This window comes from Pleurodeles waltl, chromosome 9, assembly GCF_031143425.1.
Source record: "Pleurodeles waltl isolate 20211129_DDA chromosome 9, aPleWal1.hap1.20221129, whole genome shotgun sequence".
In the NCBI taxonomy this organism is placed as follows: Eukaryota; Metazoa; Chordata; class Amphibia; order Caudata; family Salamandridae; genus Pleurodeles; species Pleurodeles waltl.
Genome location: NC_090448.1, coordinates 797,425,346 through 797,497,434, shown reverse-complemented (window position 1 = coordinate 797,497,434; position 72,089 = coordinate 797,425,346).

Here is a 72,089-nt window from a genome sequence, read left to right as displayed (position 1 = left end):
TTATAGCAAACATGAGGAGAATAGGTAAAAGGTTTGGGGGGAGACACCAAGGCTGCCAGGTTTAACACCACCTGGCACTTGTCCCTGGCTTTCTCCCATTGGCACGGTTGGATGGGCAGCTACTGTGATCTTGAAAAAGCTCCCATTAATCTGAGGTGGTTTCGTGCCTGCTTTGAGCAGCCATGAAAGCAACACTCACTCACCATGATGCAGGCTCCATATGTGTATATTTACACAATAGATTTGGCTTCAGCACATGTTAATATGCATCCACATCTTCATTGGAATCTTCTTGCTCACTATTATCAGTTTGACTCATGACAAAGACCTGTAAACACATTGGTCAATCATCAACATGCAATTTCTAGTGAAACTGCATGGAGATTGGCCATTGTATTGCAGGCATTCAAGATGTTCCCTTGTCCTCATCCAGAAAGCAGGTTAGTTGAGCATGTATATATTTGGACATATACTAATACCTGAATCCTATGGAGAGGGCCCACTGTGTCACTACTCTAAGAACCGGGCGTTAGTGTTGGATTGCATTATACGGAGGACAGTGATGGTGTAGGGCCCTGGCGCTGTGTCTGCACATCGACTTCAAAGGATAGGTACATCTTACAAACTAGTGAAACTGGAACGGCTCTGAAAAGTCTGCTTTAGAAATATTACGACTTTTCTATTGTGGCAGTGGGGTTGGGTGTGGTAGAAAGCTGGAAGGAAGTGAGTGACTGAGCAGATTAATAATGCTATTGAAAGCTGATAAGCAAAGACGTTTTAGGCAATTCTCAAAGAAACTGGGCAACAAAATACTCACCCGGACTTACCTTGGGATGGGTCCCCCATCCGTAGGTGACCTCCTGGTGTGGGTAGGGGTGGGTGGGGGTGTCCCTGGGGACAGGGAAGGGCACTTGTGGGCAATTTCCATGGTCTCTGATCATGAAAATCTGCCTCCAGCTCCCCTTATGCCTGCCCTTATCCAGGCATTAAATATTGGTGCTAAGCAGGCTTAGTGCCATTATTTAAGGCACTCCTCATCCAGTGCGTGATTTTTTGCACAAGAGGATAAATAAGGCACTAGGGCCTTTGAGGCATTTTTTGCCCAGGAACGCCTACCTTGCATCTCATTGATGCAAGGTAGTTTTCCGCAGGCAAAAAATGCTGTTAACTCCACTACTTTGGCGCTAGACATGTCTAGCGCCAAAATATAAATATGGAGTTAAGTTTGTGCTGAATTTGCGTAAAAAAAATTATGCAAATCTGGCGCAAACAGAGTATAAATCTGGGCCTTCGTTTTTAAAGCTTTTTGGGTCATTATGCAGCTGGCTGCCTTGTGATGCAGATATTAGAACTGTTTTCCAGTGCAGCGTCAAAGGTTATTAAACACTGCTTGTGATTTTTTTCTGGCTTTTATTTGTATTGTTTTGCATTTTTTAAACTATTTTCCTCTCATATAATATGGTACGACAGTCATTACTTACACAGCAAACATTACATTACATTTATCATGAGCACCTTGGTGTTTCAATTATAATTTTTCGAGGTAAATAGATGTTGGATTAATGAATGTATGAACAGAGCACCAGGTAGAGGAGCAGGTGGATAATTTGATGAATGGATAGTAGGTTTGGGCATGAATGGAGAATGCATAAATAGGAAAATGACTGAATATGTGGTTGCATTGGTCGGGAGGGTGGATAGATCAATAGATGAAATGATCCTGATGAAGGGATGGATAGATGAATGGATGAGTAAATAGATGAATGAATAGACATTGGTGCCTTCTGGATGAATGAATGGATGGACAGATGAATGAATGGACAGGACAGGACGGTGCTTGGGAGGATGGATAAATGAATATGTGTAAATGGAAGGCTCTTCATGTATGGATGGGATTGATGGACTGATGGGTGGCTCTTGGTGGGTGCGAAGATGGATATGTGGGAGAATGAATGGGTGGGTGCTTGGACGATGGCAAGCTCATGGTGGAAGGATGGATCTTGGTGAGTGGATAGATTGATCGTGCTAGGTGCATGGCTGGATAGATGAATGGCTGATGGGTGTGTGAATAGATTGATGGATGATAGATGTATGGGTGCTTGGATGGATGAATGTGTGTAAATGAATGGATCATGGTGGTTGAATTGCTGGATGAACAGATGAGTGGGTGAATGGATCTTGATAGGTGCATGGATGGATACACAGAAGGATAGATGAATGGATAGATGTAGGTGAGTGGATAGATCTGTTGGTGGATGGATGGATGAATCCTGCTGGGTGCGTGAATAGATTGATGGATGGACAATGGGTGCTTGGATGGATTGATGGATGGATAACTGGATGGGTTCTTTAATATGTGTAAATGGATGGTGTTGGGAGGGAAACATCCTCTGCATGGTAAAAGATGTGTACCCCTGCCCTGATTGCCCAACTGTATTGTTGTCTGGATCCCTAATGTTGATTTTTTGTCCTAGGCAAACACGGATCATGTGTGTGCACCATGATGTAGTCCTGTCTCATGGATTGCAGTCTTGTTGGACGGGGGGGCCAAGTGCTACCCTCGTAGTGGTAGAAGGCTACTACCTTCACCAGGAGTTAAACAGCACAAGCACAGTGGCTGCCCCATACCATGTAGAAATCAGTAGTCATGAAACGATCCTTTTTTACTCTGTGTTAGTGGAGTGAGGCCTAAAGGCTCACTCACCCTTTTAAACGTTCTGCTGCTGTGTGTTTAAATCATCCCTGGTCTACACCAGTTTGCTGTGGAAGTGCATGCATGATGAAAACATGTGCTGCATTTATGTGTGCTGGCAAGAAATACACCACATCTATGGTGAAGTGTGGTACAGTGCACACATGGTAAATGTGCATGTGCTGACAAGGTGTACTTTTAGGTAACACACTACAGGGCAGTACAGAGAGACTTCCGTGCAGAACAGTGTGCGCAAAGTGAGTGCGTGTGCTGCACGTGGGAATGCTGGTGGTAGTAAAGAGAGGTAGAAAGGAGAGACAGAAATTTAAAGGAAGATAGCAACAACAACTCCATCTGAGACAAGTGACTCTACTTCCAGTTCAGGCCAGGTTGTGGCCAAGGTTCCAAAATAACTTGTGCATATGTATGGTGGGAGGTCAGAATATAATATTTTGGAATTGTTTATGAGCTTTGAGGTCGTCTGTAAGGCAGAGGCTGTCAATAAATTATCTAAAGCAGCTGCCTTAACGGGGTGCATGCCATTAAAAGGGACAGCAGTCATTTGGAGAATGCCTGTGGAAGACCAGATGGTCTATGAGTGAATGAAGGAAGTTCATATAGAAGGCCTGGCCTGAAGCCATCTCAGTGCCTGCAAAGCTTCTATGACTCCATTTGAGACTTGAATTCATGGTGTATTGAGTGATTGAAATGAGTGGGTAGGAGGGATGGAGGCCAAGTATTATCAGTCCTTTAACCAGTTAACAATGACAGAGTGACTCAAGGAGGAGTACTCTACCCCACTTATGCAATACCTGTCTGATCTGACAGAGAGGGTTCCAACAAAACATGCAGTGTTAGCTGATAAGTGGTTAGCTAACAGGGTTCACAAAGGGCTGGAGCAGCATGGTTCTAAGCCAAAGGAGGAGAATAACTCTCTACAAATTGGTTCCCTACCAGAGGGAAAAGGTCAGAGTAATTCTCATGGGATTTGAGGAGGACCAAGGAAACATGGGAATGGGAATGGTGTGCCCGGAAGGAGCAAAATGAGAAGGGAAGGTATGGAAGCCCTTCTAAGTTCAAGGTGGTGACTTGTTTTAAGTGCCACAAGGTGGGACAGTACAAGAGAAACTGTCAAGAGAAGGAACATGACACAGCCACATCCATGATAGCAAGCATGTTACACATGGGTGAAGTTACCCCTGAGAGACCGGTTGCACTCAACCTAGTGGCTATGAACATTTGGGAGAGAGACCCAGATGCTCTGAAACACATCCATCCCAATAAACTGGGATTGGTGAAGGAAGTTAGTATCAATGGAAGAAAGGTACCTGCCCTGAGGGATACTGGAGCCTTCCACACTATGGTTGAGAGAAAGTACCTTAAGTCTAAGGAGATACTTATGGGAAGCAAGGATACAGGATTGGTAGCCAGTTGAGAGGGCATGGAGTATCCACTTGCCAGGGCTGAGATTTAGCTCAGTGGTAAGGTGGCCATGGTTAATGTTGGGGTAACAGACAAGTAAGGAGATGGATGTCTCTTAGCACCAAGCCTTAATTCCCCCTGGCTTTGTGCCAGGACCAGAAGCCTCTTTGGCTTGGACAACATCAACTATGTTGACCAGAGCACGGAGTGCATCATAGTCTCAGGGTGAGGCTAGGATCATCTCTGATTTTGAGGGACATGGTAGTTGGTAATACAATTCATACTCTGGGAAGGAAGAGGCAGTCTAGACCATCGCTTCTACTGCAAGGGAAGAGGAGGAAAAGACTCCAAAAGTGGACCATGTGCTGGAGTCTGGGTTGCTTCCGGAGCTGCAAGGATTATTAGCTGCTGGGGGCCTACCCGGGAAGGTTTCCGCAAGGCACAGGATGAGTGCCCTATGCTTGAGGGACTTCCGAAGTAAGCCCAGTAGCAGGTCAACAAAGGGGAGGTTCGGAAACACCATGTTGGCTGGGAGGATGGTCTAGATTATAGTTAACCAGAACATCCTGAGCCCGGTTAGTAAGTGGCTAGAGGTTCCATAAGTGCATAGGATCCTCCTGTTGTCACTGGCCCATTAAGTGCCCTTAGCAGGACATTTAGGGATTAGAAAAACCCAGGATATGTTGGACCCCCTGTTCTACTGGGCAGGAATGCGCAGAGACACACAGTGGTTCTGTAGAACCTTTCCAGCTTACCAGCAGAGTGATAAGACAGGAGGGAAGACAAGGCACCATAAGTGTTCTACCAGTTGTAGGTATTCCATTCGAGCGGCTGGGAATAGATATAGTTGGTCCATTGGACCAATCTCATAGTCAGGCAATAAGTATATTTTGGTTGTGGTAGATCACACCAGCGGGTGCCATAAAGCTGTACCTCTGAGGAGCATGACTGCAAATGTGTTAGCATGAGCTCTCCTAGGGATATTTTCTAGAGAAGGATTTCCAAGGACAGTAATCTCCGACGGGGGAACAAACATCATCTCTTCTTACATGAGAGATATGTGGGAGCAAGCTGGTGAGACATACCACTTCTCCACAGCATACCTTCCACAAACCAATGGTGTGGTAGAGTGGTTTAACAAAACACTGAAGAGCATGATGGGACCTCTACCAGAGAACCTTAGGAGGAAGTGGGATATTCTCCTGCCATGCTCTTTATTTCCCAACCAAGAGCTTCTGCAGAAGGGAGTATGGTTCAATCCCTTTGAACTTCTGTATGGACATCCAGTAAGGAGTCCCCTTACCTGGGAAGCCTGACAGGAGGATGTCATTGATTATGTGATGGCCTCAGGAAGCTGATGGCATGAGCCAGGCAAAGAAAAACCTTCAGGCTAACCAAGCTCTGAAAGCTATGCTCACTGGGTATCAAGAACGTCAGTAGGTGTTGGTGCTGAAGCCTATCTGTCCCAGACCTTTGGAGGACAAAGGGTGTGAGCCGTACCAGGTAGTTCAGAAAGTATCTGAGGTAAACTACTTTGTGGACACAGGTGCCACAAGGGACCTCAAGCTGGTGTTCCATGTGAAAAGACTAAAGCCTTACCTCTGCGGAGACTACACAGTGCATATCACAGCTATGGCAGAGAAAGCAGAGGAAATCAGTGAGCCTCTTCCTGACTTCCTACATAATGACATGAAGCATGGTACTGTGGAAGGTGTGCATTTAATCCCTGAGTTAACGTATGAGCAGCAGGGAGAGTGTAGGGAAGTGTTGGGAAGGTTGGCCAACCTCTTCTCGTTGATGTCAGGGTTGGCACCTGTCTGTGTGCATGATATAGATGCAGGTAATGGTCTGCCAGTGAAAGGCACGATGTACAGAATGTCTGACCAGGTTCAGAAATGCATTAAGGTGGAAGTTGTCAGAATGTTGGACCTGGGAGTCATTGAAAGGTCTTGTAGACCTGTGGCTCTAGTAGCAAAGCAAGGGTCTACTGACTTGTGGTTCTGTGTGGACTACCAAGCCCTCAATGAGGTAACCAAAACCAATGCCCATCCAATTCCCAAAGCGGATACGCTTGTAGATCGGTTAGGTGCTGCTAGATATTTGAGCTCCTTTTATCTGAGCAGTGGTTATTGGTAGATCACATTAGTGCCAAGTACAAAGGAGAAGACTGCATTTTCTACGCCAGAGGGGCGGTATCAATTCACAATGATGGCCTTTGGGTTGAGAAATGCTTCTGCCACTTTTCAGCTCGTGGTGAACCATGTTCTCGTTGGGTTGGGAAAGATCTGTGTGGCCTTTTTAGTTGCAGTGTTCAGCAATTCATGGGAAGACCACCTGACACACCTGGAACAGTTGTTGGCTAGGATACAGGAGGCAAAACTGACCATCAAGACAACTAAGTGCCAGCTGGAGCACCCTCTGTAGTCTACCTTGGGCACAAGGTGGAGAATGGGAATATTCACTTGTTAAATAACAAAATTCAGTCCGTGATGGAGTGAGGATAACCATTACCCAGACTGAAGTGAGGGCCTTTTTAGGACTCACTGGGTATTACAGGAACATTGTGACACACTATGGAAGTACTGTTGCCCCATTGACTGCTCTGACCTCTAGAAAGCAGCTCGAGAAGGTATTATGGACTGCAGAGCGTCAAAAGGCATTTGAGGAGCTGAAGACGGCTCGATACACTGCACCAGTACTGAAAGCACCTGACTACAGTCAGCCTTACATTGTACAGACTGATGCCTCTGACCAAGGAGTTTGAGTAGTAGCTCATCTGGATAATAATGGTAGAGAGTGGCTGGTAGCCTTTATTAGTAGGAGATTACTAAACAGGGATCAGAACTGGGTGGCTATTGAGAAGGAATACTTAGACATAGTATGGGCCTTCCATACGTTCCACCCTTATTTCTTTGCCATTAAGTTTGTGGTGTGGACAAATCATAAGTCACTGAAATGGTTGATGAATATGAAGCAAGAGAATCTGAAGTTGTTAAGATGTCTATTTTATTGTAAGGGTTAGACTTTGTAGTGGAGCACAAAGCAGGTTTGAGTCATGGTAATGCTTATAGACTTTCCTGCCACTTTTATCGATCTGATTACCCAACCTCACCAGGATAGAAGTTGTTTCAAGGTGTTGTGATCTGGGAGGGGCATCTGTTGGGCCAGAAACATCCTCTGCATGGTGATGACGTATACCCCTGTCATGAGTGCCCTACTATATTATTGTCTAGACCCCTAATGCTGATTTTATTTCATCATAGGCAAACACAGCTCATGCGTCTGCACCATGACATAGCCCTGTCTCACGGATGACAGTCTTGTTGGACCGGAAAGCAGACCAAATTGTTACCCTCATAGTGGAGGAGGGCTTCTGCCTTCACCAGGAGTTAAACAGCACAAGTACGGTGGTGGCATCATACCATGTAGCGATCAATAGCAGTGAATAGGTCCTTTTTACCCTGGGTCACTGGAGTGAGGCCTACAGGCTAACTCACCTTTTTGAAAGTTCTGCTGCTGTGTGTTTAACTCACCCCCTGGCTTATCAGGTCGATGTGGAAATGTGTGATGAAAACGGGTGGTGAATGCATGTGTGCTGGCAAGAAATACACCACTCCTAGGGTCAAGTGGTACATATACCCGGAAGAAATACTGTAATGTGATGAGGTATGCATCTATCTCACATACCTGTGAACGGATGGTATGACGCTACTGCCTGCCTCTTGGCAAAAAGGGCGTGGGGAATGGGAGGAGGTTGAAAAAATAGTACCTGCATCACCGCGGATAGGCACTAATGAAGAGGAATTAATCTGTACTTGGCCAGTGCTCCTCAGATAAAAACAGAAGTGACTTATCAGCTGTGAGAACCAGTTAGGAGGGAGCAAGGTAGAGTGACACTAGAGTCAACCTATGGTAAGCAGCAGGTGGGATCAAAGTCCTTTTACTGAATACATCTGGTCTTGCAGACAGCCCATGTGCACTGCCTAGGCTCAACCTAAAAAACAAGCTGTTTGGAAGGATCCGGATGACACAATATAAGAGCTCGAGTAAAGGCAGATTCTGCTTTCCCATCCTATTGGAACCTTTCTTGAAGATTTTCCTTTTTTAAAAGGGGAGAGAGGTGACAAGTCTTGTGAGCAGTCATCACTAAACCGTTGGTAAAAGATCATTAGACAGGAAAGCATTGTGTTTTTCTGACTGATGCTGGAGGCTAATTTTGTACAAGGATCCATGGATAAATCAAAAGCAATTGCATGAAAACCCAAGTATGAAATACAGGTCTTTTCAAAGTCAAATTTTTCTGGTTTGAAATTGAGGTGCTGTTGTTGTAACAGAAATAATAGGAAGGTTACATGTTTTCCATGTACTTTCATGGTCTTTGAATGTATCAATATTTCATCTAATTACACAATATATTAATGGAAGACATCAGAAAATACATGTTTGATAAGCTTCTAAAACAAAGAAGTGACTAAAGTTGGAACAAGTTTCTTTCTCTATTCCAAAGGAGGAAAATGAAGAAGAGCTCTTTATACTGCTTTCAATTCCCTCCAGTTAATAGTGTTCTTCTCCTACCCTCTCCAGATGCCATGAGATGACATTCATGTGTGTTTATATGTGTGTGTGTATGTAATTATATATATATATATATATATATATATATATATATATATATATATATATATATATGTGTATATGTTGTTTCTGTGCTTGGCATGTTCGTGGGTCATTGCATGGCTCCTGGGTGGATTGTTATACCAGATATCTATGAATTCCTGCTCTCATCTTATCACACTTATCTACCCATCATCATGTCATGTCTCTATCAAACTATCCTCCATTCCCACTCTGACTCATCCCAAACTCTTTCTACTACTTTCATCTCCTAAATAACTCTGCCTAAGCTTTTCCCTCCGCTTCCACATCTAACTCACCAAAGCTCACTCTACTACCATGACTTCCCACACAACCCTACTAAATTCTCCCTCATTTACTCCCCCTGCTACTATGCTCTCCCTAACCCTTCCACAGACCCTTCCTTCCTCCTTCCCCCTTTACTCATCCCAAGCCTTTGGGTTGAGTAAATGAAGGAAATACTCCCAATTAACACTTCTGGATTTCTTTCCTCCTCCACCCCTCCATTACTCCAATCAATCTAACTAACAAACTCTCATATCCGCGGCTCAAATTAACAAATAATAATAATACTACTAAAACTGTACCCGATACTAATCGATCACTAATTCTTGTTGGGTTCCAGATTAGCGTGCTACTCACCGAAAAGTGCTTTGACGCCTCGTCAGGGGTAGTAAGCGCTATATAAATACTATTACAATACAATACAATACAATACAATACAATATGTGTGTTCTGGCAGGGTGTGCTTTTAAATAACGCACTTTGAGGCAATATAGAGAAACTGCAGTATTGAACAGTGTGCACAATGTGTGTGCAGCATGTGGAAATGCTGGTGGTAGCATAATACATTAGGACAGCAGTACTAGGCAGTGGAGTGTGCTGTGGATCTACACTGAGTGCAGAAGTGCCTGCACGGGTACATGACATGGAGGACCTTGTGTTCCATTTTGAGAAGCCCAGCCTGCCTGGTGAAAACATGAGTAGTAGAGGAATCCACCCAGACAGAATTGTATATTGCTGCATTCCTCTAGGCTGGGTGGAACAAGCACTGGATGAGGTGGTGCCAGACTCTCCCTGTGTATTGCAAAGAGTTCTTTGATTTAGTAACAGTTCACAAGTAAGGGGCCAGGACACTTTTCAGGAAGAGAGGGTTGGGGCTGATAAGGTAATAATAAAGGGTAGAGCTGAGGACCCAGGATTAACCTCTGAAGCCCATATCACTGTGGCTGACATCCAGGTTTGAACTCTAGTCACTTCCATGAATGTTGTTTTGGGTTAATCAGCTTCAGAGTCCAACCTGCTATGACAGAGCTATCCTTCAGGAGGAAGATGAAAGGGTTAGAGGTGTCCATTTCAAAGAAACAGAACCCCAATATAAAACTTCCAAAGTCCAGACCCTAAATCACATTCAGTGTCTGGAAAAGGACTATTAGTAGGGGAGCTTGAGAACTCCAACTTTGTCACCTGCGGAGCAGCCAGCCAGGCTGTGTGAGGAGGGGAAGCTCTGCCTGTGATGAGGACTCGGGCCCAGTCTGCTAGTCTCCCTTCTGGGTGAGGAGACATCAGCCAGAGAAGCCAAGATCACCTGCCTGGAACCTGGCACATCTAGTCTTGCCTGTCCGCCAAGATCGGTGTGCTGGTGAAGGAGAGGAGAGCATTGCAGGGAGGGAGGCCCAAGAGGGAGTCCTGGAAGACTCTCTGTGCAAAGTGTGAGAAATCAAGCCTGCATGAATGGAGCCATAGTCCTTGTGCTGGACTCCATCAGCAACCTCTTAAACCAGGAGGGGCCGCTGTGAACTGATTTGCAGGAGCACATTGGGAGAAACCTGCACCCAGCACCGATTCGGCGGTTGCCCCTGTGCCTACTGATGTGGGCAACCCCGTATGCCAGGAGGGGATGCCATTGCGTGGGTTTAATGCCTGTGACTGAAGAATGTAGTCCCCAAGTCATATGGACCATTGCCTGTGTTCTGAAGTGGCTTGGCTACCCCGTATGCCATGAGGGGCTGCAGTGACCATTTGCGTAAAGCTAGCATGACCAAAGTGCGTAGTCGGAGTTGTGACCCATCTGCCAGGAGAAGCCACCGAAGATGCTGAAGCCGACCCATCCAGGTCATCACCCTGGGCTGGTAAACCATTGTGACCAAGGTGGACTCAAACTCAACTTGTAGATTGCCCTCACAGAAGCTGTCAGAGCAAGGAATAACCCCCTCACCCTGTGCCGAGGGAAGAAAAGACTTACCTCACGACCGCCAGAGCAGGAGAATCTCATCCCCATCTGGATACTGCAAGTAGAGTTGCTTAGAGAAGAGAGCCGGCACCTGCAAGGTGCTGTTGCATGTGACCATGAGCAGCCCAACTCAGCCGATCCAGAAAAGGAGCACTCTGCACCATTGCAAGGTACTTGGCCACCGGAGGGGGTAAGCTGAGAACCCAGGGGACAAACCACCACTGGTGCTGCTAATCCCTAGACTCTAAAACTGAACTTACTTGCAAAGTCTGAGGGAGTAACTCTTGAGGATGGCTTTTTAGTTTACCAGCCTTGGGTGCAGCCATGCGTAAATAGAGAATAACAGTGAACCAGATGCGGCTTGACAACTACTAAAGCCTCAACCTCAAGGGAATTATGTTATTGCTTTTTAAATGTTGTTTACCTTTTCATGTGTAGAGTTAGAATTAAAATACTTCTTTTTACACAAAACCATTATTTGACATGACATTGGTTTATTATTGCTCTGCCTGCACATTTGATTTGAGTAATGAGTTGTGTACACTGATCTGTATCTGAGCTTCCGTGAAGGAGCCTTGACTGCTTGAGCTACGCTACCCAAGTGAGAGTCAGGTACAGAAGGGGGTCCTGGAACCAATTGAGCAGGGTCCATAGTAGCGTGGGCCCCAGGACATCACCAGTAAGAGGCCTCAATCACCTTGATTGGGCTTAGTAACTCTTGCATGCCCCGTGGTCTCCTGAACTTGGTTCTGACAAAGAGATTTTGGTTTGTGGATAGCTGGATAGACAGAAATGTGAGGATAGATGGATCTTAGTGGGTGCATGGATTGATATATGGCAGGGTGAGTGGGTGCTTGGATTGAAAGATAGATCTAGGTGTATGAATGGGTATATATGGATGGGTGGATCTTGGTGGGTGCATGGGTGGATACATTTATGAAGGGACAGATGTGAACAAACTCTGGATGCATACTGGGCACATGCTAATATATTAATACCTTTCTGTGAACCTTGGTATTACATGAGCTGCAGCTTTCTGTATCAGAAGGAGTGTAAAGTCTGAGAACCTTTGTTGAAATCTTCTTATTTATTTAAGATATTAAAGCATTAAAGGCTTGACAAAACAGGCGTGGTAATTACGTGCGTCTTCCGTTACTTCACCTCTCTTCCTCAACCCCCCGAATCCGAATCCCCACACGTAACTACACACGCGCTAACATAATATTCTAAATACTTAAACATGCGCTATCTAACCACGCGCTAATACACTGTCTCAATAAACGCTAATACAAAACTAATAAACCTACATATCATTTATCAACATAACACATCTCCTCCCTTTTAAACAAATAAAAAAAAATAATGGGAAGAAAACAGAAAAAATACAATAAAGAAGCATAACATAATATTACACAATATAATCATTTAACCATTTTGGTTTAGATACAATTCTTTTGCCAATACGAGTTGTCTCTACATTCTTACTGTCAACATTTGAAGAACTGCTACTATTTTTACATTCCGAACACTCTTCCATATCCCTTGTAATACATTCTGAACCCTCTTCTGAGACTCCTTCCTCCACACTTTGCCCCAGACTCCTTCTATGCATATCATTCCCAATATTGTTACTCATACACAACTCCTTTCCCAAATTATCACTCAATTGATTTTCCTTCCTACCTCCAACCTCGTTTTCCTTCCTTACTCCAACCTCATCTAGTGAATCACTCACATCCACTGTTTTATCAGGTTGACCCTTAAATATCGCAATTCTTTTAAGGTTCCATACCTTCCCATCACTAAGAAGGACCGCATTACGTAAAACTTTGCTTACTTGAATTGGCTCAGAGTATTGACTCTCACCCTTCTTAACTCTCCACGGTTTCTTTACTTTAACTCAACTGCCTACATGAACTTCCACATTTTTTTTTGAACTTCTACTCTTGTCAAAAGTTTGTTTATAAGCCATATGTTTCCTCATGATGTGCTCTCTCACTTTCTTAAAAGGCACTTTGCACTCATCAATTTCTAACAACCACTTTGGATTGCATTTGGTCCTTGGTACTCTGCCTCTCATTAACTCGAAAGGAGACAAACCCAAAGCTTCATGATAACCAGTCCTATAAGACCACAACGTTTTATAAATATGAACTGTCCAATCGTCCCCCTTTTTACATGCAATCTGTACAGCATTTTTCATAACCCCACTGAACCTTTCGATCATTCAGTTTCCACTTGGGTTGTATAAAGATGTAGTTCTATGTTTAATTCCTATTCTTCCAAAACATTCCTTCACCAAAGCAGACGTAAATTGCACTCCATTATCACTAATAATCTGCACAGGTAAACCTTCTTCAACAAAAGTACTGTCTATAAATGTTAAAACCTCCGAAGAGTCCACCTTGTCCACAATTTTCACCACCGGCCATCTTGAAAACATGTCAATCATGGCAATAATACACCTTCCAGGATTCCCAATTGGACCCATAATGTCAATCGCAACAGTGTGCCAAGGCTTACACGGAATGATAGGTTCGCACATTTTAGGTTTTAAAGTATTCAAAATCTTATCTGAATTGGCACAAATAACACAATCCCTCACAATCCTTTCAGCTTGAACATCAATTCCAGGCCACCAATACCATCTCTTCACCCTTTGTTTTGTTTTAACTATTCCACAGTGATTTTCATGACATAACTTTAAAATCGTATCCCTAAGTGCTTTCGGTGGTGTAGCTTTATCCCCTCTAAAAATACTCCCTTGAACATATGAAAGCTCACATCTCACCTCCCAAAACTGTTTAAGCACTTTTGAAATTTTGGACTTGTTTGGCCATACCTTCATCACACACTCCAACAATGATTGTAAATCCTTATCTTTAGAATATTCTTCCTTCCACACTTCCTCCTTTATGCTTATACCATCTTCATCATGAACCAAAGCCACTTGTATCTCCTCTCCTTCACCAACATCACACTCTAAGATCTCTGTAGGCATTCTAGATAAGTAATCTGCCAACACATTACTTTTTCCAGGCACATATTCGATCACATAAATAAAATCTTGTAAACGCATAGACATCCTAGCAATCCTTGCTGTTGCTTTACACATTCCTTCAGTAGTCAATAATTTCACAAGCGGTTTATGATCAGTACGTAACACACACTCCTTTCCCCACACAAACGGTCTATAATGTTCCAAAGCCCAGACACATGCCAGTGTTTCCTTCTTTATCACCGAAATTTTTTTCTTCATTCGGTGATAACGCACGAGAAGCATAAACAATTATAACTTCCTTCCCAGTAATATCGATTTGTGTGAGCACACCACCTAATCCTTTATTGCTGGCATCCACAGTTACTACATTCTTCCTTTCAGGATCAAAACTACTCAAAATAGGTGCACGCGCAATTTCTTTTTTTACATTATTAAACTCCATTTCACAGTCACATGTCCAAATGAATTTAACATGGTTTTTCAACAATTGTCTGATATTGTACACCATGCTAGAGAATCCCTTCACAAATTTCGCATAAAACTCTACCATTCCTAAAAACGACCTAATATCCTCTTTGCACGTGGGATGAGGAGAATTAAGAATGGCATCCACCAACTTGGGCTTCATGGTTACACCATTCCCACATAACACATGTCCTAAATAAGTTACAGATTGTACCCCAAATTTACACTTTGAGTGTTCCACAGTTAATCCCTTTTTCTCCAAGGTGCCTAACACCTCCTTCAACACAGCATCATGCTCCTTCCGATCCTTGCCAAACAATAAAATATCATCTTGAAAACACCTCACATTAGAATGCTTTCCAAATATCTGATGCATAATCCTTTGGAAAATGGCAGCTGCAGAAGCCAAAATGAACGGTAATCTTTTATATTGGAAACATCCTACAGGAGTAATAAAGGCAGTATATTTCTTACTCGCTTCACTTAGCTTAATCTGATGATATGCTGCAGATAAATCTATAGTGGAAAACCATTTTGCCCCCTTAATTAAAGTCAACATCTCTGAAATTTTAGGTAAAGGAAACTTATCCACTACAATGTTTCTGTTCAAATGGCGCAAATCTATACATAAACGAATTTTTCCATTCGCGCGCTTAGCCACTACTATAGGAGAAATCCATTCGGAAGATTCAATTGGTTCAATGATCTCAGCTTCAACCAATTTATCTAATTCTCTCTCCACCTCACTCCTTACCAAAACGGGAATATTCCTTACTTTATGTTTCTTTGGATTGGCATCGGTTTTAAGAACAATACAGTGTTCAAAACCCTCCAAAACGCCAATTTTTCCACTAAAAACTTTTGGAAAATTCTTGAACATTTCATTTGCAATACTCTCTCCCTCATCCACAACCATGACTGGTTCTGGACTATTCGGATCAAGAGGTATATGTAAATCACCCTGATCTTTCCAACCTAAAACCGAAGGTCCCTTCTTTGCCACATATAACTTTCCCACAGATTTCCTGTTTTTAAAAACAAATGTAAGTTCCCTAAAGCCCAACAACTCTATTTTCTCTCCCGAAAATCCTTCCGGGCTAACATCTGCTTTTTGTAGAATACTACCAATTCTCCCAACAAATTTCGACTTCCATACACCCTCATTAATGATGGTAAAGGGGGAACCTGAGTCAACATAAACTTGAATTTCAACTCCCCCAATGTGCATTAGACATACTGGTTTCTTCTTATTACCGACTGATTCTTCCTGAACATTGAATACATACATTTGATCTTTACCTAAATACTTGCTGTCCTGTTTAATTTTATTCACTTTACTCTCATCCTCACTAGAATTATCATATATTTTATCCACATACTTCACATTAGTATTCTTCTTTTTCTTTTTACCCACCTTTGCAAAATGCCCGATAACTCCACACGCCGCACACTTCTGCTTTAATGCTGGACAATACTTGTGAAAAGCTAAATGAGAAGTACTATCACAACGGTAACATCTTTGACCATTATACCTAAACGCTTGCGGTTCTTCTCATTTTCATTCCTACTTCTACGTCCCTTTATATTTTACTTTGTTCACTGCATCTTCCTTAATGTCCGTATACTCTGTCTTAACTGCTTTCGCACTACGACTTGACAACTCAGCTTTTCTTACAATAGCTAAAATATCATCCAATTCAGCATCCCCATTTATCCACAGTCTTTCCTGAATCGCAGGCTCACGGATATGCATTACTACTTGGTCTCTAATTAATTGATTTTGCAAATGATCAAATTTACAGTCATTAGCCAAAACTCTAAGCGCAGCTACATACTCATCCACAGTCTCACTACACTCTTGTTTCCTTTGAAAAAATGTGTATCTTAGAATGCCTATACACACTTTAGGTGCGAAATAATTATCAAATTCTTTCAACACGTTCTCAAATACATTAGAGTCCTCGCTGTTGCTAATTTTCGTCATAGACTCAAACACTTTCAGTCCTTCTGGTCCAACAGAATGTAGAAATTGTTTTTTCTTCCTCTCCGAACTCATTCTTCCTTCCTCGTCGATTGTCTCCAAAAAGTTTAAGAAGTACGATTTCCATTCCGTCCATTTCATACATGGACTTGCTCCTGCTGGCCAAAATGCTTGCGGAGGTTGAAACGAAAATTGTTGTGTTGCCATCTGAATAATAGTACTGAAACCAAAAACTAATTATCTTATGAATGTCCAAAATTTTAAACAAAAATTAAAAAAATTAAAAAAAATATTCTTCTTCTTCTTTTCTTTTTTATTTTTCTAAATCACACAAAAAAAACCTTTTCATATTGTGTCCACAACTGAATATCCAGTATACAATGGTACTTGTTCCCAATAAATATGTCAATTTCCACTCAACTTGTATGTCCTGCACTATTATCCTGCAATTAAATTAACTTAACCCCCCAAAAAAATCATTACGATTCCAGTTCAAATGCTCTTTCCAGTACAAATGCTCTTTCCTATGAGCACAAAAAAAAATGCCAAAGTCCTTTCCTCTAATCGACGTATCCACGTCCGATCCCTGCTCTGCACCAGACGCTCGAGACATGGAACACCGAGCACAGCTTGAAAATCGCACTCTCAACGGTAAGCTCCGCAATCTTCTCGTAAAAGTTCCCAAACCACGATCCTTTAATAAATACTCACCTCATCAAGCCTTTCATGCACTGTGCCAAACTCCGTCTTATTGTAAGATTAAAGGCTCATCTTCCAATCTGAGCAACAAATCTTACAGTGCTTCCTCACTCCGTTCCCTCCGTAGGTTCGTCTATAAACTCATCGCCACAATTGTAAAGTCGGAGACTCCTTTGTTGAAATCTTCTTATTTATTTAAGATATTAAAACATTAAAGGCTTGACAAAACGAACGTGGTAATTACGTGCGTCTTCCGTTACTTCATCTCTCTTCCTCAACCCCCCGAATCCCCACACGTAACTACACACGCGCTAACATAATATTCTAAATACTTAAACACGCGCTATCTAACCACGCGCTAATACACTGTCTCAATAAACGCTAATACAAAACTAATAAACCTACATATCATTTATCAACATAACACGGAGGTTGAGGGCTTCTGGCTTGGACTTTGATTTGAAGAAACTTCTGATACTCATAGGAAGGTCTATGCGCCACACCAGAGTTAGTTTTAAAACCTTGGAGGCCTTCATTCAGACACATAAATCTGCTATTTAGGTTTCTTGTTATCCAATTCAAGTAAACATTTGACAGTTGTAAGGTAAAACTACAATGCCAAACACATGGTGAAGGAGTTAAATGAGTTGTTCGCCTAATGTGACACAACAAGAATAAGCCACTTCTCTTCCCTGTAAAAAGCTCTTGTACACCCATTCTGCAATACTTCAGCTGCTTAGAATAGAAAGGTAGCCTTTAATTCAGATCCAGACCTGATCTTTGTTCTTCCAAAGAGCCAGTTGACCTATGTGGTGAAGACTCGATCTAGGCTCAACCTGGACCTTCCCTGGCCAGACCAATGGGCAAGCAGTACCATTGACCCAGCTCTCCTGCCCTCCTTGCACACCACACCACCAATGCACTGCCAGAGTTTGTCAAGGTGTGCTACTCATTCAAAATTCGACATTGAGGACAGTTGTCAGCATTGTGAAGAGGGAGCATATGTCGCCCATTTTGCATGTCATGGGCTGTTGCCAGTAGAGAAGACATTTCATTTTACGTCTTTAACACTGGTGCAAACTGTTGTCTATGGTTCGGGACCAGCATGCTTGCAAACAGACTGGAGATTTACAATCCATTCTGAGGAGGCAAAACTGTCAAACAGTTAAGGAAACATTATACATGAATCATTATGGTGGTGACCGTTCCAGCGTGCACATGTAAGTCTCCATTGATGTGGTAAAGGTATTTATTAAAGTTAGTGATGACTACCCTTAGGCAGCCTTATGGAAGTTTTTCAACAAAACATACACAAAAGAACAATCCAGGACATGTTTAAAGGGTTGTGCAAAAGTGAAATGGACATGAACTGTGGGTCATTTAGAGGGAGTAGCATCAACAAAAGAGCAATTGTGTTTTTTGAATGTTCAGTGCTTCAAGTACCATCATTCATGGTATGGGGTAGTATTGTGTGACAACTGTCCCATAGGTTAACTGGTAAATTTTGCTTAGCATACATATGTTTGCTATTTTGTAATCTTTAAATAAGTCGAAGTACTGCTGTGCATTATAAAAGCCAAAGAACATAAATCCTTTTTTACTTTTATTGTGTCAGCTGCCTATTTATTAGCTTTCATATTATTGAAGTCACTCTGCCCTGACCTACTCTAATGTGTCTGTAAAATTGACGTTTTGTTCTGAATTTGTTTCCTGAATTTTTTACTTTTGTCCTGAATTGTTACAGTCACAAGTTAGACTTTGCATCCATGCTGGATGTTCGCCCTAGGTACTAATGCTAAACCATGTTTTATAACTCAGGTGAATAAAAGCAGTTTGCGAGAAACATGTGTAATTTTAGAGTACAAAGCTTACATGCTGGAATAGATGAGCCTTGATTCTTGCAGGTATTGGAAATTTAGTTACTGGTTGAGGGGGTGAAACCCTACTCAAGCAGCAAACACAATTTTTGTCATGGTGAGGCACCAGCAGAACCCAGACTAACTTGTGCTCTACCCTCTAGTAGCTTGGCACAGAGCAGTTAGGCTTAACTTAGAGGCAATGTGTAAAGTACTCATGCAGAGCCTCAAACAGTAATAAAGTGAAAACACAATACAAGAAAAAGCCCATAATGTAGAAATATAGAGCACAATTGAATAAATAAATGAAGACCAAAACAACAAACATTCAATCAGTAGAACCAGAGATATCCAATTAAAAAAATGTAACTGATACCAAAAAGCCCAAAGCGCAACTCACAGCTATCTGGTCATGCAAAACCGGGAGAAAGTCACAAGCAGAAGTGACCAAGATAAAGTATGGGTCAGATACAGGAACCAGGTTTATCCTGCTGAAAAGTTACCTTCTCAGTCCAGTGCAAAGAGTCCTGTAAGGAGCAGGGAAGCATCATGGACGATCATCGTTCTAGCATGAAGAACAGACCGGATGTCAAAGACGGTCATCGATGTAGTGCGAAGATCATGTTATTGTTGCGGATGTAAGGCCAGAGCTTCACTATGGCATTCCCCTCGAGTGGTCGGTACTGTAGCACAAATGGTCGGGTTGATGAACCTTCACATTGGCGGGCCGTGCTTGGGACAAAGTTTTGGCATCAATGGACCTGTTCAAGGACGTGAAGATCCTGGAAACTTCAATTCAGCTCCACTGAGGCCAAACCAAGGGTCTAAGGCCTGAGGGGCACCACTTGAGGGTTAGGGGATAGTTCCAGCTGGATCTGGGTGGTAACTCAAATGGTTAGGAGCCTGTTATGTCCCTATGGCTCTGAGCGGGAGGCCAGCAGACTAGCCCTTGGAGAGACTCTGGGATTCCTGGTTTTAGGTGCTGGTCCAATCCTTCTGACTGAAGCAGGAGGGCAGCAGGGCAGCAATCAAGAAAAGCAGCAGTCCAACAAGGGAGTAGTCAGCAGGGCAACAGTCTTACAGTGTAGCAGTACTTACAGCAGCACAGCAATCCTTCTTCGTGGAAGAGTCTCCACAAGTACAGAAGTGTACTAAAGAGTTGGTGTCTGAGGTCCAATATTTATACCAGGTGCCTCCTTTGAAATGGAAGAAGCTTCAAGAGGTTTCCTTTTGAAGTGCACAGGTTTTCTGCTTCCCTTTTCCTGGCTACAGACTAAGCTACAGGGCTATGCAACTTTTTGTATGGAGGCAGGACATAGCCTGTTCAAGTGTAAGTAGGGCTGTGTCCAGCTCCGTTCTCCCATCCTATCTGTGATGACCCATCAAAGCAAAACTAAGTCCTCTAATGTGTGTGGCTGTCTAGGTGGATTATACAAAGCCCAACTGTCAGCTACATCCAGTCATGTGACCCAGTGAAAGGCTTCATGCAGTAACTGGCTAAGGCCGAAAAATGCCAACTTTCTAGAAGTGGTATTTTGAAAACTGAAATTTAAAATCTAGCTTTACCATAAGAGAGGATTTCTCATTACAGTTCCAAAGACACCAAACATAAAATGTGTACCTGTTCCCATTTGGAAGTTACATCTTATTAAAGGTAAAATGGTAACTCCAGTGTTATCCTATAGGAGAGGAAGGCCTTGTAGTTGGTGAAAAACACATTTACGAGTTTTTGTACTACCAGGACATGTAAAACTTAAACATGCATGTCCAACTTGTATAATACATTGCACCCTGCTCTCTGGACTGTCCAGGATCTACCCTAGGGGTCAATTATATGTATTAAAAAGGAAGGTTTGGGCCTGGCAAATGGTTAATTTTGCCATGTCAAAATGGCTACTTGAGTAGGTGGCACAATCATAGCTGCAGGCCCACTAGTAGCATTTAATTCACAGGACCTGGGTACACATAGTACCACTTACTAGGGACTCCCAACTGAATTAAATATGCCAATTCGGTAAAAGACAATTATACCATGTTTTAAGGATTGGGAACATGCACTTTAGCACCGGTTAGCAAAGTAAAGTGTTCAGAGTCCTATGAAGCCAGCAAAAATGGGGTCAGAAAACAGGAGGGTGAAAAAAAGTGTGGGGATGGTCTTGCAGAAAGGGCCAAGTCCAACAGCAGGGCTATCTCAGCATATCATCCTTCTGAGGTTGATATATATTCAGCACTGTAGTGTTGTTTCAGAGTGAAAGTAGCACCTCACCTTCAGTGGTCTAACAAAGGCCCCCACAGCTCCCGCGGGGCGGGTGGGCTCCCGACCTACAAAGGGCCCCCTCAGGACAGTAACCAGGCCAGAGAGCTCCTGAATAAGTCCAAAGGAGGGCCCCGCCATGTACTTTGTAGGGGGGCCCTCTCAGGTTTCACTGTGCCACTGTTACCCTTGTCCCTTCTGTATTAATGTGAAGAAAGTGAAAAGATGTGAAAGCCCACACTAGACTAGTTACAACAAGGTTTTTAGACCTAGACACTAGAAACTATATGGGCTGGCCAATTGTATTAAAAAACGATGCTGTCAGTCAGTGCTACCTAAGCCCCTGGTTCCAGTTTTCTGACTAGCAAGCTGGAAAATGTATCATGTTAGCCACCACTGCTGTTCTTCTCCCAGCTCCTTACTGTGTTTACAGAGGCTGCCCCCTCCTTTTGTTCTATGTTGAGCAGCATGGCTAAATAAAAAAAAAAGCCAATACCGCAGATGCTTTTTTTTCTATTTTCTTTTTGGATCCAAGTTGGATCCATAAATAAAAAGAAAAAAGTGTGACAGTGTTTCTATGAAGCACTTTTGTTAGTAACCAACAAGGGGGCATAGGTGGGAAAAGCAACAAGGAGGGCACGGGTAAGGCAACACGTTGGGCAAGGGTGCGGGGGAGTAATGTGGGTGGTGGGAAGAAGCACAAGGTGACAGAGAAGGATGTGGCTGGTGGGGGAAGTAACAAGGAGGGTGAAGGGAATGGAAGCAACATGGAGTGCCAGGTGGAAAGGAAAAGCAAAGGATGAGAAAACAGCGTGGAGTGGGCGCAAGAGAAGCACACGGCGAGAAAGCACCGGGGAGGACACAAAAGTGAGCCCAACATGGAGGGGTTGGGGAAATACATAAGGGTGACGGTGAGCACTGAAGTGCACGGGGAGAGAAGTACAAGAGGGAGACATCTGGAAAACACAGACATTCTCGTAGAGTGCTTAGTCAAAAAGAAAAAAAGGTAGTGTTTAAAAAACAAGCAGTGGTAGTAAAAAAGCCAGCCAATCAAAAATATAGTGAAGAGGATGTGCTCTATGAGAATGACAAACAGAAGACTGACAAGCTGAGACATGCATAAGGAGCCTGCAAATGAGAGTGATAGGAAAGTTCACCAATTATAAGCAATGGCCAGACTCCAAACCACAGTATGTTCTCAGAAAGTCCACAATATGTCTTTTATGACGAGACTGGTGTCTGGGTAGCACAACTTAAAAATTGCTCAGACAAAGGAATGGCTATTTGCTAGGCGGTTTACTTAAAGACGCATTGTGACTTTGCACTGTACTGTAGACATCTTTTGACACTCCAGCTGGCATCTGTGAGTAAGGTGCCTACCACGCAAACCTACTACATATGTACCCATGAACAAATCGCTTGTGTAACTGAATTTGTGCAGGGCCTACTTCTCTATCGTGGAGCAACAGATCCTTTTACATCCATATGTGTGCAGGTATTCTGGTAGCTGATGAGTTCAACCCTTCCAATGAGAAGAGGGCACAGGAGTGTGGCAGCCATGCTTTGTGAATCATCTAGTGCATGTGTAGGCTTTAGGAAAAATTCGGAATAAGCTCATAGAGTACTCCTGCAATAGGGATGAAAGAATGCCATAACTCTAAAATAAGACCCAGTAGTGCCAAGTGGCTTGCACACACAAATTAACCTTTGGCTGGGACTACCAGAAATTGGCATAGGTAGTCTGTCCTTACTCTGCTCTGCTGACTATACACCCGAGCAGTGTGAAGAAACGTCAGACAGCACCCAGAGGGTGTTGAAATCATGAGAGTTTAGGAAGGAGAAGCTGCGGTACAGAAGATGTAACAAAAACTGTTCTTTAGAAACATGTTTCTCTTTACTGCTGCTAATGAGTAGTAATGTGAACACTTAATAAAGTGTCTCAAATGAACAGGTGATATCTGGGAAGCACGGCCCAGCTAGCATACTATGTTTTACATAGGCTACCAATGGAGAGGCTGTATCACCAATGACATACCTTTGCACTGACACAAGAAATACGTCTGATTTTGAACTTGTTAAAGAGATGCTTCAGAAGCAGGTGAATTTGAAATAGTCGTGCTGAGATTTCTATTGATTTTCTGTTAGCAACAAGGAATATCTGAAGTATGCCAATTGCGAAAAAAAACAATTTCCAAAAGGAAAACTTAATGTAGTACTGCTACCTAAGAGCTGAAAGTCTACACTTGTCAACAGACCAGAACTGATGTTACCATCAATCAAAAAGGAGAATCCTGTGTGAACTCTTACCTATTTACTCGTCATGTTGGCCATCAATTTATTTTTTCCCGAGTGGCATATGTTTGCTAATTTTTAATCTTGAAAAGAAGCTCAGTTTTACCAGCTTCACATCGCTATGTATTACACAACCGAAATAACTAAACCTATTTTGATTTCTACATGTTGACCATCCGTTTACTTCATTTGTTTCACCTCCTCAGACGTGTCCCTAAAATGTATGTTTCGCCTAGAATTGTTGATCCTTTGTCCTGCATTTTTATAGTCAATGTCCAGAATTTGCTTTGATGTAAGGAGGCCACCCATTAGTCATGCAGCCCAGAAGTTAAAGCCACAGTCTACTTTCCATGACTGAATTAACTTGGAACAACTGTGGCTGTTGATCGGCCTATAGAAATTCTCCCACTCGCGTAGTCTGTCGCTCTCTCACTCTCTCAAAACGGGATTTAAAAACACACACAACGGACCTCGCCAGACTCACTCTTTTCATAAGAGACTATTCTGTACCATAGAAGGACCCCCTCAAATGAAAACGCCCTACAAATGGGCAATGGACAATCTCATGGCACAGATGCCTGTAGAAAAGACGTCTTTGTAAATATCACCCTTTTTAGTAACATAAGGAGAGCATGTGTCAACCAGAGCAACAGTACACTTTTTAAAGAAAATATAACAACGTAATCTTGCAAGGGTTATACCTTTCTTGGACTGAAGTCTATTTTTGTTTTTTAGCGTTTAAAACCACATAGATCCTTTCCTCGGGCAACTGCAGCACCACTGAAACAATTATTGCCTTTATTGGGAACTGCGAGCTAATTACATTTTACGGTTGTGTGAGAAGAAATGCAACTTTAATCTTTAGGGAAATGGGAACCGTGTCCATTTATAATGTTCTTTTCAGCTGCGGTTTCGAACAATTACCTTGAAGGGAGTGAGAGTACGATGTGGATTGTCATACTATGGACACACATTTTGAAAAATTCAGCTACACAAGGAGGAAATAATGCCATATGCAAATTTCATCTCAGGGTATTCGGTAACTTTGTGATCCTCTGACAATGTTTACCGTTATGCAACAACAGTAAAAGTAAGAGTGCCCTCTTAGTTCTTTCGTAAGCTATGGAACAAATATTACAGTATATTCATCAAGTTGCTTAATAGTGCTTAAATGATCTGACTACTATATTTGTAGATGTATTATATGTTGTAGAAGCATTGAGTTGATATGACAGCTCTAGTGGGGTGATAAACAACAGGTGTCCGGTCTGACTACAGCTAATTTATCGTGAAGTCCACTGATGTCTGGAGCTTCACCATCGTCTGGAGGTGGTCAACAACTGACTGCCGTAAGTCTTCCTTCAACATCGAGTCATAGAGATAGGGGAAAACAGGGACCTCTGCACTCCGAAGGTGGGCAGCGACCACCACCATCATTTTTGTGACCACCACAGGGTGCTGGTGAGGCCAAAGGCAACCCAGCACATGAAAGTGCTCATAGATTACACTGAAATGCAGGTAATGTCTGTGAGACTGTAGGACGGATATATGAAATATGCATCCTGCACGCACAGGGACACAATCCATTTTGAATTTATCTTTCAACAGGAAAGCATTCTGAGGTTGAAGGGCCAAAATAGGTCAAAGACTCCAGTCCTTAATGGCACCATTGGAGAGCAACTCTCACACGTCTTGTAACAGAATAGATGGGTGCTCATCTAAAGTTGCTCTGAGGTGGGGGGAAGATTTGGAGGGGGTAAAAAATGGTAGGGCTTAGCTATACTGAACGAATCGTAAGACACATCTGTCAGATGTAATGGTTTCCAACCTGGGAGGAAGTTGTGAATTGTGTCACCCACTGGATGAGTGTGTGCTACTGAGTGTAATCTAAAGTGGCATGGTGACTTTTTCCGCAGGGCCTGGCGACTGGAAGGACTGTTGTTCCTGCTGCCCTGCATACTGCCTGTCAGACCTACGTCCCCAGCCTCGAAATGACTGGGATGATTGCTACAGTGGGTGGGAAAACTGTTGTCGATATATGCCAGCAACCTGGAGAAGCCTCTGAATTTTCTGAAATAACGCTGGAACTGCTTAGCAGGGGTCAACAGACACACTTAGCATGCCATGGCTCTACTATCTTTAAAATGTTCCAAGGCAGAATCTGCTTTTTCACCAAAAAGGCACCAACCATCAAAGGGTATATCGATGAGAGAGGTTTGTCATCTTCAGAAAATCCATGCATATCAGTGGAGCACAACACTGGTGCCAACTGCCCTAGGCAATTGGTAGTACCTAGGTTCTAACAACTCCCATATTTGGCTGCGTTTGTCCATTATGAAAAGTCTTATGTGTCTTCCAGCAAGATTTTCCAGGCCATGTCCCCGAGCGCACTTGTGTAGCGACTTAATAAATACAAATAATTGACTGATCTCAATGACAGGTAGCTGAAGAAAATATATATTTTCCAAACATCTCGATCCTCTTAAACTCCCTTTCTGAAGAAGTTGAGGGTGGTGAATTTGGACCCCTTGTTGGTTGAAAACTGAACCACCACTCTTTCTGGAGTAGAATGATCAGTGAACAAAATGGGATCTCCAGGAACTAGTCTGTGCACCTGTCCTCCTGCCTATTTACTGATGGGCAGAAACAGGATTTTGACCAAGTGGCCATCAAGGTATTGGTAAGGGCCGCGCTAAAAATGGGAAGGGGCTCAGACATGGCTGGCCTTGGCAGCACAATTCCCTAAAGGATGTTTGCTTTGGTGTCAGCTGAAGGCAGCTGCAAATCCAGGACCTCACTGCCCATCAGATCATTACTGAAAATGATGTACTCTATTCCACTAGTGGTTCAGGTGTTGAGTCAAACTTTGTTTGCCGGGGAGGTATTAAGCCCACTGGCCTCTTGTAAGACAATTAAACAATTGTCATCAATACTGTGATGAGGGAAACATTCTTCCCTCTCCACACCCTTATAATTTCCCTCTCATGGTTTTTACCTTGTTCAGAGTCAGAGCTGAAAAGATAATGAAGCCTCTGCTGGCATGTGTACCCCGGAAGAAGCATTGGTTCAAAGTCAAGCTGTACTAGAACTGTTTGTGCTTTTCTAATCTCATAATGTGACATCAGTCAAGATTGAGCTGAAGTTGGATCAGTGCTAGATCCTCTTTTTGCTCCTGTGGTATCAGCAGCAAGTAGATGAGGAAGGGCTTGGTGTAGTCTCTCAGCTGGAGTGGATGTTAGTACCAAAGTTCAGAGGGGGGGTTAGAGCAGGTCTAAAGGGGTCAGATGGCACCAAAGATGGATTTGCCAGATGTAACCCTACTAGACGCCCCAGCGGTTTGTTGGGGCCCGGACACACACCATAGTGAGTCAGAAGTGGACCAAAAATCGGCAGCATGGCCTCCTTAAAAGCATTAATCTTGTGCGGATTCGCCAGTGGCCTGGTAAACCTGGCATACATCAGAATGTGCTGGAGATTCAGGACCGCAAACAGGGACCTAGAGGTACACGACTGACTTTATGAACACATGCACATTCTCTTTAGATACAGAGTGGCAGGATGGGGTCAAGTCCCTCTTTGCTCTTTTTGTATTTGAGCTTCGACTTTGATTTGGACTTACAAGACGACTTCAACCATGAACTAGACCTATTGTGTGAATGGCTTGAGGTGCAAGATCGACTCCATGACTTGGAGTAGGACTTACATGAGGGGTGAGGGCTGTGACTTCTTAGGGACAGTGACATACAGCTTCACTTCCCATCACAGATTGCCTTCATATGCTTGGCTCTGGTAAGAATGTAGGCCTCTGGCCCGCTTCAGGGATGAGGTAAGAAACAGGAAAAGGGCCTCGAAGATCAGAGCTCATAGTGGCACATTCTGTCAGGCACAATTTCTCCAATGCAACGCATGGTCTGCCCAGACACAGTTCTTTAATGCAGCAGTACAATCCTCCTTGGGTACTGTTCTTTGATGCAGCTGCAGTCCGCTCAGGCACTGTTCTTCAGTGCAGCAGAACACTTCACTCAAGCACAAATCTTTGATGCCATGACACTGTGCATTGGCCACAATTCTTCAGTGCAGTGGCAGAGTGCTCAGGAACAATTGTGTGATCCAGCAGTGCAGTCCATTTAGGCACAAATAATTGCCCTGGTTCCCATTTGGAATTGTTTTTATGGAGAGACTGGGCCCACACTCCTAAGGGTATGCAGATTGCTCTCCTCAGAGTCTCTGTATTGGCAGACTCACACATCACGGAAGGTCAAGTGGCTTCTGATTCCCTCAACAGTCACACCTCCTGCAGCGTTGGAAGGTTCTTTCCCTTCTTCAGCTGGACAATACGCTTCTAGGCACTTCAGACCTGAGGGTCGATGATGTTCCATCACTTCTGGGAAGCAGCCTGACAGGCAGACAATAGCTATTGTTGCATAGCAATCCTCTCAGCTATGCAGAGCACACCTTTCCTTTGTCAAAGAGAACTTGGAACTGCACCAACACATAGGTCAGTGGGACTCTTTTATACAGTCAAAGCAGACCAGAGATGTGGATTCTCTATCGGTATTTCTAGGACCAGTTTGTGGTAGGTTTTCTTTCAATTGTCCTCTCCAGATTGTTCCTCAGACACAGACTTTGGGTAAAATGAAGAGCCTCAAAGCTGGGTGATCTCTCATCTGGAGGACCCACAACAGAGGCAAAAAGAGGTGTAAGATTTCGCCATCTGACTATCAAAAGCCACACAGCCACACAGAGCAGTGATCAAGGAATAAACAAAAGCCTGGCTTCACACAAAGTGGTTTCTTGTACCTTGACCAAAAAAACGCAGTTCCAGTGTTGACCCAAAGTAATTATCAAATGGCGGTGCTTCAGGAAGACTAATCAGCAGCTCCTCTCAGGGGAAGGCTTAAATACATTTCTAAAGGAAGCTTGTCTCCATTGTCCCTATTTCAGTGTATAGGTCTCATCCATCCAGCTACAGGAATGCCAGCAATACATTTCCACTCTCTGGCAAAACCTCATTACTTCCAGCTGGTGTACTAAAACATGACAGAGGCTTGCCAAAGTGAACCCCCAGCTTTCCATTACTCCAGGTCTCTCACACACAAAGTGTATTACCACAAAGGCCACATATATACACTAGGGATGTTAGCACTAGGATCTGGGTCAACACCTAAAGGCAGAACTTTATACAAATGGTCCAGTAGGAATTGATTCCAATGACACAAGTAAAAAGCTCTGATCACAATTATAGATTCACAAAACACAGTTTTCTGCCACCACCATTTTATAAGCTAAACCCATGAAAGGGACAGTAGTCCACTGTTAGTAAATGAGAGCACTCTTGATTTGGCCCTCCAGGTCACGGGACAGGTTTGTGCCTCAGTCATGCTAAAGCACGGTCCTAGTCACACAACAGTTTTGTGTGAGACTAGGGTCAAAAAATTTAAAACCAGGAGACCAAATACACACAGTCAGCCACTTAGGGAAGGGAACATGACCATACACCTTGAGGAGGCATCACTTCCCAGCATATGCTGTTTTGTTAATGTGAGTAAACAGTAATTTGTTGTCCTATTTTTGAATGGGGGAAAAGTTGTGAATTTGCATAAATGGGCAGGATAGAAATCCCTATCTGGAATGACTGGAAGTGTATTTATGTCATGGAATGTGCACAAAAATGTACTCAACCTGAAGCTAGTAGCCTAGGGATTGCAAGAATGAAGATACTGAATAAGCCTGAAATAGAGCTCAAACTCATCTAAAATTGACAACTGGGGATATGTAGCTGAAAAACGCACAAGCTGTGGATATTTTCTGTTTTTAGGGGAGACAGGTAATTTGGACCACCACTTGATGCAAAAGCTAGTAAATATTCTTAAACCAAAACGAAGAACAGGGTCAGACCTACATTAAGGCTTTATACACAGCTGACTTATTGCACCACTGCAAATGACCAAAACAGGGACTTTCTTAAATGAAATGTTGTGGAACTATTACAATGTCAGTAAAAGAACTGAATCTACTCTAATGTAATGTAGCAAGACTGGTGCAAACTAAGAGAATGCAAGACAAACCCTGTTAAGGTTTTTTAAAAGGCTCCTCCTGAGCAGGAAGGAAGTCCTATATTAATGTCCTCTTCAATGGAACATACCTTTCTTCATCTGGTATTTCACCACATTAGTATAGACAGAGCACATAAGAACCTTTGAATTGAAGGAATATTCCGTTCTGAATAATTGTAAAAACATAAAACAAACGTCAGGAGATTTATATGTAAAGTGAGCAAAAGCCTGGCAGACAAAAACATAATTGAAATATGAATAAACTGAACAGCATCTACTATAATGTGTTGCAAATGAACTGGTGCATGTGTGCCAGGTTTAAAGGGCCTGCTTCAAGCAGGAAGAAAGTGTTATACTGACTGTTTAAGCTGGTTGCACCCCCCTCATACTTAAGGCCTGATTTAGAACTTGGCGGACGGGTTACTCTATCACAACGGTGACGGTTGACTCATCCGCTGAAATCGAAATCCCATTATATCTAATGGGATTTAGATTTAGATTTTGGCAGACGGGACATCCGTCACCCTTGTGATAGAGTAACCCGTCTGCAAAGTTCCAAATCAGGCCCTGAGTTTGGAATTTCATGTGCTAAATGTATAAGCAACATGTGTAAGAACCCGACATTGAAAGCAACGTTTCGCTCTCAATCACCACATAAAACGTGAGTCAGGAAACTGCCAGGATGAATGCTTTACACTTGTCTGCAAAAATATCTAAAAATGTGAGTAAACTGGACTGCATATACCATAGTGCATGTGAGAGGGCAAACCATACCACATGATCTAACATAGACAGTACATTCAGATTTAAATTTCTTTATTCGAATGCAGAAGCAGCCATCAACGTGCATACATCTAAAACAAAACAGAATAAAAAAACATACAGAACAATTTAAGTAAATATAACATCGTAAAAACAATATGAAAATCTTGAAATTAAAAAGTGTACATACAATAAATCAAGTCAGAAAGATAATTAATCTACATCACTCAAAGTGCAAAGTGCCACGTGACCAGACGGCTATATTTTAAACAAGCATTTGCAATGCAACGGGCCTCGCGTTTGCTCATGTTAGAGCTGATCGCGTTGTAAGCTCCTAACCCGACTTTTCATCTATCGGCAAAAGTGCTTTTATATACGTAACTCGAAAAACTGAAATTAACTGTGTAAAGCGCTCGACTTCTGCCGAGCGAAATCGTGCTTAGAAAATAGAGAAAAAGTAGTCCACGATCCGACAGAAAACAGCGAGCCTCGCATGTTTTCTGTACTTGGTCGCTGCGCTCGAGGAGGGCTAACCACCGGAAAAGGCATGACGTGTGCATGCCTTCCACTAATGAAAGCAAGCAGATTTTACTAGGCAAGCCCACGAACCAATCAAACATACTGAAGTGACATCGACAGGGCTCCGAGCACTTTTCTAATAACTAAAGCGTCTCGCTGCGATACGCATGCGTGAGCGCATGCAACGCAGGCTCGACCCTAAAAAAGACCCTCATAAAAACAGGGTTCATCATGCGCCAATTGTTGGAGGAAGTGAAAGGCTGGTATAAACTGTCGGAAATAAGCAGACTTAATAAGTGGAATTAAAATTTGTTTTATGTATTTTAAATAAAATTTAAAAAAGAAAAAGACGTGCGGCACTGACTGGGAGGATCTTTCATCACAGAGACAAGGACACACACTCACGTTTTTTTGATAATCCAGGGTAAAAAGTAAATAGATAATAATATCAGCCTTAAAGCGGAAAAATAGGGATCCTTTCCACCGACCTCAAGCCTAAGCTAATATTGTTCAGACACACTTAACTGAGAGTTTTTTTGCATTCTGTTGTAAAGCTATGTGAGCGAGCATGGTGTAGCAACAATGCTTCCATGGTCTTTTTTTCTATGCTCCCGTTTAAAAAGAGTTCAGCGAAAACATGAGATAGCTCTATCTCATCAAAGGTTTTTTTTCACATATGCTAACTATGGGATGCTAAGGGCCTTGTCATCTGCTAGACAATCTTTGATAATGGTTTGCTTCAAACCCGCCTCCTTAGTTTGCCATATAGACAACCACAAAAGTAGGAGGCTAGCTCTAATAGGATACTTTACATAACTCATACCCAATACCTTATGACATATAAATTGAGAGCTGAATTTATATGACTGACAGAACCTTTCTGAAGATTCGGTTTTCCTCAACCTGAATAACTGTGCATTTAGTGATGTCCCAGATCTCAGGTCTGTACGTTGCCACAGGCACACACTGTGTTTTATAAATCTGCAGGGGCGGGAAAAGTGTGCTTCCCCCAGGAGGTTGTGGAAGGTTAAGAAAGAGAGCCAACTTCTCTAGATAGTTTTAACCTTAAGAGGATAATATTGGGGGTCCATAAACGTGAGGAGTCAAAAGTAATCCCGGATACGAAAAAGTATTAGTTTTATGTCAGTGCTTAGTGCTGACTTCGATAGTGGGAATTCAAATTCGTTTTGGGCCACATGCCATAATATACAACTTTGAAAATGTATAAGTAAATTTAATTCGTCCATAAATTGGGTAAAAGAAATCACCAACAATTGCAAGTTTAGGGAGTGTGGGTCATCAGCACTTCTTCATCAAAATAAAGCAGCATGGGGAAAGGTACGCCTTTGACCTTGGGAACATCTGGCATAGTGCTAGATAGGTAAGTACTTGCCTTCATAATATAAAAGGTAAAGGTGCCAAGGCTGCAACCCTGCCTTGCGCCTCGGGAAATTTCAATCTCACTAGAGCTCACTGTTTACCCTGTATCTCCTTCTATCTTTCACATTCGTATGCAGGGTTGCTAAAAAGTGCACAAGTGCCTCATCCAGTCCTACAGTCAAAGGGAACTTCCACAGCTTTAACAATAAAATGTACTGCTTACTATCATAATCACGTGTCTTGACAGCAATGAAGCTGCTATACAATGTAGCAAATTTAGAAGGGTGAACCAGTGAGTTAACTAACCAGGACTGGTGCCTTCGAGAGCCAAGATACTCCTGTATTGCTACTCAACGTTCACTCAGTTCTCTCATCAGCGTAGCCTCAAGGCCAACTATTCCTAACTAGAGACAGTGATGTATTAAGAAGTGAGGCATTTGATCCACCAGCAGGTGATTCTGGATAGATTAGGTCATATAGATTTCTAGCCACCCTACTAAGGAGACCAGTTGACAGAGTGTTCCTCAATGGTTGCTTTCCACCTGTGCTGGGCCTTCCTGTTCCTTGCTTTATTTGTCTAAGATTAAGTGATACAGCCCAGTTTATTCTCAAAAGACATCAGGCTCTGCTGCCAAACGTTGGGTTGCCAAACACACAGGCTGACTAGTCTTGATTTCACTTCAATCCTCTTTCATCCACCAACATACTCTCTTTTCCCGTTCATTTCGTGCGGTTCGTTTCCATCCCTGCTTTCCCAATTAATTGCTGCTTTTCAGTTTCTCTCTTCCTACATTCACCCATTGCTGCTTTGCCCTCCCTTGTTTTTTGAACGTGTGATGGTCAAAATGAAGTCCTAGTCTCCAAAAGTGACTGCTAGTGTGACCCTGCTGCAACAGCCGGCTCAAATGAAGCACTGAGGATCTGTGGAAAGGCCAACGGCAGGGAGTGGCGCTTTCACTCACAGAACTCTCACGCTCATTTGCAGCGAAAGCAATCTGCGTAAACACAGAGGAAGAAGGACACACACCCGCCCTGCCGGATCTTCTAAATATGCCTTTTTGCTAGTTTTCTTTTCCTAAGACTACATTCTCATTCATTCCTTTGGCCTGCGTAGCCCTTCGCCAATCCCCTACTCCACCTCGTGCATACCACAAACACCGAGGGCGCAACCCTGAGCGTCGAGGCGGATGTGTCCTGTAGAGCAGGTTTTCGCACTGTTGCATGTCTGCACCTTCTTTTATTGTGCCAAGCACAAAAACCAGTAGTGAAAAGTAGGACAACGATATGTTGAGTCGAAGGCGAATGCACTTATGTACAACAGATTCCTGTCATAACTATTTAAACCAACCACACATAGCAGGCTGCAAATAGAATGAATTCATGGGTCAGGGCCGATATAATTATGCGGCAGGAGAGAACCAAATTGAGTGGCAAGGTTGAATAAGTTATGCGGAAAGAAGAGCCAAAGTATGCGGCATGCTGTGGGACATTTTTTTGCCAGTATCACTTTCATTATTAGGTATTTTTTTCAGACGAGGTTATACTGTCTGGGCAAAGATTTCCCCTCATTAGTACCAGTTTAACAACCAAACAGAAATAAGCAACTAAAAGATGTTCAGTTAGCCTTTGCGAACCTTTACAACGCTTGCACGCATATGTTGCGACGTTTGAGTAACCTGTGATCCTTTGAGCTAGAAACATTTTTTTTTTTTGGCTAAAATCTGCAGGATATGCAGCAAATGCCGGATTATGTGGCAAAAGTTGAACATTTTTTAATTATGCTGAAAAAACCGCAGCTACAGGATTGCCTCATTCCAGGGGCCCTGGTTATGATTCATGGTAGCCCATCTGGTTCTGAAATCAGCCCCATAGCTTGCATCCCACTGGGAAACTGCCAAGGGGACAGAATGGTCCGTTCAGCCATAAAGAGATGGCTGGTCTACAGCCGCGCTGCACCCCCTTTTTAATCCATAGGTATGTAGTAAGGCTACATAGCTCACATTGTTGACTAGCCCACTTCACTGAAATGTGGATTGGTTGCCGCTGTTCCTCAATCATGGTATACTTAGGACAGCACCCGCAGCCTTCAACACTTTGTAATATACCACACCCGAAGAGATGTAGTTTACACTCATGGGCGGTCGCTCAGTCTCCAAGTTTGGATGACTGGGTGGATTAAGGATCGCCTACTTTAGGAAAAGAACAAAAGTAGTTGGACTCAAGATGGCCTAACAAACTTGACTTCATTTAGAGCTGACCAAGGTTCGAATAGCCTAGCATCCCACTGTGTGACTTGGCATTTCATTTATTTTACAAACTCCATCCCCATTAGCCCATTAGGAAATCCCACAAAGCCCAGTCATCCTTTCCTCCAATTGCAACTTGTTTTGTTCAGCAAGTTTGTTGAAGTGGTTTAACACCAATAGAAAAGGTTAGAAAGATGTTTGAGGCATCCACGACTATGCCCATCTGTATTTGACGGTGGACAAGCGTGTATCTGAGGGTCCCCCTGCACCAGCAGTATGTTAATGGTGGCAGCAGTAAGGAAGGTTTGAGTCATACCAGCAGAGCCCTTTAACCACTTCCAAAATGGATTCTCTGTGTGCTAAAATGCAGATGTGGCTAGGAGTACTTTGTGGCATGCACCAGTATATTTCTAGATTGAAGGGATGTCTAGCTGATTTTCACTATCCTTGGTTGGACATATGAGTTCTTTTGACCACCAGTGCTACTAAATGACCTGTGCCATTTTGTATTTGAAAGAGTTCACTTAGTCAAACCTACTTGGCCTCAGCTGTTTCTAGAAAACCAACTGCAGTAAGAACTAAAACCAGATTATGGGGTCATGATCAATGATTAAATTGTGCAGGTAGTTCCAGGTGGTCAGCAGTGGCACTCATTTTTCGGGACCAGGGATTATTTTCCATCATCAGAACTTTGGCCCATAACAGTCAAGGGGAGGCAGGGAAGGGAGAATGAAGGAAGGAAAGAACAGTAACAAAACAGTAAAAAAATAAAGGGAGAATCAGGGTTAAAAAATAATCCATAAGAGTCAAGTAAACGCAGTGACAGGAAGTGCAAGGTGTTGGAAGAAGGAGGCACGAGGTGTAATCAAGACTAGGCAACCTCAGTATCCAGCAGCTCTGACATTAAACAGTGCCAGCAGCAGGCTCTTGAGAAAAACTTTGGACCCTGCACCTATTATTTTTTTATCAAATTAAGCACTGGAGGTGTATATCCTTCTAACAAACTCCATACATCATAAATCGTGCTTGAGTTGTGAATAACTTCTACTACAAAGTGTAAAAAATGTCACTATAAGGGTTCAAACAAGAAATTGAAGAGGTCAGCTCCCCTGCAACCTATGGTGGCGTGCTTTCTCCTCACCTCCCCCCCCCCCACACAACACACACACCACCAGAGAAGGATAATCCTACTCTGAAAGGCTCAATCTTAAATTGAGTTCTTAAGATATTACATTTCAGGACAACAGCAGGGCTCCTGGTAAAACATACATAGAAATACCTAAGGGGATACCCCAAAACGTTCCTTTTAATTCACAGATACCCTTGGTATGATTAATAAACTGGTGTGAGTGGGTAATTGTTGAAACGCAATTACCATGAATTACCATCTTACATCTCTTTTGGATAATTTTTGGCAAACAAAAAATACTTTCACTAGGCATGGGAGTTTGTAAGGATGGGAGGGAAAAAGGAAAGCAGGGGCGGTGGGACGGCTCCTGGTGGCCCACCGCCCTAGGCCCCGCACCCACCCCGCAAACCACGCACGCAACCTCAGCATTATCCTCGACCCCTCCCTCTCCATGACACAACAAATCAATGCACTAACCTCCTCCTGCTTCCACATACTCCGCTGTCTAAAAGAATCTTTCATATGTATTCCCCCAGAAACCAGGAAGCCAGTCACCCAAGCACTCATCAGCAGCAGACTTGACTACGGTAACGCCCTCTACGCCGGCACCACACTCAAACTCAAACGCAAACTCCAGAGAATCCAGAACACAGCCGCACGCCTCATCCTTGGCCTCCCCTGCCACAAACTAATCTTACCACACCTCAAATCTCTTCACTGGCTCCCCATAGACAAGAGAATCACTTTCAAGTTCCTCATCCACGCACACAAATCCCTCCACAACACCGGACCGACCTACCTCAACGAAAGAGTGTACTTCCACACTCCCACCCGCAACCTCCGATCAGCCGACCTTGCACAAGCTACAGTCCCCCGCATCCATCGAACCACCACAGGAGGCAGGGCCTTCACCTACCTCGCCCCCACTACCTGGAACTCCCTCCCCACCAACCTCCGCAAAACCAAAGACCTCCTACTCTTCAGAAAAAACCTCAAGACATGGCTGTTCGAACTGTAACTCCCCTCATCCCCCCCCCCACTATTTCCTTGAGACCCTCACAGGTGAGTAGCACGCTCTACACATTTTTTTGATTGATTGATTGATGTCATTATATGAGTTGGGTCTCGACTCTACTCCCTTTTCCAAAGCATGAGAACGTCTGTCAGGCTGAGTAAAGTCAGTCTGACAGACTACCATTTTGTCAGGGTCAGGTTGCCAGGCACTTTATATGCGCTAATGTGCAGGCACCCGGCAACCTGAGCCAAGCGTAGACGGGCTGAAGATTTTGCAGCCCTGAGAGCAGTAGCCTCATCATCAAGGCAAAGGCATCCATGGTCCTCAACCTCATGACGAGTGAGAGCCTCACCAACAGAGTCAGTCCTTGGTCCTTTAGGTTTAAGCCCATTAGTGCCTATGGCTAACTGTCTATCAATGGTGCTTTATCACAGAGTTGGGTGGGGTCAGCTAGTCTCACTGACCCCACCACCCTCTGTGACGAATTAAGGAAGCTCTTCCTCTCCTTGGCTGACCCATGACAAGGTCAGACAATGAGAGGAGTCGTAGGGATCTTCTACGTGTCTCCCTCCTCCTCTCCCCTCCCCCGGAAAGAACTCTCTCATCTTCAGAGGTCTTTGTGCCTCTCCCTCCCACCCACATTCATCCTACTGTCACCCTTGAAGCCTGGTAAATGCTTATTGAATGTTGGGTGTTGGGTGTGTGTGTATGAAAGTATGTGTACTTGCATGTGGGTGTGTGCATGAGTTTGTTTATGGTAGGTGTAGGTGTGCATGGTTGTGAAAGGATGGGTGTGAATGAGTGAGCATGTGGCTGGGGGGTATGACTGATTATGTGCCCTTGTGAGTGGATGGGTGGAAGTGAGTGGGCACATGTCTCACGTCCCATTACTGATCCACATTACAAGCCACCACCGAAAGTCAGGTTATTGTTAGAATGCATCTTACATGCAAATGACTGTCCCAGCACTCTAATACTTCATAAGAGTAAGTTTGTTGCCCAAGACTAAGGGCCTTATTTAGATGTTGGCAGTAATGTTTCCGCCAACTACTTTTCGACTGTAAATCTGACAGCTGCTGTGACGGGCCACCAGACATATTTAGATGTTGGCGGGTCCCACAGACAAAAGACTGCATTCAACCCACCGTCTCTGGCAAAAAACATCAGCTGCGTCGATGGCGGGAAAGGGCAAAGGGGATACCAGTGGTACTGTAGTCAGCTTTCTCGTCGTGCAGATTTAGATGTGCCTGGCTGCCAAAGAAAAGGTTGCGGCCCAACCGCCACTCCTTGGTTGGTGGATTGGCAGGAAAAGGGAGTGAAAACTCACCGTTTCACTACTCTCCCCTCACCATCTTCGACTGGCCATGACTGGAGAACACCTGCCTTCACTGCTGCCACCGACCTATGGAGAAAACACGACCCCCTATGTTGGCAGTTGCCAGTATGCGTTGGTTGGGCACTGTGCGGGAGGTGGGGCCAATGGAGACATACACGTCACAGTAATTATTTTAAACACTGTGAGATGTGTATGTTAGGGACACGAGTGGGTCAGGCACAGGTGAGGACACACTGGTACACAACATATCGCACACATACAAAACTGTCATTATGGTGCCAGTATTCATTGACAAATTAATGCTGGCACCACATTGATAGTACATTCACTCCTGTCAACTGTGTCCCACGTGTGCATATTGCCAGGGGACCTGTACCTGTCATGATGTGCTACGACTTGTGTGTGAGTCAGTACATGTATGTGTGTATGTGATGCGACTGGTAGGGTGAGGTGTGTGAGTGTGTGTAGCTGAGTGTGCTGTTGTGTTGTTTGTTGTGGTTGTGTGGTATGTGGGTGCAGTGTTAATGGTATGTGTATGTTGTGGCACAGATGTGTGTCAATGTGTGTTTTCAGCATGTACGGGTTCTGTTGTGTTGGACTGGCAATGGGTACATGTGTGTATGTGTTGGTGGTGCATTGTGTAGGGAGTAGTGCAGGGGTGCACCTATGGCTAAAGGACAGTGTGTGTGTGTCTCACTTACCTCCCTTCCATATCCGCTGCCATTGTATGGAGGCCATTGAGTCCCACTGCCATCTCCCACCATTAGCGAACCGCCACCAATGCACCGCATGCAGGACTGTAACATCCAAATATGGCGGGTGGAACGCCACTGCTCTTCTCAGGCTCGCCGCCAACTCGACTTAGCGGTAACACCGCCATCTGAGTCAGGTCCTAAATATGGGCAAGGCAGTTCAGTGTAAAGCCTGGCTCGAACCAGGCGTAGAGGTCTTCCGAGAACCTCAAGCCCACAGCTAATCAAGCCTCCATGCATCTTCTGACTACTGTCACCTCAATCAACACCGAACCTCTCACCCTGCAACCCACCTCTTTCAGGCAGTAATGTGCTCACACTGCTGCTGGCTCTACGCTCTCGTGAGTAGAGGCTGTGCGTTGCGCACCACATCATGTCGCTCATTCCTCTTTTGACCCCATTTACACCCCTCAGATTGTAGGTCGCCTCGCTGCTGTGAGTGTCGTCTGTGTAGTGTCTTACTGTCTCTAGGGTCTCTTGTCAGACTCCCTCAAAATGTTGTCTGTTGCTTGTGTTAAAAATAATTTGAGCTAATCCTCTAACTGCAAAAGCACATAAACACACGCTTGCAATTAAGTTTCGAGTTTGAAGTTAGATTTGAATTGTCTGTACATGAAAGCGCAACAAGGTTCATGGTGGCAGGTGAGTTCAGCATTGCACTCGAGTTAGAGGGAAAACAAAACAACGACGTTCTTGCCTTTTTCTCACACTGCTGAAAGAGGAAAAATAACTTAGAAAGTCAGTCCGTTTTATAATTTGCTTGAACGCTGCTCACTGTTCCCTTGCTATGCGTGCCCGGTAGGTAAACTCCGTAGGGGCACGGTGAAAGGCAGCATGTCCCACAGTTCCTACAGAATTTAAAATACTGGTTTGAGGCTCTTAAGTAATAGTTTTCAAAGGCCCATGGTGCTTGTATTTACCGCAGCTGGATTAAGCCCGACATTCATACATTAGCGCTGCAGTTTTTTGTGCACATTTTACAAAATGTGAAGTCTACTCCTCTTGTGCCTTTTAAAATGATCCCCTGTCGTGACCACACACAGTAGCATAGAGCAATAAGTGGCCCATTGCAAGGGGATAGGGCTCTAAATATGTACAGAAGGCAAAGTGCGAGAGAGGGAGGAAGAGGGAGAAGGAAAATAATGAGTAACCCGTTGACAAGGGAGGAGGAAGACGCAATAATATGGGTAAGAGAGGAGAAAAAAAGTGGCGAGGGAGAGTCACAAAGCCAGGAGGAAGAGAGAGGGAGAGATAAAAAAGGAAGAAGAGTTAGAGCAGTGTGAAAGACAAATGAAGAATGGAGAGAGGCAAGTAGAGGGAGCTAAAGATAGGGGGAGGAGAAAGATCAACTTTCTCTTGACATTTCTGGTTACCTCCTGGAGGGCCTCAGTCTGGACTGACCAGGAATGCATCTGAGCAGTCACCCCCTCTCCAGCGCCCACATCCTTGCATCTTTTAACTTAGTACTTAAACTTTTTTTCAACTAACAGTTCTTATGTGAGCTCGATTTAACATACATTTACTAAGTTACCTCCTCCGTCACTTTAGCAGAAAGCACTGTCCTTTGGAGTTATACGGAAAGAGGCACTCTTGCTGTGGCTCTATTGCACAATATGCAGCCAGGAAACCTGGCATCAATCCCTGCTACCTGAATAACCAAATTGTGTGACGCTAGGCAGTGATTCTACTTTACTCTGTCACCTTTTTATTCATCATCACATTTTAAAGCACCATGACATACATCATACGAGGAGGTGGGTCGTACAAAAACATGTCCTGTATAAGGGTTAATTGACTATATTGTTGTTTAGTCTATGTAAACAATATTTGCCATACATAGAGGCCACATGACTATTGACTTGCTTCTTGGTTTATGAATTCCATTGTCTTCATAGGAAACAGGATGGTGGTTTATAATATTTCTAAGTTTATATTTATAAACTACGACGTATTTTTTTCATTTTGAAGCCTATCATAGTTTTGCACAACATTTGTGGTTTACTTTACTTACCACATATTTTGAGGGCTCAGCTTCTGTTAGGGTTGTTAGAGCCATGACAGACCACTGGCTCAGCTCGAGCTCAACTTCCCTCTGGCTGTGGCTCGCCCACCTCTATCTCAGGCAAAAGAACAAATCAACTCAAAAGATCAGCGGTAGCCAGTGCTGTGCAAGATAGGATAAAGCAAGAGAACTTGAAGGGTCGATGCGTCAAAATGGCTGCAGGTTCATTTGTTAATGTTTTGAAGAAACTCAAAATGAGAGAGGGCTAGTCGGGCTCAGGTAAACCATGCTCGGCTCCCTCCTTAGACACACGGGACATACCAGACCATACATAGCTATGTACCAACACGTTGTGTAACTGGGAGTTGCGTAGGCCCCGAACACCATGCCAAGACCTGGATCTGAGACACTGCCTGCAGCTCTGGGATGCATTTACACTCCTGGGCTTTGAGATTTGGCTCGGGAGCTGAATGGGGCCTTTGTGTACTTTCAGCTGGTTAATGGTGTTTGCTCTGCTCTATGTTCTTTCGAGCTCATCTGATATATCATTTTTAACGGTGCTTGTCTATGTCATGTGATGCAGAGATCTGCCACGGTCGCGGTGCGTATGTTTTAGGTGACCAATGCGTCTCAGAATTCTTGTGACAGACTAGTTTTTCACCATGTGCCCTGGGAAATGTCAGTACACTTGGCACATGTCCTGATTTTCATAGAGGGTCCAACGCACGCCGAGGGAGGGATGTTTCCATGTATTTCAGTTCCTGCTTAGATAGCAGCCTCTAGCAGAAAGACATTTAGTTAACACAGACGGTACTGTGTGTAAAAGAAGCATTCAGTTACCCATCTTTGATGAGCGTTTTCTATGCTGACGAGCTGTCAATTCTGTCCTTCTGTGCCACTTTGTAGATGCAAAACTGCAGTCCTATTTCTGTGTTTGTGAACTGTTTTTTTCAAAATGTGGTCACCCTAGCATACTTTAGAGTTAAGACAGATACTGCAGCGAGTAACCAGCCTCATATGATTCTCCTGTCGCCTTACAACCCCCCTTTCGCCCATTACTCCCGCAGGAAAGCAGACTGTTCTCCAAAGACTCAAAGGACATTTCACTCATTTTCGCATGTCTGCTGCTTCACTTCACATATGATGATGAAAGCACTACTAATAATACTAATAATTATTTATAACAATAATAATATGCCCTGCAGTAATAACGCTAATTATTATAATGACAGTCAGAGTTATTATATTAACATTTCATATTGTGAACAACAGTATGAAGCCAGGGCAGTCGATACCTGCTTTGGACATCCAAATGGCTGAACTTGGTGCAAGAACACGTGTTTCGAGTTTGGTGCTGGGCACTCCAATTGTTGAGTGATTAATTCTTTTCATTATAATTTTTTTTGTGTTCCATCCTTGATTTTAAATCGGATACAATTAAGTGAGCCAAATTGTATGGTAAATCAGCCAATGTGTGTTTCTGGAGTTTTAAGTACTTCATTATGAGAACAATTTGAACCTGTGCTAAAATTCCTGTAAGCGGATATGCAGTTGCTTTGCTTAGATGTATGCATCGAATCACTAGGGGTAGGCAAAATATTCCTTCTGCCAGCAGAACTGACAGAATATTGGCAACTTTGCATCATTCTTCTAATGCAGAGTGCCGACCAAATTCTGCTAACTGAAATGTGGTGGATTTTTTTCTTATATGCAGCTCCGAAGCGGTAAGTTGGTGAGCAAAAACAAGATCTGGCGTCCCCTCGCACAATTCCTGGTTGCTAAGAGGACATCTGGCAAGATTTTTCTAATGAGGGCAGTCGGGCCTGGTCAGAAGGCTGCAGCTCAAGCAGAACATCTACTAGAGCGGCAGCAAAATCAGCTTGTTGGTCCTCATTTTATTCAGTTGTTTGTAATTGAGTATGTGCCAAAGCTTTTTCAACTTTAAGGATGAACAGAACTATCTGATTTGCTTGGTACTTGTGGGTGTCCTGCTTATGAATAATAACCCTACAATCAGGCACCAAATTGCATTATTTTGAATTGTATAGTAATTGCATTCTTACAGCACTTCGTAGGTTTGATGAGGGGCTGAAAATGCATTGGTGGATAGGCAGCACAGTTCTCTGTGGGAGGGGCACCTGATGGGGTATTGAGTTTCAGTGTAACAAACATGCAAAGCATTTTATATTTTACATGATTTACCATAGTGAAGCTCTTATCCTGACTTAAGATGCAGCAGCTATACCTGCGGTGCAGTAAGGAGGAGTGAGGGATAGAACACATGCACTTTACATCTTTTTGCGGTAGCTGGTTGAAAGGGCAAGAGTTGTAAGTGTGGCCTGTGGAGCATTTTGGAGTCAGACATGAGGAGTGGTGGGATGCTCTCTTTGTGTCACTGCCATCTTGCAGCTGCATTTATACGTGAAGTGAATAGAAGTAGTGTAGGAGACAGCTGCACATGTGGTCTTGCATTCCATCCTTAACTTGACAGATGTTGCAATTATATGTTGAGTTTGACCTGTAAGGCAATGTAGGAAAGTGGGTTACTGGTTAAGCGGAGTGAACCCCTACTCAAGCAGTGATTAGAATTCCTGTCAAGGTGGAGGCACAAAAGCAACCCTAAATTAACATGTGCTTAACCCTGCACTAGCTTGGCATAAAAGCAGTCAGTTTTAACTTAGAGGCAATGAGTAAAGTATTTATGCAGCACTTCAAACAGTAACAAAGTGAAAACACACAACAAGAAAAATCCCAATCAATTTAGAAAAACAGAGTAAAATTTGATAAGTTCCTTGAGACCAAAATAACAAAGTACCATCAGTAGAACCAAAGATATGCAATCTTAAAGATTTAGGTAATTATAATAACTAAAAGTACAAAGCACCACTCGCGGTTATCTGGTTTTGCGAGACTGGGTGAAAATCACAAGTTTAGACCTTTCACAATGGAGCACAGGCCAGATACAGGGACTAGGTTAGTCCCGCCTAAAGAGTTTAATACAAACAGAAAGAGGGTGCGGTTGTGAGTGACTGGCGCTCCAATTTCAAAATTATTTTACCTTTACACCATTCAATTAATCCATCTATCACGGTGCACAAAACTCAGGTGTCCACCCTCCAAATTCACCTAAAACGATAAACCTAAAAGGGATATCTAACAATGTATTAAAGAGTAATGGCACACATGAATTATTTGGAATTAGATATAAAACACAAATCTTTCGATCAAAATCTATCTACCAATTAAATATTTAATACAACACACAAATAAAAATAGAACAGTGTGAGTTCCTTAAACTTAACTCCATCTTAAATCCAATTTCCAAACTAATATCCAACTCGATTGTTCAAATTCACAATATTATAATTAGTCCAATTGTCCCATTTTCAAAACCACCATTTCCAAATTTGTTTGTACGTCGACAAATTCACAATACTGTAATTAGTCCAATTGTCCCATCCATATAACCAAAAACTCCAAATCTGCTTGTACGTCGTCAACACGTGTTTCATCCGGGGGAGTACCCCTAGGATTTCCTCAGGACATTCTTGTCATTATTCCCTAAAACAGTGTTATCAAGTATTATAAGACAAATACAATTTAACTATATCCATTATCACATTAATAAACGTTTGTGGCTACCAAGTAACAAAGTGAGAACCATGCATTTTTCTAAAAATGAGTATTGCCCCTACACGTGATCTTCAGTGACGAGTGTGTTTAATCAGTTCTAATTTTAATCCCTTATGTATGTGTGCTTTATGCTCATTCCTATTAAATAATCCAGTTACAGCATATAAGTGCAACCAACTTGTGAGTCACAGTAACGAATATAAATATAAATATAAAATCCAGTGTAAAGCTTAATTCTCATTAACTAAAAGGGAAATCTCCCTGTGCTACCTTACATCCCCTTTAAATTGAAAAATAAATAATCCTTAATTTGGCATGATATTGACTTACTATTCTCCTAATACTGTCATAGTATCTCTCGCATTCCTAAAATAAAAAATAATTTCATACAATATATTAAGACATATCTCACTATTTACTTATCTTAAATTAAATTAATCACATGAAGCATATTGTAATAATAATTTTAATTTTAATTTTAAAGCTTGAGAGGCTTACCGTTTTATGGTTCCCTCGATCTAATCATAATTATTCTCTCCACATATCCGTCTCGTAGTTTATATCTATTACGATAATAACACCAATTAATTACTTGCCCTGAAATAGTCTAAGTTTAACAGCCATATCTGAAGTTCTCCTTACCTGAATCCCGATTTCACAGGTTAGCGAGTACGCTTCCCAAACAAGTAAACCGAGTGAATGGCCAGCATTCTATTTAACCGCGTCGGCTTTTTAGTTGAAATAAATGACGGATTACACGTCTAGGTAACTGTAAGACACTCTGTCTACATTCGTCAGTTCTTTTACTAAAAATAGAAGACGGACTTCAAAGATTTCAGCCGTCGCTCTCTCGCTACAAATGTTGTCAGTTCTTTTGCTCAAAAAATATAGAAAACGGACCTCAAAGATTTCAGCCGTCACTATATCGCTACAAATAATATCCTCCCCATTTAATTTTATTTCATTCATTTTAAATTACTAAAAATCCAAAACGAACCATATTACCTTCACAGGTGTATATGAAAGAAATTATCTCATAACTGCTCATATTTAATTATTATTTAACCCCTACATCCCTACATGGACCAGCTCATTATAAATATAAATATCTATTATATCTAGTATATTGAATGGAAAACTGGTGCCAATATCGAGGGTCTCATCTCACGAGTTACTAACTCTATCATCTATGCCTTCAACTATATATCTATCACTGACCTTAATCAAGATACAAAGCCATTGAAAGTATGATCAAAATATAATATACTACACATACTCTTTAGATTAGAATATTAACCGCTTGCCTTATTTGCATACATTACACTATGGGATAATATTCCTATTATATAACTTGTGATAAATTCGCCAATTATTTATCTCCCAGAAAATATTCCATCTCATGGTCTGTATTTAATCCTGATTCTACGGCTCCTAATTTCATAATCCACAACGATTCCCTCCTTCTTAGGGCCAGTTCCCTATTCCCTCCACGTGGGTTATTTTTACAATATTCAAAACCAAAGAACTTAAAGTCTTTATGTACCCCCTGTGCCTCACATATGACCATGTGAGAAGCTATCGGATAACGTTCATCCAACTGTCTTATTGCTCTCCAATGTTCCGAAATCCTTGTCTTAAGTGGACGTATCGTGCTGCCCACGTATACTTTCTCACATTTGCATATAAGCATATGTATTACAAATTTAGTGTTACAATCTATATGTGATCTAATGGGTATTTTACAACCTCTTTTGTCAATAAAATCTTTTTTGGCTTGAAATGCCCATTTACACATTGCACATGCGCCACATTTAAAAAAACCTCTATTTCGTTCATAAAGCCAATCTGCCTTATTTTCAACTGGTAAGTAACTCGGACTCAAAATATTATTGAGGGTATTCCCTCTTCTAGACGAAACTTCCGGTTTATTCCCTATATATTTCTTGAGTGTCTCATCTTGGATCAATATTGGCCAGTGTTTTTTCATTATTCTCAATAATTTCCGAGATATGTCTGTATAGTTTAAAATAATTCTCAATCTCTGAGCGCTGTCGCTCTTGATCTCTCTGTTCCTTTGGGCCGTTAGTGATAATGTCTGTACGCGTGAAGTTTTCAAAGCCTTCATGCGAGATTTACATAAATTGTTCTCTGAGTAACCTCTACTCCTAAATCTATATTCCATATCTTTGATAACATCATGAAAATCACAATCTTTGCTGCAATTCCTTCTTGCTCTGATCATTTCTCTCAGCGGTATGGCTTCTATTTGGTGCTTAGGGTGTGAACTTGTCGCATGTAAAATAGTATTACATGCAGTGCTTTTCCGAAATAATCTACTCTCTAATTTATTGTTTTCTACAAAAAGCTCTACATCTAGAAATTATATTTTTGATTCACTGTAACTATATGTGAACTTAATATTTACATAATTTCCTTTAAGATAGTTACAGAAGCTCTCCAATGTCACTACATCCCCTGTCCATAACATTAGACAATCATCAATGTATCGTCCCCAATAGAGAATATGTGAGTGCCATATCGCTGCTTTTGGGCCCCTAACCCAATTTTCCTCGAACCATCCCATGAACAAATTAGCGTACGATGGTGAGAATTTCGAACCCATTGCTACACCTTGTATCTGTCTAAATCAATTTTGTTTTACTAGAAAGTAATTATTATTAAGTACAAGATCAATCATGTTCAGCAACATTTGTGTATGTTCCAATAAGCTCGCCGATCTTCTATTCAAAATATATTCCATTGCTTTTAAACCCCATTCATGTTGTATGCTGGTATAGAGTGATACCACATCTAAGGTCACCAAAATCATACCTGGTTCCCATTGGATATCTGACAACATACTTAATACGTGTTTAGTATCATTAATATGTGATGGTAAATTATTTACGAAAGGTTGTAGAAAAATATCTACATATTCTGATAATCTCTCTGTGGGGCCTCCTATGCCCGAGACAATAGGTCTCCCTGGTGGAAATTTAGATTGTTTTGTATTTTAGGTAGCGTGTATAAATAGGGGTATCTGGGACGAAATACTTGTAAGTATAGAAATTCTTCCTCATTCAATAGATTTCTGTCCCTCCAATCCATTAACATTCGATTAATTTTCCCTGTCAATGCTGACATCGGATTATATGACACTTTTTCATAACATGCAGTATCATTTAATTGTGTAATCATTTCTAATTCGTAATCCTTCCGATTCATTACAACTATATTACCTCCCTTATCCGCTTTCTTGATAACCAAAGTTTTGTCACATTTCAAATTCTTCAATGCAATACATTCCCCTTGTGTCAAGTTCGATTTTTTCCATTGTTTTTTCTTTCTCTCTTCTTTATCCAAATCATTCCATACTAGTCCATAGAAAATGTCTATATTACTATCACTTGTTGATTTTGGTTTCCAAGTTGATCTCCGTTTCAGTCCACTGGTAATATATGTATCCGAAGAAATACTTAAATCTTGTAATATCGAAGATGTTGTCACTGGATCCTCCTCAAAATCTGTGATTGTCATCAGCATTACAGTATCATATATGTCCTGAATAGACAATTTACTATACGCCCTAATACCTTTATGGGGCTACTTCTGTGTCTGTTATACATGAGTCAAAATAACGTTTGAGTTTTAATTTTCTCATAAACTTAAACAAATCAATTTTAGATTGACATATATCCAACTTAGATGATGGGCAGAAACTGAGTCCCTTATTCAAAAGTGATATCATATCCGAGGATAATTGTTTTTCAGATAAATTCACAACATTATTTACCACTTCAGCATTTAAATCTACATCTTTTTGTCCCGTGATCTTGTTTTCATTCCCACATATGTATCGCTTTTTACTTCCTCTTTTCCCTCTACGTGTCCTCCTACCCAATTTCTCTTCTGATTTATCTCCCAATTGCCCTGTTTTATCCTTTTGAGTTCTTGTAAAAAAACACCGCCTGTGCATCAGACCTCATATGTGGGTCTCCACTTTCTACCTCACTACTATCCGTCTGTAGACTACTCCTAGATGTTGAAGCTGAGTCTATCAAGTTATTTGATGCTGCTATAGGGACAGTATTTCTGACCAAATGGTCATATTTACACGAGAATGTAAACACTCTACCATTTAAGTAATCTAATTAATCTCTCTTAAGTTTTCTAGCTTTTCTTTGCTTAATGTCTTCCTGACATTTCATAATCACATCATTCAGAATCACATACATTTTCTCGGTTGCCACCTTCAGATCCAATTCACTAATCTCTTTTTCTAACTTCCCTATATCAGCTTGTAACTTTTTCACTTTTCTTTCATCATTCTCTATTAGAATGTCCATTAACTTCATAGAATTAGATTTAAGTTCTTCTTCCCATTGCACCAACAAATCTGCGTCTAGATCGTCATATGTGGGAAAAATATGTGACCTTAGTCCCCTCGGAATCCTATCTAATCTTTTATACTGTTTCAATGTAGTTGCATCCCACCATCTGGACATCTCACTTTTCTTCAATCTTTCAAGCTTAATAAATTTATCCTTCAAACCTTCCTTTCTCCCACGGTTCACACTACTTGTTGCTTGTTTAACCGTGTATCCCTTATCTAAACTCTTGAAAAGTTCCTCTGCTTCTTTAATTCTATCATCCATTCTGCTAAATCTAGCTCAATTACTATCACCTCCGAAATATGGTGCTACCCACTCACAATAAATCTAATACAAACAGAAAGAGGGTGCGGTAGTGAGTGACTGGCGCTCCAATTTCAAAATTATTTTACCTTTACACCATTCAATTAATCCATCTATCACGGTGCACAAAACTCAGGTGTCCACCCTCCAAATTCACCTAAAACGATAAACCTAAAAGGGATATCTAACAATGTATTAAAGAGTAATGGCACACATGAATTATTTGGAATTAGATATAAAACACAAATCTTTCGATCAAAATCTATCTACCAATTAAATATTTAATACAACACACAAATAAAAATAGAACAGTGTGAGTTCCTTAAACTTAACTCCATCTTAAATCCAATTTCCAAACTAATATCCAACTCGATTGTTCAAATTCACAATATTATAATTAGTCCAATTGTCCCATTTTCAAAACCACCATTTCCAAATTTGTTTGTACGTCGACAAATTCACAATACTGTAATTAGTCCAATTGTCCCATCCATATAACCAAAAACTCCAAATCTGCTTGTACGTTGTCAACACGTGTTTCATCCGGGGGAGTACCCCTAGGATTTCCTCAGGACATTCTTGTCATTATTCCCTAAAACAGTGTTATCAAGTATTATAAGACAAATACAATTTAACTATATCCATTATCACATTAATAAACGTTTGTGGCTACCAAGTAACAAAGTGAGAACCATGCATTTTTCTAAAAATGAGTATTGCCCCTACACGTGATCTTCAGTGACGAGTGTGTTTAATCAGTTCTAATTTTAATCCCTTATGTATGTGTGCTTTATGCTCATTCCTATTAAATAATCCAGTTACAGCATATAAGTGCAACCAACTTGTGAGTCACAGTAACGAATATAAATATAAATATAAAATCCAGTGTAAAGTTTAATTCTCATTAACTAAAAGGGAAATCTCCCTGTGCTACCTTACATCCCCTTTAAATTGAAAAATAAATAATCCTTAATTTGGCATGATATTGATTTACTATTCTCCTAATACTGTCCTAGTATCTCTCGCATTCCTAAAATAAAAAATAATTTCATACAATATATTAAGACATATCTCACTATTTACTTATCTTAAATTAAATTAATCACATGAAGCATATTGTAATAATAATTTTAATTTTAATTTTAAAGCTCGAGAGGCTTACAGTTTTATGGTTCCCTCGATCTAATCATAATTATTCTCTCCACATATCCGTCTCGTAGTTTATATCTATTACGATAATAACACCAATTAATTACTTGCCCTGAAATAGTCTAAGTTTAACAGCCATATCTGAAGTTCTCGTTACCTGAATCCCGATTTTACAGGTTAGCGAGTACGCTTCCCAAACAAGTAAACCGAGTGAATGGCCAGCATTCTATTTAACCGCGTCGGCTTTTTAGTTGAAATAAATGACGGATTACACGTCTAGGTAACTGTAAGACACTCTGTCTACATTCGTCAGTTCTTTTACTAAAAATAGAAGACGGACTTCAAAGATTTCAGCCGTCGCTCTCTCGCTACAAATGTTGTCCGTTCTTTTGCTAAAAAAATATAGAAAACGGACCTCAAAGATTTCAGCCGTCACTATATCGCTACAAATAATATCCTCCCCATTTAATTTTATTTCATTCATTTTAAATAACTAAAAATCCAAAACAAACCATATTACCTTCACAGGTGTATATGAAAGAAATTATCTCATAACTGCTCATATTTAATTATTATTTAACCCCTACATCCCTACATGGACCAGCTCATTATAAATATAAATATCTATTATATCTAGTATATTGAATGGAAAACTGGTGCCACTATCGAGGTTCTCATCTCACGAGTTACTAACTCTATCATCTATGCCTTCAACTATATCTATCACTGACCTTAATCAAGATACAAAGCCATTGAAAGTATGATCAAAATATAATATACTACACATACTCTTTAGATTAGAATATTAACCGCTTGCCTTATTTGCATACATTACACTATGGGATAATATTCCTATTATATAACTTGTGATAAATTCGCCAATTATTTATCTCCCAGAAAATATTCCATCTCATGGTCTGTATTTAATCCTGATTCTACGGCTCCTAATTTCATAATCCACAACGATTCCCTCCTTCTTAGGGCCAGTTCCCTATTCCCTCCACGTGGGTTATTTTTACAATATTCAAAACCAAAGAACCTAAAGTCTTTATGTACCCCCTGTGCCTCACATATGACCATGTGAGAAGCTATCGGATAACGTTCATCCAACTGTCTTATCGCTCTCCAATGTTCCGAAATCCTTGTCTTAAGTGGACGTATCGTGCTGCCCACGTATATTTTCTCACATTTGCATATAAGCATATATCTTACAAATTTAGTGTTACAATCTATATGTGATCTAATGGGTATTTTACAACCTCTTTTGTCAATAAAATCTTTTTGGGCTTGAAATGCCCATTTACACATTGCACATGCGCCACATTTAAAAAAACCTCTATTTCGTTCATTAAGCCAATCTGCCTTATTTTCAACTGGTAAGTAACTCGGACTCAAAATATTATTGAGGGTATTCCCTCTTCTAAACGAAACTTCCGGTTTATTCCCTATATATTTCTTGAGTGTCTCATCTTGGATCAATATTGGCCAGTGTTTTTTCATTATTCTCAATAATTTCCGAGATATGTCTGTATAGTTTAAAATAATTCTCAATCTCTGAGCGCTGTCGCTCTTGATCTCTCTGTTCCTTTGGGCCGTTAGTGATAATGTCTGTACACGTGAAGTTTTCAAAGCCTTCATGCGAGATTTACATAAATTGTTCTCTGAGTAACCTCTACTCCTAAATCTATATTCCATATCTTTGATAACATTATGAAAATCACAATCTTTGCTGCAATTCCTTCTTGCTCTGATCATTTCTCCCAGCGGTATGGCTTCTATTTGGTGCTTAGGGTGTGAACTTGTCGCATGTAAAATAGTATTACATGCAGTGCTTTTCCGAAATAATCTACTCTCTAATTTATTGTTTTCTACAAAAAGCTCTACATCTAGAAATTCTATTTTTGATTCACTGTAACTATATGTGAACTTAATATTTACATCATTTCCATTAAGATAGTTACAGAAGCTCTCCAATGTCACTACATCCCCTGTCCATAACATTAGACAATCATCAATGTATCGTCCCCAATAGAGAATATGTGAGTGCCATATCGCTGCTTTTGGGCCCCACACCCAATTTTCCTCGAACCATCCCATGAACAAATTAGCGTACGATGGTGAGAATTTCGAACCCATTGCTACACCTTGTATCTGTCTAAATCAATTTTGTTTTACTAGAAAGTAATTATTATTAAGTATAAGATCAATCATGTTCAGCAACATTTGTGTATGTTCCAATAAGCTCGCTGATCTTCTATTCAAAATATATTCCATTGCTTTTAAACCCCATTCATGTTGTATGCTGGTATCGAGTGATACCACATCTAAGGTCACCAAAATCATACCTGGTTTCCATTGGATATCTGACAACATACTTAATACGTGTTTAGTATCATTAATATGTGATGGTAAATTATTTACGAAAGGTTGTAGAAAAATATCTGCATATTCTGATAATCTCTCTGTGGGGCCTCCTATGCCCGATACAATAGGTCTCCCTGGTGGAAATTTAGATTGTTTATGTATTTTAGGTAGCGTGTATAAACAGGGGTATCTGGGACGAAATACTTGTAAGTATAGAAATTCTTCCTCATTCAATAGATTTCTGTCCCTCCAATCCATTAACATTCGATTAATTTTCCCTGTCAATGCTGACATCGGATTATATGACACTTTTTCATAACATGCAGTATCATTTAATTATGTAATCATTTCTAATTCGTAATACTTCCGATTCATTACAACTATATTACCTCCCTTATCCGCTTTCTTGATAACCAAAGTTTTGTCACATTTCAAATTCTTCAATGCAATACATTCCCCTTGTGTCAAATTCGATTTTTTCCATTGTTTTTTCTTTCTCTCTTCTTTATCCAAATCATTCCATACTAGTCCATAGAAAATTTCTATATTACTATCACTTGTTGATTTTGGTGTCCAACTTGATCTCCGTTTCAGTCCACTGGTAATATATGTATCCGAAGAAATACTTAAATCTTGTAATATCGATGATGTTGTCACTGGATCCTCCTCAGAATCTGTGATTGCCATCAGCATTACAGTATCATGTATGTCCTGAATAGACAATTTACTATACGCCCTAATACCTTTTGGGGCTACTTCTGTGTCTGTTATACTTGAGTCAAAATAACGTTTGAGTTTTAATTTTCTCATAAACTTAAACAAATCAATTTTAGATTGACATATATCCCCCTTAGATGATGGGCAGAAACTGAGTCCCTTATTCAAAAGTGATATCATATCCGAGGATAATTGTTTTTCAGATAAATTCACAACATCATTTACCACTTCAGCATTTAAATCTACATCTTTTTGTCCCGTGATCTTGTTTTAATTCCCACATATGTATCGCTTTTTACTTCCTCTTTTCCCTCTACGTGTCCTCCTACCCAATTTCTCTTCTGATTTATCTCCCAATTGCCCTGTTTTATCCTTTTGAGTTCTTGTAAAAAACCCACCGCCTGTGCATCAGATCTCATATGTGGGTCTCCACTTTCTACCTCACTACTATCCGTCTGTAGACTACTCCTAGATGTTGAAGCTGAGTCTATCAAGTTATTTGATGCTGCTATAGGGACAGTATTTCTGACCAAATGGTCATATTTACGCGAGAATGTAAACACTCTACCATTTAAGTAATCTAATTCATCTCTCTTAAGTTTTCTAGCTTTTCTTTGCTTAATGTCTTTCTGACATTTCATAATCACATCATTCAGAATCACATAATTTTTCTCGGTTGCCTCCTTCAGATCCAATTCACTAATCTCTTTTTCTAACTTCTCTATATCAGCTTGTAACTTTTTCACTTTTCTTTCATCATTCTCTATTAGAATGTCCATTAACTTCATAGAATTAGATTTAAGTTCTTCTTCCCATTGCACCAACAAATCTGCGTCTAGATCGTCATATGTGACCTTAGTCCCCTCGGAATCCTATCTAATCTTTTATACTGTTTCAATGTAGTTGCATCCCACCATCTGGACATCTCACTTTTCTTCAATCTTTCAAGCTTAATAAATTTATCCTTCAAACCTTCCTTTCTCCCACGGTTCACACTACTTGTTGCTTGTTTAACCGTGTATCCCTTATCTAAACTCTTGAAAAGTTCCTCTGCTTCTTTAATTCTATCATCCATTCTGCTAAAGCTAGCTCAATTACTATCACCTCCGAAATATGGTGCTGCCCACTCACAATAAATCTAATACAAACAGAAAGAGGGTGCGGTAGTGAGTGACTGGCGGTCCAATTTCAAAATTATTTTACCTTTACACCATTCAATTAATCCATCTATCACGGTGCACAAAACTCAGGTGTCCACCCTCCAAATCCCGCCTAAAGAGTTACGTTCAAAAGTCTCACACGAAAAGTTCCATTTGCAGTGGAGGGGGCCCGTAGGAGCAGTAAGAGCGTTGCAGATGCTCGTCGCTGTGGTAGTAAGTGCAGGCTTTGTTAATAGTTTTCATTAGTTGGACCTCATTTTATTCAGTTGTTTGTAATTGAGAATGTGTTAAATCTGTTGCGGAGCCTTGGTTGGATAAGTATTAAGTTGTAGCATAACCTACATGCAAACCATTTTTTTATGATGCATGATTTACTATATTGATGCTCCTATTCTGACTCAAAATGCAGCATCTATGCCTGCGGTGCAGTGACAAGGAGCGAGGGATAAAACACATGCATTTTACATTACTTTAATTAGGGTAACTGGTTGAAAAGGCATGAGTTGTAAGTATGGCCTGTTCAAGGAGTATTTTGGTGTCATAAATGAGTTGTGGTGGAATTCTCTCCTTGTGTCACTGCCATCCTGCAGCCACACTTATACGTGAAGTAGATATAAGTAGTGTGGGAGTCAACTGCATATTTGGAGATGCCTTCCATCCTTAACTCAACAGATGTTACAATTATTTATTGAGCTTGGCCTGTGAGGCAATGTAGTTAATTGGGTTTCTGGTTAAGGGGGGTGAAACCCTACCCAAACAGAAACTACAGTTCCTGTCAAGGTTTAGTGACAAGCAACCCCAAATTAACCTGTGCTTAACCCTCTAGTAGCTTGGCATTAAAACAGTTATGCTGAGCTTGGAGGCAATGTGTAAAGTATTTTTGCAGCACTTCAAATAGTAATAAAGTGAAAACACAACACAAGAAAAATCCCAATCAATTGAAAAAAGAGTGAAATGTAATAAGTTATTTGAGACCAAAATGAAAAAAATACAATCAGTAGAGCCAAAAATATGCAGTTTTTAAGATTTAGGGAATTATAGCACCTAAAAGTACAAACTGCCACTCGCAGCTACCTGGTCATCCGAGACCAGGTGAAAATCAGAAGTTTAGACCTTCCACAACAAAACACAGGCTGGATACAGGGACCAGATTAGCCCCACTGAAAAAGGTACCTTCAAAAGTCTAGAGCGAAAAGTTCCATTCATGGCGAAGGGGGCACAGAGGAGCAGGAAGGTTGCTGCTGTGATGTGAAGAGCAGGCCGGGTGATGCAGATGGTCATCGCTATAGCACTGAAATCCTGTTGGGTGTTGATGAGGGACGTTGCTGGAGATTCACACTGGTGGGCAACGTGGGCTGTTGATGCTATAGCACGAAGGGCAGATCTCACATTGCCAGTCATCTCTGGCTGTAGTTGTGGAGGGAAGAGTCAGATTCACTGCAGCTTTGCATTGGTGGGAGGCATGGGGGACAGGATCTTGCCACAAACAGGCCTGTCCACAATTATGACAAGCCCAAAACTTCAGGATGCCTCCTGTTCTTTGAAGAGGAGTTCAACTGCTGACACACCAAAGGCCCATCACTTGAGGGGCATCTCTTGACGATCAGGAGCTCACTCCAGCAGAGACCATCAGTGTTTAGACAGGTCCAGGTAGCAGGTCAACTGGACAGATGCAGGGAGGCCTCTGGAGCATGTTTTTCCCCCTGTAACTCAGAAGAGGAGGTCAGTCAGCTGACCCTTGGAGGCACTTCATTCCGAGGTGAAAGGTAGCTCAGAACTGGAGGTCAGTAAGCTGACCATTGGAGTCACTTCAGTCTGGGATGAAGGATGCAGGTCCAAACTTCCTTCTCATCAAGCAGGGTAGGCCTCAAACAGCAATGCAGCAGGACGTCGTTCTTCTGTAGTATCCACAGTTCCAGGGCTGTACTGAAGAGATGGGTTTGAGGGTCCAATAATTATACTTGGTGCTAGCTTTGAAGTAGGAGAAGCTTCTGGAGGTTTCCACCCCTAGAGGTTCTTGGAATTTCCTGCCTCCCTGCCCTGGCCCCAGCTGTTTGGGTACACAAAAGAGTAGTGTCAAACCTTTTGTGAGTGTGCTGAGTCAGAGGCTTTGTGCTGTGTAAGTGTGTTAGGTGACAGCTCCACCCCCATCAAGTGTGAGATGTCCCATCCTGCCAACCCATATTACTCCTTTGTCTCACTGTCTAAGAGTAATACACAGAGACCAACTGCCAACTAAGCCTTGTAATGTAACCCAGGATTCAAACTGCAGGCAATAAATGGTTGTGACAAGTAAATGCAAACTTTCTTAAATTGCCACTTTCAGGACTTTGACCTAAATTCTGACTTTACCATTAAAGAGGGTTTAAAATTTCAATTTCTAGACACCAAACTTGAAATAGCAATCTGTTCCCAAATTAGAGTTACCACTTATTAAAGTAATAAGGTAGCCTAATGTTATTGTTTGGGTGAGGTAGGCCTCACAGTAGTGAAAAACAAATTCAAGAACTTTCACTACCAGGATGTGTAAAAGTTAAAAGCACATGTCCAACTTTTTAATTACACTGCACCCTGTCATATGGTCTGTTTAGGGCTTACACTAGGGTTGACTTATATGCTCCTAAAAGGAAAGTTTAGGTCTGGCAAAAAGTTTATTTTGCCAGGTCAAAATGCACACATAGGCTGCAATGGCTGGCCTGAGACGTGCTTAAAAAGGCTACTTAAGTGGGTGGTACAATAAGGTCTGAAGGCCCACTAATAGTATTTAAATTACCAGCCCTGAATACAAGTAGGACCATTTTACTAGGGACTTACTAGTAAATTAAACACACCAATTGGTTGAAAGCCAATTTCAAATTGTTTAAAGGAGAGATCACAAGCACTGTATCCTTGTTAGCAGTGGTAAAGTGTGTGGAGTCCTAAAAGCCAACAAAAATAGGTTCAGAAAACTGAAGGATGAAGGCAGAGAGGGCCAAGTCCACCAGGTGGCAACCCACAATATTAAAAAACAATAGAGGGGTATGAGCGGAAATTGGGTGTTCCATCACATGTCCCCACATCACAATACTTAACTCACAGTCTGGGTGTGCTATTCCATTAATTCATCAACATATCACTGGTGTTGGTTAGAAAGATCAGACACTAGAGGCATCCTTTATAAGATGCAGTGGCTCTCACTTATTGAAGTGACATGCTACGTCATTGGGCCATGCTCTTCACTGGATGGGCGCTGCAATGCCACCTAGTCCCCTTAAAGAGGGCTCTTTGTTAGAGATCATGTAACTGCTAGTGGTTAAGCAGTAACGGTTATGGCCTGTACCTAGTTCTGGAAGGGGTCCTAATAAGGATGCCTCTAGTGTCTGAACTTTCTAATTAATTAATCAACACCAGTGATGTGTTGGTTAATTCATGGAACAGCACACCCAGATTGTGAATAAACAACCCACAACAATCTATGGCATTAGCGGCAGCCATGTAAAGGGCCTGAAGAGCCCACTCAAAATCTTAATGTATGCTGTCACTCTAAGCTATTAGTAGAGAATGGAGAAATCGGTTCCTCCAGATCTTGACAAATCAATTGGAAGGATCCATCCCACATGCCAAGCACTGAGAAACTAAAAATGATTCAGCCTGGTTTCCTGCAGTGCATTTCTTGGTAAGTAAACAACGGATGTGGTAGGCACCATTCATTGTTACCTCCCATGCTTGATGAGAATGTCATAGCATGACACTTAGCATGTAATGACAGTACTGACTTCAATACTTCATCACATTATGATTGCTTGAGTTGAGTTACCAACTTTCCCGTCACATTATGATTGCTTGAGCTGAGTTACATACTACCCACAGTGGAAATACCAAACCAGGCTTGTGCTAAATTAAAATTTGCCCTGCTAACTTTTTCTACGTCCACAAACCTAGCAGTTACCAAAGGCGATACGCTTTTCAAATTTCACACAACTTCCCCCGTTGGTGAACATTTTTGCTGGAAGGGATAGCTGAGGCATTTTCCTGCACAACATTCAGTATGAGAGCATATTCGCGAGTGGAGTTTGATGATTTTTTAAAATTGTTTTCTCGAATGTATGCTAAAAAACATAGCAACTTTTTAGAAGTTTGCAAGAATAGAAACGTTTTCAAAAAGAGTTCCCAAAGTTTTCAGAAAAAAGGTTTGCAACTTTGTAAACGGAATGTATACATTGGATTGTCTCAATTTAAAGGAACCACCCAAAAAAAACTAACTAGATAAAGGAATGTGGCAAGGCGTAAGAGATGAATTTCCTTTCAATCAACTTTAAGACTGTAAACTCTGGACGGTCTGGTACCAGAATATTGTTTTCAGACTATCACCTGACAAAAATATTGTGTCTTCAATATTATGTACATAAATACTGGCCCATTGGAGTTAATAACAGAACATCTTCACACTATAGAACAATATATTTGTAAATAATATTGTTGAGGCACAAAATTACCCTAAATAGTGACAAATGTCCACCCTGCCTTGAGTGCTGCACCAGCAATGATATCTGAATCTCTGGTACTGATTTGTGGTCATGGGCGAACAGGGATCCTTAATGTGCATCGTGACCTGCACCTGGCTCATGGTAATGCAATCTGTTTAGACTGGGACAGTTGTATCAACTACTGTACTCATAAAAGAAGAGTGCTGCTGCACTTTCCTTAAGTGACACGAGTACGTTTGGGCAGCATGCTAGTTTTTGTTTTCAGGAGAATCAGTAATGTGAACAGGCTTTTTTACCTACCTGTGTCACAGGAGTTAGGCCTACTGGCACACTCATGTAAAATTCCTTGGCTGTGTGCGTAAGTCACCCTTGGCCTGCATGGGTTGTGTTTAGTACTGGACAGGATGTGCTATTTGTGTGTACATATTGGGAAAGCATGTATTTCTTGCATGTGCGTGCTCGTTTGCACGTAAGTGTCTGTGGATGATAAATATTATGGAGGCTTGTGGGTTCCATTTTGGAAGAACAGGGCAAGCAGATGCTAGACAGGAGATGTGTATTGCTACCAGGGACTGAGGTGAACGGAGGGAGCAGACCATTGTCTGTGGATATCAATAGGCTCTTTGATTCCCAGACGAGCTACTGGTCATTGAGGCTGAGGCTCATTCTCAGGGAGATGATGGGACTGATAAGGCTGCCACTAGCATGGACTCTGATAGAGATGAAAGCTTACTCCTTTGAACCTTGATGAGACATACGCCAGTGGTGGCTAACTGCCAGTATTGATCCCTGGTTACTCCCTTGGCCTGTGTTGTAAGTCAAAACTGAAGCACCTCCTGCTGTAGAAGAATGTTCCCTTGACAAAGGGCAGTGTAGAGGAGAGAGCACTTCAAGGGAAATTACATCCCCAGAATGAGTTTCAAATGGCATGCACTAAACCACATATGTGTCTGGATTTGGACAATAAAAGTGGGAGCATGCGCCCCAAACGTTGCTGAACAGACCATCACATCAGGAGAGGATAGATCACCAAGACTTCTTGCTGCTGGAACCAGGACTGTGGGCCAAGGTCTACCATTCTCCCATCTGGGTGAGGGGCCATTAGCCAAGATCAAAGAACACTTGATCTGTGCCTGGAACACCAACCTTCTGCCTGCCTGCCTTCCAAGACTAGTGTGCCATGTGAGGAGGAGAGCGCCTGAAGGGAGTGTGGCCCAGCAAAGATCCTGGTGAGTGGTTAACAGTGAGCAGAGTGTGCTGCACCTGCTGTAGTAAGGACTGGTGTTGAAAGATAACATTCTGTTCTCTAGTGAAAGTCATCAACCCGGGATGCCATTGATTTGTGGGCTGTCACCTAATAGCACTGATTCTTTTGGGGCCATTACCTGTGTCTGTGACCCCTGTTTGCCAGGAGGAGTGTGACTGGGATTATGAGGGCCACCGCCCATGCAACTGAGACTGTGGACTGTTGCCATGCAACTTTGAATGGGGCTGTCACCTTCAGAACATCCGACTTGACTGACACTGTTGCCCATAACTGTGAACCTCTTATGTCAGGAGGGGGTCTCAAAGAGCCGTTGCCTTGTCGGAGGAGTCGCTAAAACCAGCGGCGGGTCTTGGGAAAAAGTACAGAATCTCCCAGCTGGGACGCTGCTTCTTCACTGACTTACCGTCAGGGACCATAAAAAAGAAGAAATAACTACTGTAACCAGAAACTGTCATTGTCTACAATCACCCCAGTGCACTGATCCCACTGATCACAGAAAGGATGCAGTGTACACTGCTTAGTTTGGATTGTATGGGAGAGAAGCACCCTGGCTCCTGGATTCTTCTGAAAACTGTGGTTTGAGTAAGGTGGCAAAAGAGTAGGCCCATGTGAGATTTGTTGGAATTTGGCGGTTTACATCCTAAAGAGCTAATACATTTTCAAGGCCAAAGCCAGACTTTGATTGCACATCACTAGTGTGGGCAGCACCTAAGAACACCTCCTAGAATACACCATGGATGCAGAATATAGTGTGGAGGAGAATGTGAGGAGAGAGAACCCACAGGAGAACCACTGCACTAACAAGCTCTAGAGCACTAGCCTTGAGGGAAGTGTGCTATGGTAAATGTTGTGTAAATAAAATACTGCTTTTTACAGTAAAGATCAGGATTGGATTGGAAAATCATCATATTAGGGTCACTGGGGGTTATTTCAAGTTGTGAGCCATCGCATATATTATAACATTCTCCCCCTGAAGCGCCTTGAACTCTTCAACCCGCGCTATCAGTGAAAGTCAAGGGCTTAAAAGGTAGTACAGGGCCCAGTTAATCATGACACGCTTGCCCTGTGGCCCTTTGAAAAGGGTTCGAACAATTGGTGGCAAGTGGAGTGATACTTAACATTTATGAGACCTGGGTGTAAGACCTGGGTGTAAGCATTGTGGAGGTTGCTTCCAATTTATGCCGGTGCCACAATACGTTTATTTTTTAAATATTACGCTGATTATTTGCATGTAAACAATGGAGAACATAGGGTGGGAGTAAACCTTAGCACCATGTCTGGAGATCAGCTGAAGGATCTATGCAGAGAAAGTGGAGGGCTCCCAGGAGCAGGGACAAGGAGCTTCTTGCTGATTTTGTTAGGGACCAGTTTGAGATAAAGTGAAAGGGAGAAGCCTGTGCTAGACTCAGGGGAGGGAACCATGTTGAGAATCCAGAAAGAGAGTGCTGTGGAGTCAGGCACTTTTGACCCCTTAGTACAAATCTAACTCAGACACACACCAAGATGGTCATTACAACCCTGGAAGATGGTGTTAAAGCTGCGGTAATACTGCAAACAGGCCGGCGGACAAAAAAAGGGAATTATGACCGTGGCGGAAACCGCCAACATTGACAGCTACTTTAACACTCCGACCGCCACGGCGGTACAGACAAGCAGCGCGGTGGTCACCGGCAACAGACAGGCGGAAGACAATGTACCGCCCACAGTATCACAACCTGCCAATACGCCACCTTTTCCGGGGCGGATTCACCGTGGATAAAAACACGGCGGAAACAGCTCTTACAATGGGAAAACGCTCACCTCAACACACTCCACGAGGAAGGAGGCCACCATGGAGCCGGAACTTCAAATACTCCCTGTGCTTGTCTTCCTGCTCCTCTACGAACAACAGCAACGTAGGCGCCGAAGACAATGGTGAGTACTGCACCTACGACGTAGGGGAGGGGGGAGGAAAAAGTCAGGGACACACACACGCAACACCCCCACCCCCAACCCGACCCTCACCAACTACAACACACACACCACTGCATTTCCAAACAGCACAGTAACAACCCAGAACCCCCCCGGAAGAATGCAAAGACAAAAGGAAATCAGCTCAAACATTGCAATGTATCAAAATACAGTAACCAAATATATACAGATATATATAAACATTCTAAAAATCATACATCATGATTAGTACTGCAGGTATGCACATAGCAATGTCCGTGGACCACTGGGCCCACAATGCATGGGCGAGGCCCACACTAGATACCTGTCCACAAACGGAGAGAACACTGCAGGGGCATCAGATAGAAATACAACAGGCACCTCAGGGGGAAGGGAAGGGGGTGCACCTCAGCCAGATTACAGCATCACGCCAGATCCACGACGGGGCTTCATGCCCATTGATGTATCCTGGGGAGTGCAAAGCCACAGTCTCTCAAGTCACTCCAGTGGGTGGTTTGCCCACTGCTTTATCCTGGGAAGTGCAAAGCCACAGTCTCTCAAGTCTCTCAAGTGAGTGGTTTGCCCACTGCTTTATCCTGGGGAGTGCAAAGACACAGTCTCTCAAGTCTCTCAAGTCGCTCAAGTGGGTGGGTTTGCCACTGCTTTATCCTGGAGAGTGCAAAGCCACAGTCTCTCAAGTCACTCCAGTGGGTGGTTTGCCCACTGCTTTATCCTGGGGAGTGCAAAGCCACAGTCTCTCAAGTCTCTCAAGTGTGTGGGTTGCCCACTGCTTTATCCTGGGGAGTGCAAAGCCACAGTCTCTCAAGTCACTCCAGTGGGTGATTTGCCCACTGCTTTATCCTGGGGAGTGCAAAGCCACAGTCTCTCAAGTCACTCCAGTGGGTGGTTTGCCCACTGCTTTATCCTGGGGAGTGCAAAGCCACAGTCTCTCAAGTGGGTGGTTTGCCCACTGCTTTATCCTGGGGAGTGCAAAGCCACAGTCTCTCAAGTGGATAACAGTCTCCACTGGTTCTGGAGGGAGACTGGTGCCCAGAGTGCATCACGCTCCCCGTGACGGTCCCAGTTCCGTCACTGTCCCAGCTGCACATGGGCTAACGATGCTTGATTTGGTGGCCTTTGCCCTGTTCAGCGGTCTTCACCATGGCGGTCTTTGCCCTGTTCAGCGGTGCTTGCCTTTGTTGTCTCTGACCTGTTCAGCAGTGCTTTGCCATGGCGGCCTTTGCCCTGTTCATCTGTGCTGTGCCCTGTTAGCAGTCTTCACCATGGCGGTCTTTGCCCTGTCCAGCGGTGCTTTGCCCTGTTCAGCGGTCTTCACTATGGCGGTCTTTGCCCTGTTCAGCGGTGCTTGCCTTTGCTGTCTCTGACCTGTTCAGCGGTGCTTTGCCATGGCAGTCTTTGCCCTGTTCAGCGGTGCTGTGCCCTGTTCAGCGGTCTTCACTGTGGCAGTCTTTGCCCTGTTCAGCGTCTTCACCATGGCGGTCTTTGCCCTGTTCAGCGGTGCTTGACTTTGCTGTCTCTGACCTGTGCAGCGGTGTGTGGCATGACGGTACCTCAGTGCCCAGCGGGGCTGTGGCTGCCAGGGCCCTCCAGGGCACTGACGCTGGCGGTGAACTCCGGACCAGTGACGATAGTGCTGCCCTCCAGGGCACTGACTCTGGCATGCTGCCCTCCAGGGCACTGACTCTGGCGGTGGTCCCGGACCAGTGACGATAGTGCTGCCCTCCAGGGCACTGACTCTGGCGGTGGTCTCCGGACCAGTGACAATAGTGGTGCCCTCCAGGGCACTGACTCTGGCGGTGGTCTCCGGACCAGTGACGATAGTACTGCCCTCCAGGGCACTGACTCTGGCGGTGGTCTCCGGACCATTGACGATAGTGGTGCCCTCCAGGGCGCTGACGCTGGCGGTGATCTCCGGACCAGTGACGATAGTGCTGCCCTCCAGGGCACTGACTCTGGCGTGCTGCCCTCCAGGGCACTGACTAAGCAGTGGTCTCCGGACCAGTGACAATAGTGCTGCCCTCCAGGGCACTGACTCTGGCGGTGGTCTCCGGACCAGTGACGATAGTGGTGCCCTCCAGGGCACTGACTCTGGCGGTGGTCTCCGGACCAGTGACGATAGTGCTGGTGGTGGCGTCCCAGCCGGCGGGGAGGATGGCGGCCTTCTCCGCCGTGCTGCTCTTACCAGACTTTGGAGACTTCTTTTGCCCCTTCACCACCTTGGGAGGAGTCACAGCTGACTCGGCACTCCCCCCGGGACCCTTGTGAGCTGTTTTGCCAGCAGGAGTCTTCACCCTCTCCCGTCGGGCACTTTCCAACTTAAGGTGCTTTACAGGGGGCGGACTGGCAGTGCTTTGGCTCCGTGTCACACTGGCTGCCCTGGTGCCCGGTGCACTCCACATACCTCTAATAGGCACCACTGGTACCGGACTTTTTTGGGCTGAGGTGCTACTACGGGACCTATGAATTGGAGGGGTGGGGTGGTGGGAAAGAGGTCAACGTTGCTCAGGAAGAGTTTCTGACGAACACTGGGATGGGTAGCTGGAGGGGGTCTGGGAGTGGAGGAAGAGGAGGTGGTTGTAGGAGTTGTAACTTTAGGTGAATTGGGTGCAGGTGCATGTACTGGAGGCTGTCGTGAGGTGGATGGATGTTGGGTGTGTGGGTGCCCGCGTTTGTGTACTTTGGGAGGGGGCGTCACAGACACACTGGGAGTGGACACAGGGGACGTGTAAATGGTAGTGGGGGTGGTGAGTGCAGGTGTGCGGGGTGTGGTGCTGGGTGTTCTGGTGCGAGTCCTAGTGGCTGTAGATGTAGTGCATGTAGGTGAGAGTGTAGATGACACTGGGAGGGAGGAGGGAGACGATGAGGAGGGGGACACAGTGGAGGCAGTGGATGTTGCTGTGTCTGTATGTGGGTGATGCTTGTGTGTGTGCATGTGGGATGTGTGGTGCCTATGTTTGCCTGAGCTACTTTTGTGTGTTGAGGTGTGTGCATGCTTGTCTGATGGTGTGGTTGGGATAGGCTGGAGTACAGGGGATTGGGTCTGGGTGGAGGAAGTTGGAGGGGGGAGGCTAGACACAGGGACAACGGCTGCCATCAGTGCTGAGGCCAGAGATTGCAGAGTTCGATGATGGGCAGCCTGACCAGAATGAATGCCCTCCAGGAATGCATTAGTATGTTGCAACTCCCTTTCTACACCCTGGATGGCATTCACAATGGTAGACTGCCCAACAGTGAGTGACCTGAGGAGGTCAATGACCTCCTCACTGAGGGCAGCAGGGGTGACAGGGGCAGGGGCTGAGGTGCCTGGGGCAAAGGTGAAGCCCGCCCTCCTGGGTGTGTGGGCACGGAGTGAAGGCTGAGGGGCTGCTGGGAGGGCGGTGCTGGTAGGGGGGGTGGCGGCTGTACCTGTAGAAGTGGGGGGCACAGATGATGCCGCTACCACAAGGGAGCTCCCATCGGCGGATGTGTCCGTGTCGCTGTTTGCTGATCCGGTGACCGACGTGAAGCTCCCCTCGCCCTCCGTCCCACTGGTGTATTCAGAGTCTGTGGTGTGGCCCTCCATGGCCATGTGGGATGCAGCTCCCTCGTGATCCGGTGCCACTGTACCTCCGCCTGATGATGCTGATGCACAAATGAACAGGGAGAGCACAAAAAGGGGGCGGGGTGACAGAAGAAAGACAAGTTGAGTGCATGGCTTACCGATACCGTTGGCGGACAATACAGACACAGCAGCCCCCTGCAGTACACCGTGCTCTTGGCCTCTACAGATGCAATTCCTGGGATATGGCCTACATGGCTGTGAGTGTCATCTGTCCACATAGATGACACAGGGGCATGTATACCTGTACTTGGCACTCTACAGAGGTGGGGTGGGGGGCCACAGGGCCATGCCTTACGAAGGGGCCTAGCCTACGTAACTTGCCCTGGCCTAGGGAAACCCACAGCCCTCCTCCCCCACCCAGACCCCTCCACTGCACGCAAAGTCCACAGAATGAGAGTATACTCACCCCTTTGTGTCTGCTGTGATGCCCTCAAGCGCCCATCCAACTCAGGGTAGGCCACCGCCAGGATCCGAAACATCAGGGGGGTCATGGTGCGACGGGCACCCCTCCCACGTTGGGAGGCCATCCCCAGCTGAGCCTCTGCTGTCTTCTTGCTCCAGCGGCGAATGTCCTCCCATCTTTTACGGCAGTGGGTGCCCCGTCTCTGGTGGACCCCCAGGGTCCGGACGTCCTTGGCGATGGCACGCCATATGTCCTTCTTCTGGTGGGCGCTGACCTAAATGAAATGTACAGGGGAAGAAGAGAAGTCATTACCAACTGCACCGTCAAAGTGAGTGGCCCCCATCCCTACTCTTGCCATGTGGCACCTGCATTCACAGTCCTTCATGGTCGCAGAACTCTTCCCCCTTCCTACTGACATCCAGCCCTTTCCACCCAGCATAGCCCATACAACGTGCTCCCTGTGTACTTACCTGTTGGTCTGGAGGACCGTAGAGTAGCGGGTACTGGGGGGGACCCCGTCCCCGAGCTTCTCCAACTCCTGAGCAGTGAAGGCAAGGGCCCTTTCCCCAGACGCAGCAGCCATTGTCTCTTCCAGACCGAGGTCACAGCAGCACTTGCAGTGTAGGTCCTCTCCTGTCGAAGATCAGGTATCGAGTGATTGAACAGATAGAAAATGGCAGTCACGTCCGCGGCAGTGACGTCCGCGGTGGTGCGTATCATCACCACCGGCGCACTTCATCATTGGCTTCTGGGACCCATAGGGTCCAATGTTAACCAATGCAGCATTGCGCCGCGGTCTACAACCACCTACCGCAACGGTGTACAACGCCAGCGCAGTCACCACACATCCCATTGTCCCCGTTTAGAGGTCAGGCAGCCGCCATTTCAGGAGCCCACATGGCTTAATTTACTACTGCGTCACACATACCTAGGCCTACACTCAACACACATCCAGGAAGAGTTTTGTATTTGGTGTCGTGTTCTGTGTAGCTGTGGGTACATACCTCAGAATTTGTTGACTCTGTGGTCGCTGTTGTTCTTCTTAGGCACCGTCAGCTGGGACATTTGAGGAGATGGCGGAACCCTCAGGTGTACTGACTGCTGGTGGACCTGTTAACAGTGGAGGAGCGACATTTGATCATCACCTACAGGTTTGACCGTGCCACAATCCAGGAACTGTGTACCCAGTCGGAGCCAGACCTGATCTCACCAATCCGCCATCCCACAGGAATACCCCCTGAAGTGCAACTGCTATCAGTGCTCCATTTCCTTGCAAGTGGATCATTTCAAACAACAGTGGCCATGGCATCAGGGATGTCCCAGCCTATGTTTTCCAACGTGTTGTCCAGAGTGTTGTCTGCCCAGCTGAAACATGTGAGGAGCTACATCGTTTTCCCTCAGGTGGAGGATTTGGCTACAGTTAAAGGTGACTTCTATGCCCTGGGACATACCCCCAACATCATAGGTGCTATTGATGTCACCTATGTAGCTCTGGTCCCCCCCGCAGGAGTGAACAGGTGTACAGGAACCGGAAGAGTTATCATTCGATGAATGTACAGATGGTATGTTTGGCAGACCAGTACATCTCCCAGGTAAATGCTATGTTCCCTGGCTCTGTGCATGACGCCTACATCCTGCGGAATAGCAGCATCCCGTATGTGATGGGTCAACTCCAGAGGCACCGTGTGTGGCTATTAAGGGACTCTGGTTACCCCAATCTGTCATGGCTATTGACCCCAGTGAGGAATCCCAGGACCAGGGCAGAGGAACGCTACAATGAGGCCCATGGGCGGACTAGGAGGGTGATCGAACGCACCTTCGGCCTCCTGAAGGCTGGTTCAGGTGCCTCCATATGACAGGTGGTTCTCTATGCTACTCACCAAGGAAGGTGTGCCAGATCATCATCGCCTGCTCGATGCTTCACAATCTTGCTTTGCGATGCCAGGTGCCTTTTCTGCAGGAGGATGGTCCAGATGACGGTGTTGTGGCAGCTGTGGAGCCTGTGGACAGTGATGAGGAGGAAGCTGAGGAAGAAGACATAGGGAGTCAGTCATACAACAATATTTCCAGTGACACACAGGTGAGAACAATTTTTTTACTATTACATTCACTTTCACACTTCTACCTCTATCCTGTCTGTCAATTAGAAGGGTTATTTGGTAACTGAGTTGTACATTTCCATTACGGTTTCACAGGTGTGGTTACCAATGTGTGTCATCTGCTTGCATCCTTCATGGACTTGTGATGTGTGACATAGGTATGTTGACATTACATTTGAAAACACATTTTGTCACTGTCATTGCTAATACACATTTTCAAAATCACAGACTGACTCCAGATTGTTTTGTGGTTCAAGGGTGTTTATTGAAGTGCTAATTATTGGAGGGGGTGGCAATATGGTGATGGGTGATGGTGGAGGAATGTCCATGGCAGAGTCCAGTCTATTACTCTCACAGGTGCACTGCCCATATGGGCATAGGAAGTGGAGCTGGGGCAGTTCCAATCTGGACAGGGTAACAAAGTGGGACAGTGGGATGACAATCAGGGTGGTCTAATTTCCTGGCGGGGTCTTGCCATCTTGCTCTGTCCTGTTCCTGGATCTCAGGGACCGCTTGCGGGTGGTTCTCCATCTGCAGGGGGTGGGGTGCTGGTGTGGTGGTCCTGTGGCGGGGCATCCTGTCCACTACCGCCGGTGGAGGTGGTGGGCAGTTCATCGTCCAGGCTAGTGTCAGGGGCTTTTTGGAGTGCCACGTGTCCCTCATGGTCTTTTGTATGTCCTTCAGCACCCCTACGATGGTGTCCAGGGCGGAGCTGATGGTTCTGAGCTCCTCCCTGAACCCCAAATACTGTTCGTCCTGCAGGCGCTGGGTCTCCTGAAACTTGGCCAGGACCGTAGCCTTCGTCTCCTGGGAGTGGTGGTATGCTCCCATGATGGAGGATAGGGCCTCGTGGAGAGTGGGTTCCCTTAGCCTGTACGCCCACTCTCGCACAGCAGCCCTCCCAGTTTCCCTGTGTTCCTGTGCCTCCGTCCCTTGGACCGTGTGCCCACTACCACTGCCCCCAGGTCCCTGTTGTTGTTGGGGTGGTGGGTTATCCTGGGTTCCCTGTAGTGGTGGACACACAGCTGATTGACGTGTCCTGGGGACGGAGGTATGGGCCCGCTGGGTGGGTGCTCTGCTGGTGTTACCAGAGAGTGGAAGGTCAGTTTTGGGCTGTGCCTGTGCAAGGGGAACGGACTGTCCCGAGGCCCACGATGGTCCGGGCTGGTCATCTGGATCCAGTTGGCCAGAGCTGCTGTCGTCACTGTGGCCTCTTCTGTGGGTGGAGAGGAGATGTCTGGACCCTCCTCTCTGGTGACGTTACGTAGTGGTCCTGCAGGGGTATAAGAGCATGATTATTGCATGTGTGTGTGTCATGGTGTGCAATGGGTGGGTGTGCGTGTACCCCAGTGCAAGCATTCCTGTGTGAGGGCTTGTGTGATGATGGTTGGGGGGGTGTCATCGGTGTGTGCAGTGAGCATGCTTTAGTGATGGGTGTCCATGCTTTGTTGTGTCATGCAGGGCTTGGTGTTGGGATGTGTGGTTTGTGTTATTAGTACATTAGTGAGGAGTTGGAGTGATAGGGGAGGGGGTGAGGGTGGGGGTGTGTGATAGCATGCAGGTTGGGTGGGGGATATGATAGTTAAGATTTGACTTACCAGTGTCCATTCCTCCACTGACTCTTCCGAGGCCCTCTGGATGCATGATGGTCAAGACCTGCTCCTCCCATGTTGTTAGTTGTGGGGGAGGAGGTGGGGGTCCGCTGCCAGTCCGCTGAATCGCGATGTTGTGCCTGGAGACCACTGAACGCACCTTCCCCCATAGGTCGTTCCACCTCTTCCTGAGGTCCTCCCGATTTCTTGGATGCTGTCCCACAGCATTGACCCTGTCCACGATTCTTCGCCATAGCTCCATCTTCCTGGCTATGGAGGTGTGCTGCACCTGTGATCCAAATAGCTGTAGCTCTACCCATACGATTTCCTCCACCATGACCCTGAGCTCCTCCTCCGAAAACCTGGGGTGTCTTTGGCGTGCCATGGGGTGGTGTAGGTGATGTGTGGGGTGGTGTATGTGTTGATGAGTGTGGTGATGTGTGGTGGTGTGGGCTGTTTTGAGCGTGGATGTTGTATGGGTGATGGTGTTGTGTGCCTCTGTGTGGTGGGGTTGTCTATTGCTGTGGTCTATGTCTGTCGCCTTTGTCTATAGTTTTTGGTCGTAGGGGTTTGTGGGTGATGTGGGTGTGTGTTTTATATTGTGTTGGGTGTGTGGGAGTGGTGTTTGTATGTGTATCAGGTGTGTGTATTTTGAATTGTCCAATGTGGCGGTGTTTTGGAGATGTGTGTGTATTTTAAGCGTGGCGGTGTGTACCGCCAATGGAATACCGCGGTTGAAAGACCGCCGCGTGGATTCATGGGTCGTGATAGCATGGGCGTGTTTCTGTTGGCGTGACTGTGGAGGAATTGTTTTAGCCAGTTTATCACTGACCTTTGTTGTGGCGGACTTGTGTGGGTGTCTGAATTTCGGCAGATTCCGTGCTGTGGGTCATAATAGCTGTGGCGGAATTCCGCGGCCGCGGCGGTGTATTGGTGGTCTTCTGCACGGCAGTAAGCGGCTTTTACCGCCAATGTTGTAATGACCCCCTAACTGTTTCCCATAGTGCACTTTCCAGAATTTCTCAGATACGCATCCCCCATTCGTTTCCAGGATCCCCCAGTGGACACACCACCTCTAATTTCCAGGATACCACTGTCAACATTTCCAGGAATAAATCCCTTGGGTGGGCTGAGCCTAGAAGGGACTTGCAGCTGGCTCCCTAGAACTTAAAGGTGAGCAGGAGGGGAAGACAGAAAGTTTGAGAGGGAGAAGCTGAGGCTAGCTCACCAGGAACAAGAGGAACAAGAGGAGAGAAGGCAGAAGAAGAATCATGAGGAATGGCCCTGAGAAGAGAAACTGAGCAATTGGGAGGTTAGATTAAGAGATTAGGAGGAGAGAGAACTGGAGAGGGAAAGACCTGGCTTTGAGACGAAAAGTCTTAAGATAGCAGCAGGTGCGTTTCTGTCTGGGAGCTATGACTCCACCTCCAGTTCAGACCAGGTACTGACAAAGATTCCAATAGAACTTATGCATGTTTATGTGGAAGGTCAGGAGATGAAATGTTTGTGAACTTTGACTCACTTGGTGCAGGCCTTCAGTGAGGCATCTAAGGCAGCTGCATTAATAGGGTGCTTGTCTTTGAAAGGCACACCTATCATTGGAAGGATATCTATGTTACATCAGATGGTCTACAAGTATATGAAGGCAGCTCTGATTAGACAGGCTGGGCTGAAGCCAGCTCAGTACCTTCAGACGTTTCAGGACTTCAAGAAAGCAGATGATGTTCCTATTGAAACATGGATCTGTTGGTTGTTGAGGGATTGAAATCAATTGGTGAGAGGGAAGGAGGTAAAGGAGTTTTCTTCCCTTTATCAGTTGATGATGACAGAGTGATTGAAGAAGCAGTCCTCTACCCCAGCTAGGTAATACCAATCAGACCTAGCAGACAAGGATACAGGGAAAGTTGAAGTATTGGCTGACAAGAAGCTAGCCAACAAGTTTCAAGAGAGGCTAGAACAGTATGGTTCTAAGCCAAAAGGGAAACTGAATGATTCAGAAACTGGTTACAACCCTTGAGAGTAAGGGCTAAAGTATTTCCCAAGGGACTCTGGGAGGGTCCAGGTAGAATGGATGGGTTAATAATGTGTCCAGTAAGGAACACCAGGAAAAGGAAAGATCTTTCAAGGTTCAATGTGGTGACTTATACGTGCTGCCAGGTACTACACTACAAGAGATACTGTCACGTGAAAGATGATGCATCAGCAGCAACTAATATAGCTAGAGTGCTACATGAGGATAAGGAACCTGACAGGGCCCAGCTGTACTC